General features: G+C 43.3%; 1 long non-coding RNA gene across 1 annotated transcript; it reads right to left on the reverse strand.

Annotated features, from left to right (window-relative positions):
- Positions 1-22,266: 22,266 nt before the first annotated feature.
- LOC125109322 (uncharacterized) lies at positions 22,267-40,725 on the reverse strand. Its single transcript, XR_007130194.1, has 4 exons — positions 40,621-40,725; positions 38,950-39,076; positions 35,997-36,047; positions 22,267-22,852 (listed from the first exon to the last, which is right to left on the reverse strand). It is a non-coding gene; the product is annotated as an uncharacterized LOC125109322 (long non-coding RNA).
- Between the last annotated feature and the right edge of the window lie 31,364 nt (positions 40,726-72,089).

The following is a 72,089-nucleotide window of genomic DNA, read 5'->3' on the forward strand; positions in this document are numbered from 1 at the left end:
GGCTCGATCTTACAACCCTGAAAGCCTCACCTGAGCCGAAACCAAGAGTCAGGCTTAACTGACTGATCCACCCAGGTGTCCCCAGAAGAGACTTTAAGGATTGGGAAGCCATCAAGCACACTGTGGTGGGTCCAGGTTTTCCAAATTTCAAACTTTTATTTGAAAGCTTGAATTTTATCATTGGCAACAAATGCTGTCAATTGTTTTCTGTGACTTAGCAGGCTCATTTAGTTATTTTTGAGATGTCTGCCTCCTATCCAAGTCTGAGGAATCATGATTTGTTAGTTATTCTTTCAAATAAAAATGATGTTGCATGGTAAAATCCGCTGGTTCAGCTTACCACTCAACAATCACAGAAATGTGTCGCTTAGGATCACTGTGTTGGGAATGCCGCTGATTCCTTGATGTATTTCCCTCTCTTCCCATAGCCTCTAAACTCAAGTGTCAGGATTTAATAAGATTAATAATTTTTACTGCTTCAGCAAGGACATTTTTTTTTTAAGATTTTATTTATTTATTTGTTAGAAAGAGAGAGAGAGAGAGGGAGCGAGCATGAGCACAGGCAGACAGAGTGGTAGGCAGAGGCAGAGGAAGAAGCAGGCTCCCCGCTGAGCAAGGAGCCCAATGTGGGACTCGATCCCAGGACGCTGGGATCATGACCTGAGCCGAAGGCAGCCGCTTAACCAACTGAGCCACCCAGGCGTCCCCAGCAAGGACATTCTTAAGCAACTCTGCTTCTTTTCTTTTTAACTTGTGTTATGTAACAATGAAGAATGCAATGAGAGTTAAGCACCTGGGTGGCTCAGTCAGTTAAGCATCTGACTCCTCCTTCCAGCTCAGGTCATGATCTCAGGATCATGTTGATCAAGCCCCCTGCTGGAGGGGCATGGAGCCTGCTTAAGATTCTCTCTCTCCTTCTACCCCTCTCCCACTCATGCTCATTCTCTCTCTCTCTCTCTCTCAAAAAAAAAAAAAAAAAAAAAAAAAAAAGGAAAAAAGAAAAAAAAAGAAAGAAAGAAAAGAAAAGAAGGAAAAAAGAAAAGTATTTCCCACACTCCACTTCTAATGGTCCCAAGTCTGCTGAAGATAATGATTGCCTCCTCTCGTTTTTTATTCTTCCCATCTGTTCTTCCCCCTTCTGCCCACAAAACTTTAACTACCTATGGGCAACCTTGGGTGACCTTAAGACACCCTTTAACAAGTCATTGGTGATTGTAAGATACACCATTGATTTAACTCTAGCTTTTAGGAATGAGGGGGAAAGATGTACATAGACATATATTTTTTTTTCCACAAAATTATTTCAATGCCAAAATGTTAAAGTAGAAAAAATCTGGAGTTCTAGAACCAAGGATATATGTATGATGCAAGGGGAAGGAGACTGAATGCCTTAATATTTTAGACAGTGCTATTAACACCTATAAAAAAGAATGTATATCTGATAAATGGACTGTACCCAGAACACATAAAGGACTCCTACAACTCAATAGTAAAAGGACAAATAGTCCACTTAAAAAGTGATCTAAATAGATATTTCCCCGAAGAAGATATACAGATGGCCCATAAGCACCTGAAAAGGCACTCAACATCAGAGAAATGCAAAACAAAGCTGTGAGATATTACTTCATACTCAGCAGATAGCTATAATCAGAAAGTCAGATAATAACAAATGCTGGTGAAGATGTGGGGAAATCAGCACTCTCCCCCTCAGCTGGTGGGAATATAAAATGGTACAGCTACTTTGGGAAACAGACTGGTAGTTCCTCAAGAAATTAAACATGAAGTTACTATTTGACCCAGCTCTACTTCTGTCCCATCAAACAAACTTCACATTATTAATTCAGCATGACATAGGGGAAGGGTAGCACTTGGGTTGGGGGACTGGAATTTTCTGGCTTTTGGAAAGAAATAATTCATCTAAAAAGAATCAGCTGGTATTCTGACTTACATTTCAGTCTCCTGTGAGTTTAGTTAGCTGGAGTTTACCATAGAAAGTCTGATCATCTTGGGGTTTGTCGATCAAGTCCATTTTCAAATACCACACAGCTGAAAGTCTGGAGCTGGACAGTGATTTATTCATGAAGACCATCCAAGCAGTGAGGTTCCCTGAAGGCCCAGCAGCTGACTTTCCCTGTACAACACTTACAACCCTTCTGCTCACACATCTTTCTAACTATAACCAATGTGGCCTCATGTTACACGTGTTGACATTGGTCACCAGTAGCACAAGCAAAAATTCTGCCAGTGCTGCGGACCAACCAGCCAGTTTTTAAGCAAGACCCTTACTTGCTGTTGCCTGATCTGACACTGTGAGAATGGACCCGTGGTCATTTGTTTGGCTGCTTTGACTTGAACGAGTGAAAAATGCACTCAGAAATGGAATAGGGTTTGACCCTGTTGGGAGGCTCAATGGCTGAGAACTTGTTACTGAGGCAATTTTGTGCATGTCTCATCTCTCCGCCCTGTCTTCTTGGCTGGTGAGTAGGCACAGGGCAGCGGTAGGCACAGGGAGAAACAATCCCAAGCCAGCGATGAAGAAGGAGATGAGCGGACAATTCAGGACGTGGGCAGACTTGCCTGAGTGGGGACGATGAAAAGCCCATTTTGAGTTGTACCATCACTTTGCGGATTTTCATTTATACAACAAATAATGATGCTGTTCCAACCCTAGACAGCAAAGAAGACCAGCCACTTCCATCAAGGAGTTTGTGTTCTGAAATGTGTGTTAGGTGACCATAGTAACTAAACTGCTAATAGAGTCACCTAGTTGGTAGCTTTGTAGGACACATTGGTGCTAAATACTGAAGTCAGAGTGCTACCAGAAGGTTCAGAAGATAGGAGTCTGGGGAGGGTGGGAAGGACACAGATGATGATAGACTTTGTATGCTTCACGACTGAGGCTGAGAATCCAGAGTGGGTTTGAGCAGCAGAATCTGGGCGTGAGATTGACATGTTGACTTGCATACTCAGTCAAATGCATATACATATCACATACAGACTACAGTTTCCTGCTCCCTTCTAGAACACCCCCAAAGAGTGCCATATTTGAGGAACCCTATAATAATCACCCGATTTGCTTAATGCGCATCATGGGCAAGAACACAAAGCTTGATTTTCAAGGAAAGACAGGACTTGGGGCAGTGACTTTGGGCCTGTCAGAGGCTAAGAGAAAAAAGCTAGAGAAAACGTAAATTAGCAGAGAATTGAAGACAGAGGTCAAAGGGAGGGGAGAAGCTGGTCAAAGGCTGGGTGACAGGGAGAGAAGGGGCCCTGAGGGGGCTCTTCACCAGCAGAAGGCCCTGCTATGCGATGGAAGGGGTATGCACAGCCTTCTTCTATTTGCTGTTCACCAGACTCTGTTGTTGTTTACACTTTAAAATATTATGAGGTGCAGCAGAGAGAGAGGAATGCTACGAAATACAGCAGCAGTTTGACAGTAACAAATATAACTAGGTGGCAAAATGAAAACAAGAAGATAAGAATAGATTAGGATATTAAGAAAAACAAGGTATTTCTTTTTTAAAAAAGAGGAAGGGAAACTAAACTCAAAAGAGGAATTTAAAGAAGATGAATTTGATTCAAGCGCTGGGAATCAGAAGCTGGCGCAAGACAATAATTACTACTCATTGAGGGGCAGACCTAGGTTTGGGGGGCCCTCTCAGGTTTGAGAGGGGGCTTTATAAGAGAAAGATGGCAAAATTATGAATACAGAATTCGAAGGCGGCCTTGGAAGGGGCTTGTGCCGCAGTAGCTTTGGAAGAAATCCTCCCCTGATGTGCTTGGGGCTTGCTGATCTCCCCAGTGCCAACCACCTTACCCCCAACTCCCATTCCACAGGACCTCCAGCGCCATCTGCAAAAGGTCCCACCCCCTTCTTTCACAGCCAGCCATTGTCTCCTGGGCACAGGTGAAGCTCCTCAGTGGGCACGCCAACCCCCCTGTGGGCCAGCCTGGTCCCTCCCCTTCCCCTTTGCCCATTATAGCTCACCAACCTCACATCACTTGCCACTCCCCCAAGAGTCCACCAGTAACAAGCACTCATTCTGTTGCCTCTGCCTAGAATGTTCCTCCATTCCCACTCTCCACCTTGAAGAAACCCCAGTCTCCCATCCTGGGCTGGGTTACCTGCCTTGCCTCATGCTTTCTTAGCATTTGGCATAGCTTTTATCATAGGACTTTCTATGTGGCCTCTTATTTACCTATTATTGTCTGCTGCCTGCCCAGGCCATACACTCCAGCTGGTAGTTAGGGACATGGGCACTGGAACGGACTGCTCTGCTTAAAACTCTGGTTGTGCAACCTCGAGCAAGTAGCTCAACCTCCCTGAACTTCCTCACTTATAAAAGGGGAATAAAGATTGCTTAGGGTTGTGCTATTACTGTTAGAGGAGATAATACATGTAAAGTGCTTATCTGGTACTTGGAGGGTGGCCCTGGGCTCTGCAGTTAGTCATTCTTGGATTCCCTCTGCCTAGCGTATTGCCTGGTGTTTAGGATGCATCACTGAGTTAGCCAAAATGTATACTTTGCATCAACCTCCAGATGACCAATTTAAATAACGGAGACATGAACATTATAAATGCTTTCCCCTCCCCCCCCCCAATAAAACAGCTGTTTTCTTGATGGTGAGAAAAGGCCAAGATGCAAAAAATACAAGAGTAAAGTAAAACTACCATATAGGTGACCATAGCGTGGCCATATAATTTATCATATAAACAAGAACACTGTTTATATGGTAATTGAATGGGAGTAAACAGGCGTGTTATTTTAATTAGACTGTTCCAGGTATACCAGGGAATATGGACACCTACCTATAAGCTCCAGCCCCCCAAAATGGCCATGGGTAGCGTATTTGTTACATTGTCTTCTAGGTTTTTTTCCTCATATATACTTATGCTGTAAATACTATCTTCTAGCCTGCTTTTCTTTTATTTAACATTATGTCATGAAATCCTTTCATGTTGATGTATCGCTCCTTACCATACTTCTGATGGCTCCATACTATTCCATCTGGAAGTACCATAATTTATTTAATTCATCCTGCAGTGATGGATTGATTGTTTCTGATTTTTGAGAATTATAAAATATTCAAAAAGAAATTCCCAGTTGCTTATTATCACTCTGTGAATTGGAATTTTTCAGGGACAATATCCAGGAGGCCAATTATTTTCCCTAAGCTGCTTAGCCCTCCATGGTGGCCATGTCTGTTACCTCCAGAGGCTCAGTTACAATCTTTGGACTGGCATATGCAAACAGAAGTTAGTGTATCCTCTCCCTCAATTAAATGGGATTTTTAAATGTAACCTTTTTATTAAAGCAACTAAGCACAGACAGTAGCTAATATTATTGACATTTGTATTTAAACGGCTGACACACCATTTAGTCAAGAAACTGTAAATGCTGATGTTTAATTAGGTACCATTCTTACACACTCTTCATTCTATTGCTGCTGCAATACTATGTTTTGTTCATTCATTCATACATTCATTCATTTAAAAACTGCTAACCATGTCCTCATGCCGGTCATAGAGAAGCCTTCTGCAATCTGAACCAAATACAGCAAAACCTCATTTGTGTGGTTTCCGCTGGTTCATCAGAGAACTTTTACTGTAATTATGTTTGGTGTCATTCATTCAAAGACTTCACTTTAATTGAGAATACCGGTTACCGGTCCTGCCAATTGCATCCTGTGTGGAACTCCGAGGCACACTAGCCTCTGGACATAGCCAGGCGAACTTTACAATCTCCAAATCCAGAAAGTCTGCAATAGCATTTCTAGGGGATGCAGACAGGAGTGGAAAACAAAGCTGTGCTGAGATGCGGATGCTGGGCTATCAAACCCAATCTAGCAGGTCACAGTGGCGTGGGATACTGAGGATTTCTGTGGACTGAGGATTGAGCGATTGTTTCAAAGCAGGATAGGGAGCCAAGACTTGGGACCATAAAAGACAGAGAGCTCCAAACCAAAAATGGACAGATGTGTGGGAAGTATTGGGGGAGAAAGACTAGAGACGAGCAAGCTAAACAGCAACAGGCCTATATTAAGCCCTACCTTAAAATCGATGTGATAGGAAGAAGCCCCAGTGTGAGCTCACAGCTGTAGGACTAAACCCATTTTCTTGCTGGATGTTGGCAGGGGTTGCTGTCAGTTCCTAGGGCTGCTCTCAATTCTGAGCTACATGATTCACGCCACCAGCAGTTCATAACATGGCCATTTGCTTTGGTTGCTTTTTTGCTGGGCCCAAGGGGAGCGTCTCTTGCTGCTTCCTATCTCTTTCTAGGACCCAGCTAATCAGATCAGATGCATCCAAGATAACCCCTCTTTTGATTAACTTGAAGCCAGTCAACTGATTAAGGACCTTAATTACATCCGCAAAATCCCTTTCGTATGAGATACCATCCTATTCATGGGGATCGACCGAAGGGTGTTATAGGATATGTACAGCAGGGGGCAGAAATCTCAGGAGGTACCTTTGAGTTCTACCTACCACATGAGATGAACCAAAACAACTAGCAAAAGCATTTTTATTGTGGACCTTAAAGTCACTTGGGTTCTTAAACAGGAATGTGGTAAACACAATGCATGCTGATATGGAGTTTTGGTGATAGCAATTACAAACCTTTGAACAGCATAATAAAAAATCTCTAGGAGCCATGTCACCAGGCCATCCCCTTGGTTAAAGTGCCAGGTTGAAGGGGCAGTCAAGGATGGGGAACATGACAGAGTTTGAGTGGAGACACAGTTCCAGTTCTTTCCGCTGGGGTCCAGTGAGCACATTACCTAAGTGTACTGGTTTAGTCCTGAGGGACCATTCAGGTAAAAGACCACTGGGAATGCCCAGGGCCCCTAAGAGAAGGTCTTCAGGAAATGAGCTCCTAGCAGAGGGTGGTCAGGATGGTGTGTGATTTCTGGGGCTAGGCAGGTGTGTATGGGAGTGGGGGTGATGGGAGACGTGGAAAATGTTCAATTTAACCTTCAATAGCCAAGACAGGGGTGCCCACCCTTAACCTCCACACTCACTCTTGATGGGCAGACATCGGAGATTTTGCATATGAAAAGGCCACTGACAGGGGACCTAGCTCTATCACTGAGCTGTTGTTCCCTCTTATCTGCCTGAGGTTCTTGTGGATGGACCAGTGAGGTACCATTGTGGAAGCTTTAAGAGTACTGGTCACCATTGTACACAAGACTATGTTTTCTCTCAAACTTCAACATTCCTTCCGTGGCCAAAACTGAAGAAGAGGGGAAGTAAGGGGGTGTCAGGCTGTTTTGATTCTGAAGAGATGCCCTGCTTAGCCAGACTCGAGCAGGGAAGAGGGGCAGGGAGGGGAGCAGAAATCCTGGTCATCATGGGAACCACTTCGGTAAATCCGAATGTAAACTCAGGCTTTGAGTTAACCACACTGGAGTTAACGGCCTCTGAAACTCCTCTCCCTGGTAGCCGCTATCCTATGCTGTGGATTGAACTGATTCAACTCAGGTTCGCAAAGCCAATGGACAGACTTCCATTTACAACTACTGGGTGCTGTCAGCATCACAAAAAGATCTTGGTGGAAACAAAAAGCAGCAAAATTCTGCAACACCGGAGTCTGAAGAAACTAAAGCACCCACACAGCTGGGGACTTAGAGAACGGTGAAGCAGGGGAGATGCCTGCGGAGGGGTGGGGGAGGGTGTAACCTAATGCTGGGCAATTGGTGGGCCTCACTCACTGGAGATGTTAGCACCCTCCCTGCTCCAGTGAACAGTGAAGGTCAATTCCTTTCTCTGCCTGGGCCTGTGTTAAGAATCAGAAGGGAGAAGGGGCCCAGCTCCATGCCTGTCCTTGAATGTCTTGCTGTCTGCTGAGGGCTATTGTAAGTGACGTCTGTAGGTATGCTTATCCCTATGTGACAGATGGGGAAGGTAAGGCATACACAAGACAACCATTTGAGGTCATTATGAATAATATGTGGCAGAGCTGAGATTTGCATCAGGTCAGTGTGGGGTCAGAGTCCTTGTGCTCAGGGGCCAGGCTCTTCTGACCTCCAGCCATGCTGTGCTGCCTTATTCGAAGAACAGAGCCTTCACAGAACTTGAACTTGTTTCCAAGGCAGGTAATACTCACACCCAAACAGGGTAAGAAATGTCTAGTGGACAGAAGGCTGGAAAGGGGCATGTGGGGTGCCTGGGTGGCGATGATGAGCTGAAGGTGTCCTTCTCTCTCTTCCATGCACACTACCTGCAGGATGACTGCGGCATTCCAGAAATGCCACTCTCCCCTTCAGGGCCATTGGTACTCACAGCGCCAGATGGCTGTCCTCAGGGTTCACTGCAGCTGAGCATAAATACAAAGCCCGCCATTTCTAAGGGGGGTCCCGACGATGCCCAGGTGTGTGGTTCCGGAGCAATTTTGCCTCAAGTAAATCAGTAGGTCCATATTAGGAGACACGTGTTAATTTACTACAGCAAGATTTTATGTCTTAGTCGGTCATTAGCAAAATTTCGTACCAGAAATTCTTTCCTCTTTAATCTTGGCGGGATTGGTATTACACATAACTCGACTATTAAGACAAGAAAATCTTGCAGATAGGGAGGTCATTAATCTAAAGGGTTTTTGCAGTGTGAAATGCAAATGCTCAGTGACAGGTATGCTGGGATCCCCCAAAGCCTTCTTATTCCACCATAAAGGGATCTAAGGAAAGGTTTGATTGTTTTGTTAACACAAATAAGAAGCCCTTCTGCAGCTCAGCTCTCTTTGTGGCTCCAATTCCTTTACCATTTGTTCAGATAAACTTTCCAGCCCTTGGAGGGCTGGCTCATCAACACCTCCTTTCCCTCTGTGTTCCCAACAGCAGACCTGGGATCCAGGGTCTACGTTCCCAGAAGGTGAGGGTAAAGCAAAGATGAGCCCTCTTGCTCTCTTTCCCCTCCACAACCCTCCCCAGTATCTCTTCTGTGGGCTGCTGTGACCACAGAAAGACCAAGTTCTTTCTCTTGGGCTTCTCCTCCCTCTGGGGGAGCACACCTGGATCCTTCCACACACTTCTGGGTTGATGGCACCATTGGTTAATTCTGAGAATTGAGTAGTGTTGACATGTGAGTCATCCTTGCTTCAGGCCAGAAGTTAGGAGGCCCTGATTCTAACCCAGCTCTGCCACAACGTAGTTGTGTGACCTTGAGCAAGTCATCCCTATTGCCTCAGTTTCCCCCAATGGGACTAATGCTTGCTGAAGCCCTTGCAGCTTTAAATGTGATTCTGCAACCTTGACTCCACAACATGCAGAGGCCTTCAGTGAAGAATCTCCTAGTTCTCCCATTCTCAGTATAGTAAGCCTTCTAATGTGTGTGACAACTGTCCAGACAATGGGGTGGTGGAAAGTAAGTGTTAAAAGGATGGGCTCTGGTGTTGGACAGCCTTGCTCTAAGTAACCCTGGGCAAATTTTGTGACCTATGTCTTAGTTCTTTCATCTAATAATAGTACTGACCTCACAGAGAACTTGTGAGGTTTAAATAAACAAATGAGCATAGACAACTTGACGGAATTCTTGGTAAATACTACATGTTAGCTGAAATGTTAATTTCACTATTCTCTAGAGTTTGGAAAAACTATGGACTTAAATTTCTATTATAAGTATAACCAGCAAACCACTCGCCCTAACAACAACAACAAAAAATTAGTCTTTCTTTAGAGACCGGTATAGAAAATTGTTGAACTCCCTTTTCTCCTCCCCCACTCCCCAAGTTCTTAAAAGAGTGTTGCCCTCACTTGGGAGGATGAAGGTGAGAACAGGAACTTTTTTGAGTTCTGCAAGCAAGCCTTTCTGAGGCTGGCCAGTGATCTGCTCCAGCCCTGCCTTTTTGAGTTCACAGATGCCCATCCATGTTCCACAAGTGCCCCAACTACATGTAGTTTTTTGGCTTACCTACTCGCAAAACCTATGGAGCACTTATAGCATCTTCAATGATCTTGAGGCCGTAAGGGATCTTTGTGTTTTTCTTTTCCCCTTCACCATTTCCTCTCCCTTCTTCTTGGCTTTCCCCACCCCCTACCATTTTCCTCCCCAGGGAGTGCCTTCTGGTTCCTCTCTCCATCTTCTCCTCATCCCCAAAGAGTCCTCCAAGGACTCATCTACAATGGTCTCGGCTTAGAGTCTTGCAAAGAAAATTCTGTCTTTCTGCACCTTTCAGGAAAATGATCAGCCCAAAAAGTTTAGGGAAAAAAATCATTATCTTTAATAGATTTTGTTACCAGCCTTGGTAATGCCCTACCAAGAGGTGTGGAGGGGGGTGAGCAGGGAGGCCAACCAAACCAAGATATGATTTCTTTTTGAGCTTTGCCATGGTGAGAGTCTTAAACAGAAAACCTAAAGTGCTATCTAGCTAGGAAAAATAATTTAAAGCATCCCCGAGAACTCCAGGACTGTTTGGAATCCATTTTGAGTAAAGTGGAAATATTTGGATGAGGGAAACGGCTGCTCTCTTTTAATTGGCATCTGGTTGATCAGGGACTGTTATCTACGACCATGAGAGGGTTGTCAGGAAAATCAGCGTATAGAACATTTCACTAACAAATTCCTAATTTCATCTGTGCCAGCCACAAAACTTATTGTGCTCATTTTGGCTCTCGAATGAAAGAGCAACTGGCGAGTACCTCTGGGGTCTTGGAAGAAGATTTAGAGAGGTTTGTTAGTCTATTAGAAGGCAGAGGGAACCGTTCTTCCCTTCAGCTGTAAACTCGAGAGAAGTCTATTAGAAACTCTCCATGTGGAGCTCAAATCCCCTTCCCCTTTGATTCAATCACCCTGACTCATTAGGCTGGTTGAACACCGCTTTAGACTGTGCACTATAAATAATTAAAGCGTACAAACATGTACGGTCACCTGATTCAGTCCCAAGAGGAAGTGGTAATGCAGAGGACATTTGACTTTCTGCCGAGCTTCCTGCTGATGGCTAGGATTTAAAAAAACTGTCTCTAGTCCTAGCCCAGTCCTGCGAGCAACAGTCCTACATCAAACAAGCACCTGACAAACTCTGTTGAGTGAAGCTTGAAATCGCAACCTACTCCTCGAGGTCGACTTTTCCTTCTGATGTGACATTTCAGGACCAGATGTCCAATCTTCAAGCCACTGAGTATGGCCAACGGTATTCTCTAAAAAGGGCCCAGTATTAGTTTCCTATCGTTGCCCTAACATATTACCACCTATTGCAGAAATGCAGTCTCTCACTGTTATGGAGACCAGACCTCCAAAAACAAGGTGTTGGCAGGGCCATGTTCCCTCCAAAGCATGATCCTTCTTTACCTCTTCCAGCTTCTGGGGGGCTCCTGAGATTCCTTGGCTTGAGCCAGCATAACCCTGGTGTCTGCATCTGTCTTCACATGGTATTTTTCCCTGTCCCTGTCTCTTCTGTGTCTGCAGATCATCTCCTCTTTTTAAGGACAGCCATCACTGGATTTAGGGCCTAACCTAATTCACTTGGACCTCAACTTACTTACCTTTGCAAAGACCTGATGACTAAGTAAGGTCATATTCTGAGGTCCTGGGTGGATGTGAATTGTGGGGTGACACCATTCAACCCAATTCAGGCTGCAACTAACTTTCCCCTTCCATTTTTGCTTCCAAAACCTTGTCACTCTCCCATTATGAGGTGAAGTCTAGGTTCCCTCCCTTTGAAATGGGTGGGCCTTTTTGACAGCTGCAACTAACGGAATGGCAGAAGTGGGGTGGTATGGCTTTCGAGGCCGGGTCATGAGAGATATTCGGCCCCACCTACCTCTGTCTCAGAATGAACTGCCACGCTGTGAGGAAGCCCAGGCACACAGAGGAGACCACCCTTCCGCCCCAGCTGAGCTCCCAGTGACTGTCAGCACTCACGTGCCAGGTATGTGAGTGAGCCATCTGGGAAGAGGGTCCTCCAGTCTTCAGGCAGCCACCCCTGCTGACCCTTCATGGAGCACAGACAAACCTTTCCTACCAAACCTTGCCCAAATCGCATATTTGTAAGTAGAATAAAGATTGTTGTTTTAAAACACTAAGTTTGGGGTGTTTTTGTGTGCAGCATTACACATCTGGAATACGGAGCCTTGTCACTCCTCTCCTCTGAGTCTTCCTTTCTACCTCGAACCTGTTAACCTGCACGTTTCTTCCTCCCTTCTGCTCTCACCTAGCTGGGCACTGAATTTTTTCACTCTGGATTACATCTGTGGTGTCTTAACTGGTCTCTGGACTTTGGTCCCCATTTTCTCCATCCTACTAAGAGATGTCAAGTCGCACATTTTGGCCTTGCCACTATCCTACTCAAAATTCATTGATGCCTCTCCATTGCTTGGGGCCTTTCCCTAAATTCCTTACCTGAGAGATAAGACTTCATTAATCTGGTCTCAATTTACCTTTGCTGCCTTATCTCTTATACTTTTTCTGTCTTTCTAGGCTTCCAACAAACCAGACTGTTCTAAACACACCTTGAGCTAACTCTTCTGCCTCGAAAACTTGGTTTACCTTTTCAACATATAAGGTTTTTTGAGTACCTATTCATGCCAGGCAGAGTGCAGGAATATTGGAACACCACCACACTTCCCACTTCATCTAACTGAAATTCTTTTCTTTTCCAAGGCTCAGCTCCAAACCTCACCTCCTCCATGAAGCCTCCCCAGATCCCTGAGCTTAAATGATCTTTGCTTTTCTCTGAATTCTTCCTACATCTTCTTCACCAAAAAAACCAAATGACTTGCAGCTCTCTGACTACACCAATCTTTCCCAAGCCTCTTGGCCCTTGTGCATGCTGCATGGTTCTCCTTCACCCTTTTCTACCTAGCTAACCCTCACTAACCTTCATACCTCAACTCAGATGTCATTTTCTTTTGAGAAATTTTCTGTAATTCTACCTGGTCTGGCTTAGATATCCCAATGTATGATTCACCTAGGCCTGGAATGGATCCTATGTCTATGGCATGGAAGGCATGGACTGGGTCTTTTACTCCTGTATCCCGTGTACCCAGCCCACAGAGAGTGCACCATAAATATTTATTGAATGACTGGATGTTGACTACTTGGGAAACTCACTAGAAAAGTCTCAAAGACCTATCAACGTGGCTGGATATAGGGAAAGGATTTGGAAATGAGGCTTTGCTTAGCCGTTAAATGTTCATAGCTGTATTTCAGGTTCCTTGAGTTGGTTTTTGAGCTCAGCTCCAGGTAGAGGAGCTCTACACACCCCTTCATTGGTGCCCAAGCATATTTTGATAGTGAAGAAACATTTTAACTGGAAGACATTCAATTTAGCATTTTGCTAATTGTTCTTTGTCCTCTGTGTAAAAGTCTTATCTCGTCAACAAAATTATAAAATTTTTAGCATAAGAACTGCATATTCTATTTTTTTTTTTGTTCTCCCACAGCCCCTATTTTATATTGGGAACACATAAGCTCCTCAATATTTATTCAGCAGATTTTTGTGGGGAGATATAACTAGCCCCCCAAATTACTGATGGTTTCCTTTGAAAATCACTGTTCTTATGTATACCAATCTACTAAGTTGCTTCCTTGCTTTGAATGGATAATGAGGCTCCTAGACTCACTGGACTCTTGGAAGAAGAGAATTCTAAAGAGAACTGCATTCTGGGAGGAATCCTCCATCTCACACTGTTTAACTTGTCTTTCCTTTTGGGGATAAGATTGTGAACCCAGAGTTTCCTGGGATGTCATTATACATCCTGGGGTTTAATCATCCAAGACTTGCCCCACCCTGCTAAAGTGAGCCTGGGGACCATGAAGACATTACTGTGGAGAGAGGTAGCTTCTTAAAAAGAATGGATTTCTTTAAAAAAGAATCCAAGTCTCAAGTGATAGTTAGACAACCTCTCTTAGGCTCTGATATTAAATCTGAGACTCTTGAGAACATTTGCTGAGGGAATCCATCATCCTTTTATTTTGTGTTTCCTGGGTCTTACTCAACATTATGACTCTAGGAGAAAAAAATGCCATGACTAGTACTTGAAATGCTGGCACCTATAGTATCTTGAGTTAATGTTACTTGCAGCTTTATCCACGAACAATTCTGCCGTGAAATACTCAGCTGTAAAAGAAACGAGACTACTGAGAAGGATTCCTTTGAGTGTCTCTGGCATGCAGAGAGGCGATGGGGATCTGTGTGTGTACGTGTGGGAAAGTGAAGGGGGATGATAAATAGTGTGCTACCTCTCCTTTAAGAACACGTCCTTTTATTCCTGACACTTAAAAAGACACTGTCAAAAAGATGTTTTACTGATTTGACTTTCTGTGCAGGAGAACGTGCAACAGTTACCTAGTAAGTGGTTTTATAGGGAGTTTCACCCACACGTTATAATAAACTGAGCCCGAAGATAACATATCTTTTGTGCTTTTACAGTGCTTGGATGATAACTGTGAAAAATTATCTAGTGGAGGTTAGCAAACTGTACCTGTGGTCTTTTTCTCATGACCTCTGTATGATAAAGTTTACTATCTTGGAGCATGATGCATTGTCAAATAATAGGTTTGCTTGTCTGGCCAACAAGAAGTAATTGAGGAGTGTTATAGTTTTACAATCCATGTTTCAATGACTCTGCTGCTTTTGAGTTGTTAGACCTGAACAAAATGGGTCAATGTTGAAAGAATAAAGTTTTTTTCTCTCCCTCCCTCCCCCATCTCCTATCTTCTTTATGGTGGTGTTTTGAAAGGGAAGGATGGGATCTAGGCCTTGGCTAGGATAGTTCTCTGCCTTGGCATCCCCAGCTTCCAGTTAGGGTTTGAGGTGGAAGATCTTAGTTTTTCTAGCTTAATGACTGAGAACAAATCTGGATTTTACCTAACAACAAATAACTATTGAGCACCCTCGTATTCCTTCTGTCTTCATATTTCTTTCATCCTTTATTTTGGTTTAAAGAGTCTTTGGACCTCAGATCTATGTCTTGAAGGAACAATCTTCCCCTCACAGTCTTTAGATGTATTGGGAGCAGGGGCACCCGGGTGGCTCAGTCAGTTAAGTATCTGCCTTTGGCTTCGGTCATGATCTCAGGGTCCTGGGATTGAGCCCTGTCTTCTTCCTTTCCCTTTGTCCTTCCACCCTCACTTATGCTCTCACTCTCTCAAATAAATAAATAAATAAAATCTTAGAAAAAAAAAAAAAGACAAAACTTATTGGAAGCAAATCAAAGCTTGGGTGACGTGACTGAGCTGGTGCAGGTGACACATTAAAGGCTTTTGCCACATTCCATCTTCTTTGGAGCTGGGTCTCACCCAGCATTTTACAGAGTGTGTTATATATAAAACTAGTTGCATGAGATGCTCTGTGGTGAAGTGACTTTGGGAAACATAGCACACCTAATCTGAACCCTTATTTTAGTGCCTCACAATGAAAATTAGCTTGAGGGAGTCCAGCTGTAGAGAAGCACCTTCACTCTAGCATTTCCCAAAGATTACTACAGAATCCCACCCACCCTACCCCCAACACTCTGCGGAACTAGTGTGCTGCACAATGTATTTGGGGAGAATTTAAAATAAACTGAAGTTTTGGTGATTTATAAACATAGTTGTCATTCCTTCCAGAAAGAAACCATTGGGAGGCCAATCACCACTTAGCAACCTCCCTTCCCCCACCAACATATACACATATACTTGTTTTAGCAGTGTTGTTGTTGTTGTTTTAAATAGGGCTATGAAGGGGCACCTGGTTAGCTCAGTGGGTTGAACATCTGCCCTTGGCTCAGGTCATGATCCCAGAGTTCTGAGATTGAGCCCCACATCGGGCTCCTTGCTCAGGGGGAGTCTGCTTCTCCCTCTCCCTGCCATTCCGTTGCTTGTGCTCTCTCTCACTCTCTCTGTCGAATAAATAAATAAAATCTTTAAAAAATAAATGAATAAATAAATAAATAGGGCTATGAAGAGGAGAAACTGCAAGTTTCCTCATGTGTTATTTCATTGTTATGGGGACCAAAGAGCTTTTTAAGGTAAGTGACTAGGATTTATATTTGTGTAAGAATGTTTGATGAACTTATTGGTGTTTGCTGATGATCGCGGTTACTAAAGGTGCAAGGAGGTTGTAAAGGACTGGTATCTAAAACATGCAAAGAACTCTTAAAACTCAACAGGAGGAAAACAAACAACTCAACTAAAAATAGAGGCAAAGACCTTAACAGACACCTTACCAACAAGATAATACAGAGAGCAAATAAGCATATGAAAACATGCTCCACGTCATGTCATCAAGGAAGTGCAAATTAAAAGGACAAGGAGATATCTCCACACATCTATCAGAAGGGCCCAAATCTGGAACACCGGTAACACCAATTGCTGGTGGGGATATGGAGCAATGGGAATCCTCATACGCTGCTGGTGGGAGTACAAAACAGCACAGCCACTTTGGAAGACAGTTTGGCATTTCTTACAAACTAAACATACTCTTACCATATGATCTAGCAATCATGTTCCTTGGTATTTACCCAAAGGAGTTGAAAACTTATTTCCACACAAAAACCTGCACATGTATGTTGATAGCAGCTTTATTCATAATTACCCAAACCTAGAATCAACTATGATGCCCTTCAGTAGATGAATGGATAAACAAACCGTGGTTCATCCAGGCAGTGAAACATTTTTCAGCACTAAAATGAAATGAACTATCAAGCCCTGAAAAGACATGGAAGAACCTTAAACGCATGTTACTAAGTGAAAGAAGTCACACTGAAAAGGCTACCTATGTATGATTCTGACCGTGGAACATTATGGAAAAACTATGAAGACAGTAAAAAGATCAGTGTTTACCACGAGTTGGGGTGGGGGGAGGGATGAATAGGAGATGCGCACAGGATTTTAAGGGCAGTGAAAATATGCTGTATGATACCATTATGATACATACATGTCATTATACATCTGTCCATACCCGTAGAATATATGGCACCAAGAACAAACCCTAAAGTAAACTCTGGGTTTGGGTGATAATGATGTGTCAATGTAGGTCCATCAGTTTTAACAAATGTACCATTCTGGAGGGAGGTGTTGACACTGGGGGGAGGCCATACATGTGTGAGGGAGAGGTATGTGGGAAATCTCTATACTTTCCCCTCAATTTTGCTATGAACCCAAAACTGTTCTAAAAAAATAAAGTCTTAGAACAAAAATTGCAAGGAGGGGCCTACTGGGTCTGTGGGAGAATTTACTCTGGAGAACAAGTATTACATATGATTCACCAAATTCAACAACAGGGCTGTGGGGGTCCTTCTCTGGTGGCCTGGCTGCTACCTACACACAACACCCCAGTGGTGGCAGTCTCCCTGCAGAGGGACGGCTGTGTGTATAGTTCAAGTAGCTCTGATTCTGCTTTGGGATACATCTAAGAGATCCTAATGGAGGGAAGGACCGCTGTTAGATAGCCCAGTATACAGTGACAATACCAGGACCCCACGGAGTGTGATTCAGTCAGTATCCAAGAGGTGGACAATGGTGGCTTGGACAGTGGTCTGGAGGATCGTGAAGATGGGCCTCAGAGATACACGGTGGCAGTTGTCTGGCATGTGGGAAACAGACAGGATTGAGTTGGGAGTGTTGTGGGCCTTTCCCCATTCCCCCTAGGGAATTGAGAATTTTGAAAGTGGGCCTTGGGGCTAATAGAAGCTAGCTCTACTAAATATAGTAGAACTGAATTTTATTCACAGGGTAAAGGCCAGGGACAACCTTCCCATTACTTATTCCCAGCCAATCCAGCCCAACTGTTTCAGAAAAACAGACAAGAACCTCAGGGAGTGCAGCCAGGACATCATATAAGAACTCATAAGATTGTTGTATTAGTTATCTATTGCAGTGTAACAAATTATCCCAAATCTTAATGGCTTAAAACAATAATACATATCTCACTCAGTAGGTCACAAACCTGGGAGTGGCTCAGTTGGGTGATTCTTTCTCAGAGACTCTTATGTGATGCAAATCAAGGAGTTGGCTGAGGCTGCAGTCTTCTGATGCCTCGATGGGCAGAAGGATCCACTTCGAAGATGGTTCCCTCAAAATGTCAGTGCCAAACCCTGGCTAGCTATTGGTAGGATGTCTGAGTTCCTCAACATGAGAATCTCTCCATAGATCTGCCTGAATGGTGTCGTGATGGCAGCTGGTTTTCCTCAGAGTGAGTGATCCAAGAAGAAGGCCACAGTGCCTTTTATCCTGCAGCCTTGGAAGTCACACACTTCCCTTTGTAAGAAGTGTGTGTTACTAAGTCCAGACCACACATGAGGAGAGGGGTATTAAGCTCCACCTTTTGAAGAGAGAAGAATTGAAGAAATCGTAGACATATTTTAAAACCACCACAATGGTGGTTCACTTGTATTTAATCTCCTGGAGAGTTTAAAGGGTTAACAAGGATGTCAGGAAGCATGAGAGAGAAGGACTTTATTTGGAGAAAGGTGTGGATAAATTTGCTGGCCTTCCCAGAGGTGAAATCTATTGTGAGTCAGAGAAACTCTTTTTTATTTATTTTGAAATCAAAAGATGGGCTCCAGACATGACTGCTTGTTAAATTGGATGAAATTAAAAATAGCTTAAACGTTTGGGAAGTGGGGGGAGCTGATTAGTTCTCAGGATATATTAAATGTCCTCACATGAGAAGGGAGTCAGCTATTGGGAAGGGCTGCTTTGGAAAACATATGCTGTGTCAAACTCCGCCAGCAGATGCAGAATCTGCTGCTAAAGTTAGCTCCCTGAGAACAGAGCTGGATGGGCTGCCATCACAGATGTCTCTGGAACCAGCACCCGAGACAAATATAATTCTTACCACTGGAAAGCAAGGCCTCACACAAGAGCCTTCTCGCCCTGGTTGGAGGGAGGTGCGAAGGCAGATTTATGACCCCAAATGTTGACTCTTCTGTGATTCTTCAGGATAACAGATGATTTCAAAGCCACGAGGCGTCCTGGTATTTTGCATTTCTAAATTTGAGAATCCCTCATAAGGTGAATTCACGTTACCTTAAGCGGAACCCATGCTATGTAAAAATCCGAGGCCTGATTGGAAAAGTTTTGAAACGTGCATTTTGAGATTCATAGTCTGCAATGTTGGAACCAGACGAGTGTTCCAAATGCCTAAAACAGCAGAGGGGGAGTTAGAAAACCACAATAATGAGAAATGATTTAAATAATTTCATTAGCGCAAGAACCAAATGCTTTCCCCAAACAAGAAGGGGACCCAGTTTCACGGCCGACAAAAGACGGATGATGTCATGTGCTAAGCTTCCAGTACATTACGGAGCGGGATTCCTCCAAAGTGAGTTTACAGAATTTAGTCTCCAGGGATGTCTCACAAAAGAAGGATTCTCTGATAAATAATGCTGGGGAATGATGCAAACACAGTTCCTCTCTTGGAAGGTCATGGGGCACATCAGCCTTCTAACGGCCCTGAGAAGCCCTTAAATGAAGAAATCAGTTTAATTTTGTTTGGTTCCTTAGTTCCCAAACATATATCCATGGATTTTTTTTTTCTCCTCTATATTCAATTAATCTTCCGTTTCTATTTCTACCTTTTTAGAATATGAGCTCCCCATGGGCAGGTCTTTTATTCATGATTATAACCCCACATCCTGGAATAGTTCACAAAGGCACCAAGAAGTAATAGAGTTTAAGCTCTGGGATGTCCCTTCCAAGGCCCAGGACCTACTTTTGTATTTACAATTCTGTGTTCTTTCATTAGAAGGGACCTCCGTGATTGTGCGGCTTCCGGTCCCACAGAACCTAAATCTGCTCCTGCCTGGAACACATGAGGTGCTCAATAAATCCTTATGGAATAAAGGAGTAAGCGTCTTGGTGCTTCAAAATCACAGTTCCTTGGAATACACATTGGGAAATGTCTTTGTAGAGAAAGACTGCGGCAGGAGGGCCCAGTAGTTACTGATCACATTAGATTGAGAAGGTGGGAGACAGGAATAAAATCTCTCTTGGGAAAGAAAATTACTGCAAAATATTGGAGTTGGAAATAAAGTACCATTGATTTACGATGGATGATAAGGGCTTACCGGTGTCTTGTGCTCTTACCAGTTCGGATTTATCTGATACAGCGTTAGAGAATTTCATTATGAGGGCTTAGAGGGCCAACAAAAATCACAATGCAGTATTTAGTCATCTCGCTTAGCCACCGAGGTTCCCAAGAAGCCAAGTCCTGGTGCTCCTAGACAGAGACCCCCCCAGTAGCTCCCCACGCAGGTCACTGCTCTGCCAGCCCACAGCAGGTCCCTCTCCAATGTGGCAAATTGGATTCTGGCAGTTTTGGATGATGACCAGAGTTCCATAAAACCCAGGGACTGTCCTGTTCTGACCCTTCCTCCAGTTTTCCCCCCTTCCAGTTCTGAATGTAAGTTTGGCCCTTAAGGAATGAGGCAGATTTTTAATAGTTCCTCCAGACCTCACATGTCCAGGTGAACATTGTTTTTAAAGACAGTACTTTGGGGAGCAGTGCACAGACTCCAATACAGCTGTTACTAATAAAAATGTTGGGGCCCTCTTTTAGAATTGCCACTGTGTCGGTTTTGAGGCGCATGAGATAAATCCATCCCCTCGGCCATATGTTGTTTTTGACCAAAAATGGTCTTACCCAGCTTATCTTGCAAAATGGCCCTGCATATTCAGCTGGCTTGATTTTAGAATCACTTTAGGATTTTTATTCAAACTCAAATTCACTGTCAAAAGACAAAAATTTGCCAGTACTGAGATCATTCCAAAATATATGCCATGTGGTCTGAAAGCAACTCCCCAAGAGGAGACCAAAACCAGTTTCAGCAAGGACAGTGTGGAGAGCTTCTGGGAGGGCTGGCATCAGGGGCATAGTCTTTGCTGTCATTTGTCAAGTTCTAATAGAGTTTTGAAAGTTCTGATTCTGAATCCTGGCTACTCATCAGAATCACCTGGGGAGTTTTAAAAACCTCTCCCCAAAGGTTCAGATTCAGCTGGTTTGGAGTAGGGCCCAGGGATTGATTTTGTATTTGTGTGTATGTGATTTGAATGTGCAGCCAGGATTAACCTCTATGTTAAAGAATCAACCTTATTAACTTTAGTCACATCTGTTCCTGTTTAATTTTTCTGTCGAGATAAAAATCTGTTGTGACTAGACCAAGAAGCACCACTGAAGGTTAATCGGATGGGGGTAAGTTGGGGGGTGCTGAATTGTCATTAGCAAAACTGGCACTGTGCGCCACAACCACTAGAGGGCAGACTCTAGCGCTTATTGATAAATGTGCAAAGAAAGTAGCTTTCATGAAAAACAAAAACAAAAACAAAACTCCAGGAAACAAAAGGAAAAGTGTTCTGATCTTTTCTGAGGATCTGATCACTTTGTGATCAGATCCTCCCCTTAGATGCCTTATTTTACTAAGTCTCCTAAATGCCATGATTTCTTCAAAGATACCAGTCATGGAACTGCCAGCGCTAGCTATGGAAAAGGGACTGGCAGAGAAATGCTTTTTGAGCTCTGTGGTGTGTCAGGCACCATGTTGAGTGCATTGCACCCATTATCTCATTTAATCCTAGATAACCCTATGAAGCAGCATTATCAGCTCCTTTTTATAGATGAGGAAATTTTTTATGGATGACTGAGGCTAGAGAGGCAAAGTCTCTCACACAGCATTACACAGCCATGAGGTATTTTAAAAAAAAATCTTATTTATTTGAGAGAGAGAGAGCACTCACAAGGAAGCACAAGTGGTGGAGAGGGAGAAGCAGGCTGCCCATCAAGCAGGGAGCCAGATGTGTGGCTCAATCCCAGGACCCTGGGTTCATGACCTGAGCTGAAGGCAGATGCTTAACTGACTGAGCCACCCAGGTGCCCCACAGCCGTGAGGTATTAACAATAGATCAGAGTTTCAAATCCAGGTCTTTCTGGTTCCTAAGGCTTTGCTCTTTCTTTACTCACACAACCTTTTTGGGGACAGATGTTGTTTAGGTATGTGAATTTTCGTTTTTGTTTTTGTCATCACAGATCAGATGGATTAGAGTGAGTGGTGGTGCTATTGTCATTCTTGTCAGAATAGCTGTAAGTGGTGTACACAATTGCAGATGTACCATTTTCTATAGATGAGAAGAGTCAAATTTGTTGTCCAAATACCAGCTGTGAGATTTAGGGGCAGAGCGCTGGGCTGTAAATCTTTGTGGAAATGGTCCACTTATGGCCTATGTGCCCTGAGAGAATAAAAACTCTGAGGGGAGGGCTCTGCTCAACAGGTCACAGATACACAAAAATATTCATCAAATATCCCAGTTGAGGAATAAATGTATACAAACATACATGAAAGTTTTGAGATCTAAATTGCATTTTTGGATCTAAAACAGCCATTGTATAAGTCCTGTCTCCTCCCTGGACTACAGCTTCTTTAACAAGTGAGTTGAAATGATGATTCTAGCTGATATGTAAGATTCTTTCCAACACTTCTAGGACTGAACTTTCATCCCCTCATTGGATAGACAATATGAGGAGGGGCTCTGGGCTTCAGCTCTGGTGTCAGAGATCTCCAGGCAGGGAAGTGGTAGGAGAGACCCTCAGAAGGTGATGTGGAGAAACCCTACCCTACTTGCTGATGGTTAGGAGACCTGAACGTGGAAACAGGAAGTGACAAGAGAGGAACTGGGAAAGCATACTCATAACTTTAAATGAATCTTTGTTGTTTTATCTTTTAAAGTCAAAAGGAGATGGTGGGGCTCTAGAGGTTGAATTATTTATATAAATTAAGTTTAATTACCAAATTTCACCATGATCTGAAGGAGAGTGGATTGGTTTCATTCTTTGCTTTACATATTAAGTCATGGTGAGGGTGGCTCAATTTCTCCTATCCTTGGCTTCCTTGACTGCCATCTAGGGCTGCGCCATCCATGTGGGACTGTCAGTGACAGTAGAGCCTGGAAAGAGGGACAGGGAGGGCATTGCTTACTAAGCTGGCTTAAAAGAGCTATTTCGACAAGTTCTCTAAACATTGCTCAGCCTCCAGAAAGCTGGTTTCAGCAGAGCGTGCAGCACATATGATGCCTTCCTCATGTTCAAAGAGTCTGTGTAAACACACACTGATCACCAATAGATACTTTTGAAAGATTAATTTAGTTCTTATGGACTTTCTGATTTGTCTCCAGACACACCAAAAATAACCTCACTTTTCATCCTGTTAATGAGCATAATCACAAAAGCACATGGAGCATGGCTTTACATCATCAAGGAAGGAACCTTCCAGGGAGATACCCCCAAACCCAAGTAGAATATAATTGAGAATATATATTGGCCATTTTTTCCCACCCATAGAGAAGGAGTTTAATAATTCAAGACGAGCTTTCTGAATTCAGCCCTTGTTTCTGCCACAACCAGCTCAACTTTCATTCATTCAAAATGTAGTAATACTAGGTAAAAGTCATTAGTTTCTGACCATGTGTCAGACATGTTCTAAGCACTTTAGAGCTATTAATTAGTTAATTATCACAACAACTTTATGAAGTGGGTACTATTATTGTCCCTATTTTATGGAAAAGGAAACAGGGAAAAGAGATGTCAAGTAACTTACACAAAGGCACACGGTAAGTGGTAGAGCCACTGGTTTCAGGATTTGTACTCTGAACCACTATAGACCTTCTCGAAAGCACCATATAGACCTTCTAGTAAGCACCATTGTATAATGGACCAGGACTATGCTGGGAAAACAGCCTTCAGAGTGTCAGGCCAAACAGGCTAGAGTTTAGGTCGTGTCCTACGTATGCCAGGAGCTAGGAGACACATGGAGAGTGGAAGGGAAGCCCAGTTGTGCAGACTAGGCATAGGAGATTGGAGATAGTTATGAGAGATCATGGCTCCATGGGTGTGCAGGTCTTTAGAGGCTCTTTCCAGAAATAAGGCATAGACTAGCCCAGCTCCCTGAAGATCGAGGCTGCCCCAACTCTGATGCCAATCACCATCTTATTGGCTCAAACCTTGGGGAAGGGCCTGTGAGGTAAAGGTCTTGGTAAGGCTGGGATGAGGGGATGATTTTCTGCCCATGAGAAATTGGGTTGCCCAGAGTCCCTGGGGCTCCAAGCTTTTTTGACCTTCTGGAGTTCATGTCATTCTTTCAGCGCTGGGATATCATGAGTAGGAGGAAAATTCGCCATCACTTTTTCCCTGTAGCTTTGTGTCAGGGGCAGCAGATTTCATGGATTAGGGTCCCTTCTAGAAGCCATTGATGTGGCTGGACTAGATAGTCTTTCTTTTTTTTTTCTTTAAAGATTTATTTTTACTTATTTGATACAGAGAGAAAGAGAATGAGAGAGAAAGAACAAGTAGGTAGAGTGGCAGGCAGAGGGAGAGGGAGAAGCAGTCTCCCCACTGAGCAGAGAACCCAACGTGGTACTTGATTCCAGGACCTTGGGATCATGACCTGAGCTGAAGGAAGATGCATAACTGACTGAGCCACTCAAGTGCCCTCTTTTTTTTTTTTTTAAACCAAATTAGCATTAGTTTTATTTAAGTTGATAAGTGAAAGAAACATACTTTGTACACAAATATATTAAATATTATATACTAGACACTGTCTACTTTGGTGACAAAATATGTTTTAGTGTAGGTTGAAATATATTTATTCATTATGACTTATAAGTGCACACACATTTTCTGATCTGATATTAGAAATTCTATATATTACATATGAAAATAAACTTTTTGAAAAAATTTCAGTGTAGTTAACATAGTGTTACATTCATTTCAGGTATACAATATAGTGTTTCAGCAGTTCCATGTATTACTCAATGCTCATCAAAATAAGTTTACTCTTAACTCCCTTCATCTATTTCACTGACCCACCCCCTGCCTGTACTAGATATTTAATTCTTTCCTCCAGATCTCCGCCTTTATCTGTGTCCTTAGAAGGCAACCTTGGCAGGTTGATCACCCTAGTTTCATTGTGCTCTGGGTTGGCCAAGAGGAGTCATGGGCAGGCAGACAGAAAGCTGGAGGAGAGAGCTCTGGTTCGGGTAGGGGTTTTATCGCTCTGTGAAGTTAGCTCCAGCCAGGAGGCCCCCTCCTCCAGTTCTCACTGGCACTCAGCAATTTCTCCCTTGGCCCCTTGAGGGGGGATGGAAAATGCCACCCTCTTGGCTGCAATCTGGGGCCTTCACACTCATTAGGGTTCACTTAGCTCTGACTACGCCTCCCTAAAGAGGCCCTTCATTCAATGCTTCAGTCAAAGCCTTCTAAGTGGTTTCTGATTCCTTCCAGGGCCCTGCCTGATATCTGGTCCTTGCCCCTTCTACCACAGCTGTCTCAGCTCCAGGTCTGATCTCTGATCTGCTGAAGCTGCTTGGCCTGCTTCTGGTTCCTGGTGTACTCCTGGGAACACCCATACTTTATCATGGGACTTCTCTCCTCTGGACTGCCACACAATTCCGTCTGTCCCCAGCCATCACCACCTTTGCTGGCTTTCTGCTCTAAAGTTTCTGTACTGGCTCTTGACCCTATTTCTTTATGATAGATCAAATATATCTATGAGGCTCCTGCTATGCCTGGCATTATACTAAATGCATTTATACATGTTATCTCATTTAATTCTTATAATTATCATATCTGGTCAGTGTTATGCTAAGAGATGAAAAAAAAAAAAAAAAAACCCTCGATCTTCTGTTGCCTCTGCCTGACCAGCATAATTCCTCCCTTTTCTGCTAATAGTACTCCCAGTTTCCTTTGGGAAACCACTCCTCCCTCACTCTCAGCCCTTGTGATTCAGGTGATGCCAAACCCACCCAGCTCCCTGGCCAGTTAGAGACACTGTGATGGCTCGGACAAGTGTAGATCTCCTATGTTGGACTAATCAGAGCTAACTCTGGATCTCTGGTTAAGAGAATCAGAAAAAGGACTCTCCTTCTCCAGAGGAGACTATAAGCCCTGCTGGTGAACTTGCTGCTCCTGATGATACAATCCACCTGGGACAGATGCCAGCTCTGGAGGGAAGCAGAGTCAAAGACGGAGACGTAGTCACGTGATTATATGCAGTCACTCTTGAAGCTAATCAGCATCTTAAACTTCTGGGTTGGGGCAAAGCAGTAAATTCCATATGTAATTTAAGCTAATTTGCGTTGAATTTCCATCATTTGCAACCATAAGTAACCTTAGCATCACACAGCTGGTAACTTGATGGAGCTAGGCATTGAACCCAGGTTTGCTAGAGAGACTTGAGTTAGCTCCTTCAAGGACTTAAGGTTACTAATGGTTGTGAAAGCTACACATGTTTAGCTTTCCTCTCCAGTGATTTTCATTAGGGCCTGAAGCAGGTTGCATGAAATGGACCATTTCTTGCCTGGGTGTGATCTTGCTTCCAAGTGGTAGAGTAATGACTATCATGTTCATTTTTAGTGACTTCACTGGGAGCTCTACAGTCTTCCTTAAAGGAACTTCTCTACAGTCTTCCTTAAAGGAACTTGAGTTCTGTGGCTAATTGATTCTTACTATACACTTCCTCTCTTTCCTTAGTAATAGAACCCTTCACATTTAGTTGTTTGTATGGTCATCCAGAATAAAGACTATAGTTCGTGGTATGGCCATGTTACTAAATTCTAACCAATGGGATGCAAGCATAAGAGATATGTGCAACTCCTAGGCACTATCCTTAAAGAGAAAAATATGCATGTCCTCCAGAAGTTGATCCTTTATGTTGGCTATAGGTGATTATTGGACTCAAGCAGCCATCTTGGGCTGTGAGGTAGCAACCATACATTAAGTATGCAACAAGATAGAAGGAGCTTATGTCCTGGATGACCATTAAGTTGCCATGTAAACCAAACTGTCCACATTTATATGGGGAGAAGTAACCTTTTCTTTCATTTATGCCACTGGTTTGGTGGTATGGTGGTGGTGGTGGTTGTCACTACTTGCAACTGAACCAAATCCTAAATAATACAGGTCTTTTCTGTAAATTGGATTCTGGGGAGGACAGGAGACTTTCACAGCTTTGTAGACAGATTGGCTGATGGTTCCTGAAAAGGGTCTGGGGCCTTATGAATGTCAATAACTGACAAGAGGTGAGTTTAGTGATGCTAAAGATTTTTAGGGGCCTGTCCCAGAGGGCCCGGGGCATTTTTATATTTGTACTTTGTATTTTTTTTTTTTAATATTACAAATTTCAGACTCCACAAAACCTGGATCTATTGATAGCACAGACTGTTGTTTTTGTCTTGAATTGTAAAGGGAGGAGTTGAGGGCACTTCAGGTCATTTTAGAGAGGAAGGACTGACTTTCTGCCTAAGACCTCCTCTTCCCTTTCTCTAATGCCCATCCATCCTATAGGTTCTCCCCCAAATCTTGTCTCCTTCAGGAAGCCTTCCCTGCATATCAGAACAAGCTTGTGTCTTTTTCTCCTCCTGCTAAAGGTCCTCAGGATTCACCTCACTTCCTTTTCTGTTTTCAGCTGGGTATTGCAAAAGGAGAACTGACCAGGACACCTGGGCAGCTCAGTTGTTAAGTGTCTGTCTGCCTTTGGCTCAGGTCATGATCCTAGGGTCCTGGGATCGAGTCCTGCATCAGGCTCCTTGCTCAGCAGGGAGACTTCTTCTCCCTCTCCCACTCCCTCTGCTTGTGTTCCCTCTCCCACTGTGTCTCTCTGTATCAAATAAATAATAAAAATCTGAAAAAAAAAAAAAGAAGGACACTGACCTTGGAATCAAAAGACCTGGACTTGAGACTGGGCTCAGCTTCTGCCTAGACCTAAGACTTTAACCAACTAATGGGCTCACTGGGCTTCAGGTTTTTCATCTTTACTGAGAGGTAAGAGCACTTGCTTCCACTAGTCAGCCAGAGGGTTAAATTAGATAAAATATGTGTAATTGCTTGATTGATGATGAAGTGTGATAAAATCAAACATATTATGATTACTAGTGTCATAATACTAATCCCCAAGGGTTGTGCTCTTCTTTTAGCTTTAATGGTATCTGATGAGCCATACAGACACTTGATCACCTGCTATTGTATATTGTTCTCTAATTGTTTTGTGGGTCCAATTTAATTTTCCCAAGTAGGTTGGCAGGTACAAGACACCAAGGACAATACTTTATAACCTCTGGGCACCTAGAGTGGGGCTGGGCATGTGGAAAACAATTTAGGTACAAAAGGGGGTAACGGGGAGTCAAAGTTGCTATTCAACCAAAAGATAATTTGTTGGTAAATGTACTGTTGTCTTGGGTCTGGCTCTTCGCTGTATTATTATCAGAAGCTAATCAGACTTGGGGAGGCAGACTCACATCAAAAAAGCTCACAGGAGATTGATGTATAGCAGTCAGACATCTTCAAAATAGTTAAAGAACTGCTTTTTAATGACTGAAATGCTAGAGCTTCCTGCCTAGCTCCTTCCTGGCATCTGTGCTTGGGAGGCCCGAATTGTCTTGAAAGGGTTGTTTGGTGAGTTTGGAATGATGGTGTAGAAAAGTGGACTGTTTTGGGGGAATATTCAGTCTTGCCCACTGTGTGGCTTCATGAGTCACCTCTGCCCCAGAGTCCACTTCTCCAGGGAACAGGAAGTTCACATCCCCTGGTCTTAGTGACTCTCCCACCTGAACACCAATTTCCCCCTCCAAAGACTTCTCTTTCTACGTTCCAGGCTTTCTCCTAACTATGTACAATATCATTGATTTTTGTGTCTCCTTATTAAATCACAATCGTATTCAATTCTGCTTCCCCAAGTGTCTTAGTCAACTCAGGCTGCTACAACAAAATATCATAGACTGGGTAGCTTAACAGAAATTTATTTCTCATAGCTTGTGAGCCTGGGAGTTCAAAATCAAGGTGCCAATTTGATTCCCGGTGAGAGCCCCTCCCAGGGTGCTGAGAGTCTCCCTGCTGTATCCTCAACATGGTAGAGAGGGAGAGAACTCTGGGGTTTCTTTATCTTCTTCTAAGGTCACTAATCCCTCCAGGAAGGCTCCCCTCTCAGGACCTCATCTAAACCTATTTACCTTCCAAAGACCCCACCTCCTAATACCATCACATTGGGGAGTTAGGGCTTCAATATATGAAATTTGGCAGGGAGTAGGGGTGGCACAAACATTCAGTCGATATCAATTATCAGTTGGGGTTTGAGAGTCCCAAACTTCTCAACCTCTTGGCTTTCTCCCACAAATGATAATCATACCAATATGTGCAACTTAAAAAAATTATTTTAACTCTTGCAGAGAAACCTGATTTTAAGTTTTTGAGGATACCGCATTGCCATCCCTTCTGGAATCAGGGAATCTGGGACTAGTTGTACATGGGATAACTGAATAACGTTCGTGGTGTTGATCACTGACTCCGTCCTGTCTTCCAGACTTATTGGTAGGGACTGACTTGCTGATTTTTTATTGCCACCTGTTTTCAGTCCACCTGAAATGGATCATCTGAAAATTTACCCAGTCCTGAGCCATAATCCAATGCAGTTAAAAGGCACTTTTTCTCCTGCTGAGAAATTAACACCTTCTCTTTTGTCCCAACTTTCTGGGATCATTTCCAATATGTCCTGGCTGGGAGTTAATTAAATCTGTGTTGACACATACTCAATTTCAAGTGGCTTTGCACATACAGGAAACCTGTTGAGATTTTCCCTTTCGAGTCCAAACCCACTGATCTATCTCTTTATCCCAGTTTTCAGGGTAGGTATTCCACTTGCCAGGAAAGGATGGAATTTCAAGTGGGAAATTAATGGGATTCCCCACTCTAAGAAAATCATGGTTCCTATTTTCCTACAATGCTTCCCAAATTTCGAGACATGTCTTGTGTGAAAATTGCTATTTTCTATTAAAACAACTGGATTTATGATTACAGGAAGCCCTTAGAGGCAGGGCAGAGGCAAGTAACAAGCAAGGTTAGAATCCTCAACTCCACAGCAGCTGTTTCAAGAACACAGTACTCAAAACCAGAGTCAGAAGATCTAAATGTAGGTCAAGTAATTTTAAATTCCGATTGGATATTGCAAATGCACAGCCGGGAGCTTTTTTTTCCCCAATCTAGAGTTAGAGATTTGGGTGGCTTACAGGAAAAGTTATTAGCAGCAACATCTAGAGTCTTTGGTTCACCCCAAGAGGCACGTGTTAGTCTCATCTGATGCTATATGCTTATTTTAGTGTCCGGAGCATGGTTGGTGAACATCCAGGGAGAGCATCTTTCCACGCTGAGCTGCGGCCACCGTGCTAAAATTCCTACATATGCTGGTCCTCACATAGCTAGTCTGTCAATGCTGCTGTGTTACTTTGGGGCCGAGGTTGCAAACTAGCAGGTGTGGGCTGTATTTAGATTGCAGGTATGTCTTGTTTGGCCTGTAAGGTATTCATTCGTTTTAGAAAATGAGCTAACTTAAAAAAATTAGAACACTTCCTACAAAAATCATTATTTGTGGGGTTGTTTTTTGTTTTTTGTTTTTTGTTTTTTTAATTTGGGTGTTCTGGTCACCCTGGCATCACTGCTTGGTAACAAAGGGCTGTTGCTGAGTGGGGCTGCCCACCTTGGATGGAATGTGAATCTCTGGTTTGCCAATTCCCATATGGCTTACTTCATTCATTTACATTTTCTGCTATATATAAGAATTCACCACTCTGCCATCAAGCAGTGTCCTACACAAATGGCCCGATACTCTTCAACAGCATAGGATAGATGCTCATGGCCCCTGTTGGATTAGAAGATGCATGTTATTCTCAGTTATTTACATGCAAGTCCAGAAGGACCATGTCAGAACTGTTGGCCTTGAGAAAATGAGTCAAGAATTAAAGGCTAGGTTTTTTGGTGAAGTGATAGAGAAGGAAGATTGAAGACTGGAGTAGGGGTGGGAAAGAAAAGGGGTGCCTCTGAGACCTGGGGAGGGTCATACCAGATGGGAGAAAGGAAACAAACTTTTGCCAAGAGGGCTCTGAAAAAGTTTCTGGTTGTCTGGGATTATGCCAAGGAAGAGGTTATGATCATGAGATATTGAGCACCATTATTTGAAACGGTCTCTTCTCCTCAGGAGACTGTGTATTCCCTCAAGTCCAGAGCCCTAGGCAAAGGCTCTGTGCCATTTATTTTTGTGTATGGTATCCACACTAGGGGCTCAGTAACAGCCTTCCAACGGGACTGAAACGTATGCCTGTGCATGTGTGCACATATCTGAATGTGGGAAGGGGCAGGATGGAGGTGTGGATGAAGGGGGGACATTAACAGAGACAGAGAGGAAAAGTGTCTTGGGAATACATAATACATGCCAAGAAATACAGGGCTTTGTCATCAAGATGACAATGGTTCATTGAGAAATATTTCTCCTCCTTTCCTAAGGACAAGGAGTGGTGACGGTTAGTGGATTATATTCTTGCCCCTAAGGCCCAGGAACGCACAGCGACAGCTCTGAGTAATGAAGACTGGGGTGAGCGGCCTCATTTGGTGAATCACTAGATATTCACCAATCCTCTTTTCACATTCATTTTTTTTAAATCTGTCCCTGTTTCTAACTCCGAATACTCACTCTCAGCATATCACATGAAACAGAGTGGGCGTGAAAGGCAATGTGACAAAGTGGGTAAGAGCAATGGACCTGAAGTTAAACAGACCTGGGTTCAAGTCTGTCCCACACCACCCTGTCCCTGCCTCCCCTTAGCTGCGTGGCCATGCCATGGGCAAGCTGCTTGCTAGCTCTGCTTTGGCTTCTTTGCTGCAAGTGGGGAGAATCACACTATTTACCTCTTAGAGAGGATGTGAAGAGTAAAGAGAGCCTGGGATTTAGTGAGTGCTCAATAAATATTCCCTATGATTATTCTCAAATTGTGGACTTTCCAATCTCTGACTTTTCTCTAAGATGATTTCACACTGTTCTACACCATCAGAAGACAATTGGCCTGGATGTTTCAGATGAAGTGCAGTAGCTGGTTCCCCAATACTGCAATTACTTTCCATGTTTTGGGGTGTGGATGTGCTGTGGTGGCCCGTGGGGATATGACAGAACAGACTTCTATTTGTGTGCCATGACCCTTTTCACCTCGGAATAAGGAGTTGGCTCTGGTCCCTGTCGTGTCACAGCAACTCTCAGATCACTTACCCTTGTTAAAAAGTGCCATCTGCCTCAGTCCTCTTTGCAGAAAGCTTCCCTGACTCCCAATCAGGGTGTCCCAGGGAGCTTCCTGACCACACTGCTCAGGCCTAACCATGCTGGCTGCCCACATCACAGCAGGAGGGGTTGGCTCAAAACCTCACACCAATTTTCCCCTCCTCCTCCTTTAGAAACCTGGGACGTCTCCCAAGTGTTGACAGATACCCACTTTGGATCTGAACTAGAGAAAATTCCTTATAGCCCAACATATGAAATTGAAGACTCTTTCATGCTTTGCCCATCTCCACCCCTCTCCCGCCCCTTCCCCATGGTAGAAAGGGAAGATGAAATGCAGCATTAGCCCAGTTCCTACAGCCCAGCTCCTCGGATGAGCATGTCAGGCTGGATACTGTAGCTAAACATAAATGAATGGTTATTAATGATGGGCATAATGTTTTCTAGCAGTTAGCTGGCTGTGATTCTAGGATTTTTTTTCCACTGTGTTTTGAAGGGTTAGGTTATTTAAACTTACCATCAAATAGAATCAAATCAAAGTGAGCTAATTTTTCTTAAACACTAATCATTTTAAGGCTATTGAACTAAATATAGAGGCAGTTCATTAAATCATTAAAACAGCCTGCAATAATGCTCACAAAGTCATTATGGAGCTATTCCCTAGCCAGAGAGGTAGTGTTGCCTTAAGCACAGTTTAATCAAATTAGATGGTGGGCTATGTCATGGGGTTTCTCCTATTGATATTCATTAAAAATACATGATTTATCACTAATCTCTGTGAGGTAGATCCCACTCTTCCAAATGAATTTTGTAAATGTCAAGGGGAAGAAAACAGAATGGCGTATTGTTATAATAATTTAAGAGTGGTGTGATCACATTTACATTTTATATACTATGCAGTTTAGGAACAGATAATAGCTTTAACAAGGCTAAACTTCTCCTTTTAGTTAAAGTTACAACAGAAAGGCTGAACCCTGAGGATTAGCCATTATATTAACATAGAATGAGCCCCAACAGTTGGAATGATCTCTTAGTAGAATGGTAGCTTGTCCCATTGTTCAGCAAATGCTTTTCTCACCTTCTTGGGTGGAGGGATTTCTACATAGATGTATGCTGTCCTGTTTTCAGATCCTGTCCTGATTCGGCAGCTGGGAGAGGCTGGTTGGGTTTTGCCCCTGGGAGCTCTCCTGCTGTGTTCATACTTCATTTCCTCCAGAGTTCTCTGGCCTCCAGACCTCTCCTCACAACCCTAGCGAAATTTGCCCTGCTCCTTCCTCCTCAGTGGACTGGAAAGGGCTGATAACAGTTTAAAAATGTTACCCCACCCAGAGGTATTTGCATTTTAACTGGGATCAAAGCTGAAACTAAAGGGATTAAGTCGTAATAGTAGAATTTTAAGCATCAACCAGTGGGTGGAAGAGGATTTTCTGCTGCTGAAGGACCCCTCCCTCTGGCCTCGATCAGAGAGGAGAGTGGTCCTTGGTGGGCCAGGTCAGACCAGAGATGGGGGAGGGAAGTTTGGTGATACTACTGCTTTATCCTTTTCTAAGTTGTATCTTTTTTTTTTTTAAACTGGGAAATGAGCTTTCTCTGTTTCAAGAACTTCCTTCCGAAACAGATATCTTTCTAGAGGGTACACTTTGAAATATTGATATTCTGACTTGTCCTCTAAACATTTTTCCTCCCCAAAATGAGGACTAACATTTGAAACTCAAAATCACAGTTAGGTTTAAAACTCTCAGTCTTGCCTTGAAAATACCCCGGAAGGAAGGAAGACACTTATAGAAGGAGCAGCAGTACCTTTTCGATATAAAAATGTGCCGGTTCTTAGCAAGACACATGAGATGTCTCCCTACAGTTAAGACAATTATCAAAAGCTTTTCAGAATATGACTAACAGCCAGAATGGTCAGAATCAGCAGACAGAGGCACTCGACTCCTGGACGATAGGAAGCTTTTAGCATGTTGGCCATTTAACCTAATCTAAAAGAGAAACCCAGCTTAAATGAAATCCTACTTATTTTATTCTGCTATGTTGCAGAATAATGGAATGCCCACCCCTTTTCTGCACAGGAGATCTCTAACTTGACTCTTGGCTCAGTGGGATGCTCTCAGAACCATTTCCAATGCCAAACTCAAGATACAAAAGGGTCTGGCCATTAGCCCTGGAATCTCCTGCCCGTGGAGTAATGGAGATGTGAACAGGACAGTACTGAATTATCGGCAGGAACTGACTTAACGTCTCAAAATAATAAACGAGGGTCCTAGCAAAGTGTCTTGTTAAGTAGCTAAATGTCTAATTCACCTGGGATATTGTTTCAAAATTCATTTCATCTTTGGTAATTTGATGAAATGAAGCTCTGTACTGGTGCTTTCTCTCATGCAAGGCTGCACGCACCTAAGGGCAGGGCACATTTATTTTGATGATTAATACCTGCAGGTTTCGTGGTTTAATGGGAAAATGCTAGATATATTTGAAATGATACTGCCTTCTCCCCCCTCTTCATTCATCAGGTAAACACCTTGATTACTTGCCTTCCAAGTTTGAGCTCAGTAGAACTTATATTATCCACTGACACTCTGGAAACATTATTCTTGCATATTTGTGGTTGGAGAAGCCTGGGAGTCACACGGTGACTGATTTCAGGTGGGCAGTGTTGGGTGTGCATTGTTTAACTCACAGCTCTTTTCAAAGATGGATAACAGGAGGCTGGGAGAATAAATGGAATGTGATAGAGTATTTTTCCTTCTGCTCTCACCCCTGAAATCTCACCCAGAACCACAGGGGTAGCTTCTTTGCCAGTCCCTTAAAGGCTTTTGCCCTGATTTTCATAGGTTTATTTGAACTCTGTTAGAAGTGAGAGGACTCAAATTAGAGGTCATGGAATGAAGGAGGTTGAACAAGAGAGAGTGAGCAACTTATCCAGGGTTTAGCCCAGGTAGTCCTGCATCTGGAGACTGCCCTCAGGCCTAGGTAAACCACCATGAAGGGTGACCCTTGAAACTCTCCTGCTTTTGTCCTCCTTAAACTCCATTTTAAACAACCTGCAGGAGGGAGCTGAGTCACATGCATTTTAAATATTATGTATCCAAACAAAGAACATCTCCTTTTAAAGCCTTCTTCTACTCTTACCCTTAGTAAGTTGAAATATTTAAACAGAAAGCTAACCTATTAATAAAAATTGTTGTTTACATCCATGCTCATGTTCAAAATTGAAAAATATTTTCATGTTATTGTCCCATGTAATCCTCAAAATTAAGGCAACAGCCCCATTTTAGAGAAAAGAAAGCTGAGACTGAGACTGTTCCTGTGTCCACTCTTCTCCTGCCCTTGGGTGATGGAAGGCAGCCTTGCCCATTTTTCTTACATTTGAAGAGCTTCATTTGGCAAGTATTCACAGAGCACGCATTCCACTCCTGGGACATACCAAGGCGGACACAGCTTTCAAGCCTGCCCTGTAGACTCCTTGTCAAGCCTTTCCCAGTTGTGATGTGGAAATTATGACCTTGCTTTAAAATCTCCCTGTAAGAAATCCTAAACCCTCTCCAGGCTAGGCTGCTGCATTTTGGTATCTTCAAATGGGTTTCATGCAACATTCAAAAGTTAAGTTCTCCCAATTTTAGTTGATGCCACAGTCATTTGAAAACCCAAAGACAGTAGAATGAGTCTCCTTGGCAAAGTGCTTGGGGTATACACAGATGTAAGGGTGTTTGTGTGTATATGGCTTCTAATACTTACCCCTTTCCACGGTTGTATTTGGTGCACTCACGGAGCAGTTATGGTCAATTATGTCATTGTTTAAAAAAAAAAAAAGTCTATCTCTGTTGATACAACATAGACTTTTCAATATGGAATAGTGTCATTAACCTTCACCTTATCATCAGGCAGCCCCTCCCCACAACGTCCCTGAGTGCAAGCTCGTTGGGATGTAATTAACTTCAGACCCATATCTACCTCTTTTTCACACATTGAAGCTTTGTCCAAGACCTAGACCCCACACTCACCATGGGCCTTCAAGCTGCAGTTTCCTGTAGAGTTTGGTGTGTGCCAAGGTCCTGCAGGGAGAAGAGACACACACGTGCTATTAGCAAGAGCATCTAGCACAGGGCTATGTACAGGTGGCAGCTTAATAAGTACTCTTGGGTGACAGAATTGAGTTGTCAGGCCCTCTGTTCTCCTGGCTATTAATCCTTTTCTGTCATGGTTTAAAAGACAGGATGAGACAGCCAGAAAAATAAGAAACCAAAAGCCCTTAAATCCTAGCCTTCAAATGACTGGAATAGAATAAGAGTATTTCAAAAAGATGAGTGAGGTTTGAGTCATTTGCATAGAATGAATGACCACTGGACTCCCAAAGCCTGGGCATGGTCTCAGAAGGCAAGTTTTTAAACTGAAAGACAGGGATTTCCTTTCTAAAATTTACCTCTTCCCCTTTTTTCTTACATGTAATAACTAGCTTTCATGGTCAAACGCATATACCCCCCTCCAGGATAGGAGGGATTTGTCTGTCTTTTCAGTGCTAATTCTTAGTGCTAACCAGTGCCTAGCACATAGCAGGTGTTCAGTACATGTTTTGTTGAATGAATGAATGAATGAATGAATGAATGAATACCATAAGCCCTGGCAAAAAAAAAGAAGGGAGTAAAGATAGTATTTGTTACTTACCTACCTCTGCAATCCTACACTCACTAATGCTAGGCAGTAGTCCTAATTATAGACTACTCTATGCAATAGCAGGCAACAAAGCTGGATTTGTATGATGCATGTTTAATGAAATCTTGACTGTTGGGTGGCCATATTAACCACCATTCACACTTCCTCATCTGCTTTAATTAAGCCTTGAAATTTCTTCTGAGCAAATACTACAACACTAAACAAATACACTCTGGGGAGTAGCACATGGATTCTGTTTAGCATTTGACCTATAATACAAATAGTTACCAATGGACACGAAGTGGTATATGTTACTAGAATGTTGAGGGATAGAGAAAGACAGGTTGGTGTGTAGCCTTAGAGCCAGACTTGATTAGGCAGGCAAGAAATACTTAGCCAGGTGAGTGCCAGCTTCCTGGAATAAGGCATAAATCCAAGCTTTCTACATATGTCTACCAAAAATAAGAGCTGTTCTTGCTCAAGGTGGGCTCTCTCTATAACCTCCTGAGCTATTTTGACTTCCAGATCAGAATCAGTGTATCACAGATGGAATGCTGGCCAAACACAACACATTTGTTCTATGGGGAGGGGTATGGGAGAGTCCCCAGGGTCAACGGCTTTTCAACATCCAGTCTAACAGATATTTTGTGTTCCTCCTGAGTCCTTCCAGAACACAGCCTCTGATATTCCTGTTTTCCTTTAGATGGTGGCAAAAGATGCACTGAAGAGTAGTATAATGCTGAATACTCAAGGGAAAGGGCAGTTGTTTAAGGAAGATGGAAGCAGGAATTGAATTTAGCTTAAAGACCAGAGGGAGGAGAACCCAACCCAGAGGGTTCCACTTCTGTGAAATTAAACGCAGAGAAAATACAGTCGACCCAAAATAGACAAGGCCAACTTGGAGCTGTCTTCAACAACAATGTGTATGAATGGCATTCTGAATTGCAACCTCTCCCCTATTTTTTTGAATTGCATCCTTTCTTATCACCAACATCCCCCTGTAGGTTAGAGTCTACCACTGGGTTTGAGGCTGGGTGAGATCTACCTACAAAGACAGTGTCACTTTTGTCTTCCACCTAATGAGACATCAATGTCAGGGGAGGTGAAGATGAATTCTTTTACATAAAGGCACACAACCAAAGACAATCATGGCACCCCTAAGAGGGCATCAAATTGTGGCTGCTTTAAGTCTCCCTTCTCAAAAGGGAAGCCATGGTATAACGATGGAACTGAACTTGAACCTTTCTAGAAAGCCTCTAAGGTTTATCTCTTTTCCCTTTGACTATGAATGCAAGAGAACAGAAAGCTGCCATCCTCCGTGGTCAGATCTCTCTGAAAGATGGACAATTTCTTGATCATCACAAGTGATGAGCAGGTGAGTCTGTGAATTTATGTGTCAGTTTGGAGAGAAGTTTTATACTAGATGTGGTTCTTGCCATTCAGGAAATGATGATATTTACATCAATTGAAAATCTGAACTATGTATTTTTACTCAGTGAAAGCTCATGGCCTGATGAGAACAAATTTCTTTATATCCTTAATTCAAATGGTTGGGAACAATTTATCAATGTGATGGAACTCCTTTATGGCATGTGAAAAAGATCACTTTTAGGAGCAAACAGATACAGTTTTTGTAATCATTAAACATCTTAGTTCATAAATCTTTTTTCCTCCTGACCCTCAAAGCTGAATGAAAATAAATGCAGTAAGGTCCATGATTCTTGGAACTTCGACACTAAAAACAAATGCATACACTATAGCCTTTCCATGTTAAATATCTTCTTGGTTTTTAAATATGTTTCCTTGAAAATGGGAGCAAAATGTGTCATCCATCGACATAGACTCTTGTTTGCTTTACAAGATTTCTCATTGAGAGTAATTAAAATATACTAACTTAGGAAAGTCAGCACATAAGAACTATTTTTATTAATGTGTCTAAAATACAGGTTTTTCCTTTCTATAGAGGAAGTCATTAGAACAACAAGGATAGTATAATCCCACTCTTGTAAAGTGAAATAATTACATGTGTGTTTAAAATAATTACGTGTGTGTTTAAATGATCTACACCAAAAAAAGGTACTGAGAGTGGTTGCCTAGGTGCATGGGATCGTGAACGTTTTCAGATTTCTTCTTCTTTTCTTGTTTTCTCTTTTATAATGAATGTGGATTGTTTGCAATAAAAATTAATCAGGATTTTTTTAAAAAAATACTTAAAATAATACTCATGAACAATATTCACAATACACATAAAAATTGAAAAACAATACATCATTGATTTGATATGTGTGACTTTTCTCCCCTTACCTCCTGAAGTTCTCTGAGTATAGCCAGCCCTTCCTTCTGCCTCCTTTTCCTGTGTCAGCAGACTCTGATGCTTAAATCTTTTCCAGTAGGTGAGGCAGTTCTCTAGAAATGGGAACCAGGAGCTGGCCTGGGACATGGGACAGCAGTTTACTTTGTGTTTTCCTTTTGGTGGTATTGGTACAAAAAGATAAGCTAAATCCAGTCTCTCTTTCTAAGCTTCACTTGACACCAGTTTTGTTTTGGTTTGGTGTGGTTTTTTTGGTCTGTCTTTCTTCTCTCTCTTCATTTCCTCCTCCCGTTCTTTATTTTCTCCTACTAAATTTGAAGCTTCTTTAGGGTAGGGGCATCCTCTTAGCCTGCTGTCATGATGCTTCATACAAGGTAGATACTCAATAAGTGTTTGTTGAATGAAGGCCCAGAGATATTAAGTGATTTGGCTAAGGTCACACAGCTGGTTAACAGCAAGGTCAGGACTGGAATTGAGGCAAAATCAGGAAGTCCACTGGCTACAGAAAGCACACTGTGCCAAAATAAAAAGAATGTTGGTATCGTAGGCAGTACGTCTATGTTAGTAAACTGACAGGGACGTGGGTGAGATATAACATATGTCATCAGGCTAAAGACAGAGATAAAGGGAGTAAAGGCAGGAATCAAATTGATATACTTTGGTGCATGTTTGCCAAAACTCTGGTTATTATTACAATTGTGCCTTCATGGAATAACTATATTTAACTATTGTTTTCAAACTTCTCATAGACAAGAAGGTATATAACTTTGTAAAAATTGCAGGCAGAACCACCATTATATTTTTGCAGAGACCATTCATGATAAATTTATTCAGCAAAGGGAAAAAATAAATCCATCTACATTGAAATCACAATGAACATGTCTCCATTAAAGGCCCCCAAGAGACAGAACGCCAAGTGCAAAAGCAACAAGAGTGTAGATGAGAGATTTCTCCCCATTGAACTATCTACCCCAGGAGGCAGCCAGTGCAACCTTCAGACTCAGGAGGTGAGGATAAAATCATTTTGTTGAGTAAAAATATTCTGAGTAACTGCCTTCTTTGAAAATGGAAGAATTTCATTTTTCCATCTGACAAATGGAGAAGAACCTGTTTGCAGTGAAGACACTGGAGTTAATCGTCCCAGGATAATGGCTACCTTTGACCAAAGACACAGCCCCAGGAGTTGTGGCTTCATTCCCTTCAAGTGTTGATCAAGTCTCAATCTTCGGGATGGTTGTGACATATTCTATTTCTGAAACTCCCTTTGAGAAAAGCATCCTATAATTTTTCTCTACTTCTCGTAGTTGCTGCTGATGGTGATTTGTATCTCCACTAGAACCATGCTGGGTGGAATTGACCCTTCGCAAGCATCCCTTCATGACACGATGAATAAGAAAATAGAGGGGTGGAAAGAGGAGAAAGCAAGCAAGCAAAAGGGGAGATGAGAGAGAGCCCTGGGATGACAGAGCTAAGAAGAATCAGGATCTCTCAACAATCTGACCCTCACATGCCTCTGCACCCATATCCAACTTGTTTTATTAAAGACATGTTGTTTTAAAAAGCCTCTAAGTACCTCCAGAGCTGGGTTTAGGGTCATGAAATCACCCCAGGCATGCCAGTCATTTGACTTCCCTTTAAAATAAAATTTTTTAAAAATTGCTTACCTTGAATTTAATAGGATGTGGAAGACACTGATTTTCCAGAAATAAAAACTGTAGTCACAGGCCAATTTTCTTACTAATTCACTTCTACTGGCTGAAGCAGGAGCACTGCTCTGAAAGAAATCCAATATAATGTTTTCTAACCTTTCTGTTCTTATCCTCTTTTCTGTTTTTGTTTTTAGTGATTTTCTGAACTTGACCACTCTCTGGAGAAGTCTTAAAGTATTTAAAATTTAGATAAAATATATCACTTGTTCCTGATCATAGCACTGTGCTATTGTGTGCTATTATGTAATTTTAGAATTTCCCTGAATGTGACCATCAGCTGACTGACCTTGGGGGGTATCTCTGTCAGTGTGCAACTTATATGGATGCAGCGCAAAGATACTCAAGAGAACAACATTGGTGAGAAATGTCGTTCCAAATATTTTTGTTCAAAATCTTTTATTTTGAAATAATGACAGATGCACAAGAATTTGTAAAAACACCAAATATCCTATGTACCCTTCCCCCACCTTCCCCCAAAGGGGATATCTTGTGCAGCTTTGGTATAATATCAAAACCAGAAAATGAACATTGGTATATTTCTGTTAACTAGACTACAGACCTTATTCAATTTTCACCATTTTAAAAACCTACACTCATTTGAGTGTGTGTGTGTGTGTGTATAGTTCTATGCAATTTTATTCCACTTGTAGATTTGTGTAACCACCTCTATAATCAAGATCTGGAACTGTCCCATTCATCCTTTCCAGACAACTCCCACATGCTACCGGGATTTCTTCTAAAATTTCCTTTCCAGACAATTGTCTATTGATGCAGGGATTGGTTTGCTAGGGTGGCCTTGACAAAGTGTTACACACTGGGCAGCTTAAACAACAGAAATGTATTGTCTCACAGTTGTGGAAACTGAAGTAAAGGTCAAGGTGTCAGCAGTGTTGGTTCCTCTTGAGGCTTTGAGGGTGAATCTGTTCCATGTTTCTCTCCTGGCTTCCTAGCTACTGGTAGTTTGCCAGCAATCTTTGGCCTTCCTTGGCTTGTGGAAGCATTTTCTCAATCTCTGGTTTCACCTTCATGTGGTGTTCTTCCTTTGGGCATATCTGTATTCAAATTTCCCTTTTTTATGAGAACACCAGCCATAATGGATATTGCTCACCCTAGAGACTTTAACTTGATCATTTCTTTAAAGACCCTATCTCCAAATAAATTAGGACTTCATATAAATTTGGGGAGGATATAATTAACCCTATAATAGGGACTAATTTATATTTCTGCAAGCTACATTGAGTCCTGGGTGAAATCTGAGTTAACCAACATCATATTTCCAGATTATTCTGTGATGTTGAAATGGCATACACAGATTGGTATTCTAAGCTGCTGTCTGGAAGGCCTGATTCAAGTATTCCAATGAAGGAATTCTCGGGATCTAAGAAAATTCCAACACTTGAATAAATAAAAACAATACAGAGAAAATGATATGTTTATTTGGGAACTCGATAGTAAATGGAAATTTTCCATACTAGATTGTTGGTTCTCACCAAGCATGAGGTAACTTGAGTCATTTCTATGTTGCATGTTTCTGAGACACCTTTTTAAAAAAAGAAGGCACTTTTTTTTTAAAGCTTACTTATTATTATTATTATTATTTTAGTAATCTCTACACCCAACATGGGGCTCAAACTCACGACCCTGAAATCAAGAGTCACGTGTTCTTCTGACTGAGTCAGCCAGGTGCCCCCCCAAAAGGCACTTGCAACAACAACCAAACAACAACAAAAAGAAAACAATCTAATTAAAAAATAGGACTTAAGTAGACATTTCTCCAAAGAAGATTTACAAATGCCCAATAAGCACATGAAAAGATGTTCAACATCATTAGAGGAATGCAAATCAAAACCACAGAGAGATCCTATTTCACACCTTCTAGGGCAGCTATAATTTTTTTTTAAAAAAGGAAAACAACAAGTGTTGGTGAGGATGTAGAGAAATTGAAACCTTGTGCACTGCTGTTGAGAATGTAAAATGGTGCAGCCGCTATGGAAAGCAATTTGGCAGATCCTCAAAAAGTTAAACATAGAACTACATATAACCCAGAAATTCCACTCCTAGATGTATATTCAAAAGGACTGAAAGCAGGGACTCAGAGAGATACTTACACACCAATGTTAATAGCAACATTATTTACAAGAGCCAGAAGATGGCGAATGTCAACAGATAAATAGATATACAAAATGTGGTATATTACACGTGATGGAATACTCTTCAGTCAGATAAAGGAATGAAATTTTGACACATGCTACAGCATAGATGGACCTCGAAAACATTATGCTTAGTGAAATACACCAGACACAGAAGAACAAATTGTGTACGATTCTACTTATATGAGGTAATGAGAACAAGCAAGTTCATAGAGACAGAAAGTACCATAAAAAGTTACACAGGGTGGAAGTTGGGGGAAGGGGAATTATTGTTCAATGTATCCAGAGTTTATGCTGGGGATGATGAAAAGGGTTTGGGTGTAGACAATGGTGATGGGTACATGGTATTTTGAATATATTTAATGGCACTGAATTGTACACTTGCAAATGGTTAAAATGATAAATTTTATATTACATATATGTTTTACCACAATAAAAAAAATGTAGCAAATGCATTAAAAAGATCTGTTTTGGGGAAAACAGAGCTCATAGGCTCATCTGTTTCTGCCGGATTGGTTAAAGGGACTCCTTGAAGTCCTACTCAGACATGGCTTCTCTTCACTTCATTAATTTATTGTAACTCAATATACTAAATGCTTATTCAGCACTTACTCCATATAAGGCACTGTCTCTGTTCCTACTTAGTTCACATAAAGGATGGGAATTGGTGGAATAAGAGAAATATTAGCAAAGAACCATGGAAAAAAAGGTTAACTCCAGTCCTGGGATAGAGCCAGTTCAGGGAATCATCAAAGTTTTGAAAAGAAATTGATCTTGAATGGTGGATAAGATTTTACCGTGTAGAGGTGAGTGGAGAGAGCATTTTGGTCTAGAGAGAGTGAATACCATGCAGAAACCTAGGAACAGCAAATAGTCAATGTGACTCTGGATTAGGGTGTGCTGAGGGAGAGTGAGGAGTCAAGCCTGTCAAGTATGGTTGGTGGACTATCATAGAAAACCTGGTCAATGGGTTGAGGACATCATACAGCCTTTGGTAGCCAGTTGTGAAGAGATGAAATGATTGGAATTGTGCTTCTGTGAGACTCTTCAGCGGAGTTTGCTGGGTTTAATGTGGTAGTTCAGACAAGGGCCTCAAATAGGGTGATGGCAGCAAACATGGAACAGCCTGGAGCAAGATGATGGTTGTTCCTCAGAGGAACATGACTTTGGGTGGAGGGTGGAGAAAAGAAAGTAAGAAAGTCTCAAGAAGAAGGCATTTGAGGAGAGAAATCAGAGAGTCTGATTCCCCAGCAAATGGATTGTGAGGGCTTCCCATATTGGAAACACTACAAATGCATACTTTTAACCTTATCAAGGCCTTTGCCCATCCGTTCTCTCTCTCATTCTCTGAGGAGCTATTTCAGCCCTTCTCCACCTTCCTCAGATTTCCTCCTGTTCCACCATTTTCCTCCTCATTCCCAGCCTCCAACTTTGCCAAGAATCCTTGAAATCATCAAATCAGAATTCCTTCAGCTTCTTGTCATCCTGGCGACAAACTGGCCTGCATCTGACTCTGCTCTCTCCCTTTCCCTCCTGCCCCATGCACCTGAACCCCCTTGGAACCTGAAATGATCAATTATTCCCGCTGTCATATGAACATTGATCACTTCTCTTCTTACTTGACTACACTTGGGTTTTTCTTTTTAACAGATTGATTGAGATATTATTTATATACCATACAATATATTCATTTAAAATGTCCAATTAGTATATTCACAGAATTGTGTAACTATCTCTACAATTCATTTTTTTCAGTTATTGCTTATGTATCTTTTTTATTGTGAAATACACAAAACAAAGTTTACCATCTTAGTCATTTTTTAAAATTTATTTATTTATTTATTTAAAGCCATCTCTATGCCCAATGTGGGGCTTGAACTCACAACCCCAAGATCAAGAGTGCGATGCTCCACCAGCTGAACCAGCCAGGATCCCCATCATTGTAGCCATTTTTAAATGTATGCTTCAGCATGTCACATTGTTGTGCGTCACCATCTTCTCCAGAACTCTTTTCATTTTGTAAAACTGAAATTCTGGGGGCGCCTGGGTGGCTCAGTGGGTTAAGCCTCTGCCTTCAGCTCGGGTCATGATCTCAGGGTCCTGGGGTCGAGCCCCGCATCAGGCTCTCTGCTGAATGGGGAGTCTGCTTCCCTCTCTCTCTCTGCCTGCCTCTCTGCCTACTTGTGATCTCTTTCTCTCTGTCAAATAAATAAATAAAATCTTTAAAAAAAAAACAAAACAAAACAAAACTGAAACTCTGTATCCACTCAACAATAACTCTCCCCCTCCTTTTTCTCCCTAGTCCCTGGCAACTACAGTTCTATTTTCTGTCTTTATGAATTTGGCTACTCTAGCTATGTCATGTAAGTGGAATCATACAGTTTTTGTCCTTTTGGGATTAGCTTATTTTACTTAACATAATGTCCTTAAACATCCATGTTTAGCATGTGTCAGGGTTTCTCCTTCCTTTTTAAGGTTGAATAATATTCCATTATATTTTGTTCTTCCATCTATCCTTTGATGGGATTTTGGCTATTCTGACTAATGCTGCTGTGAACATTGGTGTGCAAGTAAATTCCCCATTGCCTATTCTTGATTTTGTTTTTTTTTAAGACTTTATTTATTTAGAGAGAATGAGCAGGGGGAAGGACAGAGGGAAAGAGAGAGTCTCAAGCAGTCTCTGCACTGAGCATGGAGCCTGGTAAGGGGCTCAATCTCATGACCCTGAGATCATTACTTGAACTGAAATCAAGAGTCAGATGCTTAACTGACTGAGCCACCCAGGCGCCCCTTTATTCTTGGGTTTTTGACACTAATGTTTTTCCTTCCTTGAAGAACTCTCTTGCATTGGCTTCTAGAAAATTACCCTTTTCTGGTTTCTCTCTACTTCTCTAATTGCACTTTTGCTCCATTTCCTCTATTATCAGTTAAACTTTGACATTTATCTGAATTCCATTCTTGACCCTTTTTTCCTCTCATTCTATACTCTCTCTGGGTGGTCTTACTTATTTTCATGATTCCTATGGTGATTTTCAAATCTCTATTTCCAGTCCTAACTGCTTAAGACCACATCTAATTTGTTTACACTTCCTTGTTGGCTCTCACTCTTTTATTCTAAATCCACCAGCTTCTCTCCCTCTCCATTGCACTCTCTGGCTCTCAACAAGCACCATCCATCATCTCTTGCCTAGAGTACCTCACTGTCTCCTACCTTCTCCCTACTTCCAGTCTTTGCCTTTTTCAAATATACATAGTTCCCAGAGAGATTTTCTACAGTGTGAAATCTGATCATCTTGTTCCACACTAAACAACTGCTTCTCCAGTCACTTCAGTAAGTTTTTTCTTACCTTAAGGTCACTACCTAGGCTGTTCCTTCTGTTTGAATGCTCTTCTAAACACCTCCCCAACACCTGACTGACTTCACCACCTATGTCGGCTTATACCTCACTTTCTCTGGAAGGCTTTGTTCTACCCCCTACCAAGGCAGGGTGGCTCTGCTCACACCCTAGTCATCCACTTACTCTTCTGCATCTCCTATCGCAATTCAAGCTCCCTGTGTGCTTGAATGGCACACAGTAGGCCCTCAATATATATTTGCTGCATGAGTTTTTGACAACTGTTTTCTAGCACAGAGTTGGAACTATTGCTCTGGAACTTGATGGAGAAGAGTAGTTTGAGGATCTAAATGGGAACCTGAGAACTAACTGCATGCAGAAAACAGCAGAAGCACTGAATTATAGTCAATGTTTATTGAATATGAATATATATATATCTTACTAAAAATAAGTATGTCAATATACTATTAGTACGTATTACTAGCATATGAAGTATATGCTACAAATAGGTATGTATATATAAAATAAGTATATATGTTGTTATTAAGAATCTGAACATATACTCTACTACATAAACTTTGCTGCAATCAGATTTTTAAGGCAAATGCAAAGAATTTTCAAGATTCTCTGTTTTCAAAATTTCTATATTCGTGTTTTAAGCCCAGAGTCATTAGTAACTATTTGGGCAGCTCCACATAGTCCATGTTCAGAATAGACTTGTTCAGTGTTAAGATTTAAGGCATCCATTCCAGTGAACTGCATGCTCACAAAATCACCTTTGCCTGTTGTCCTGGGGTGCCTGGTGGCTCAGTCAGTTAAATGTCTGCTCTTGATCTCAGCTTGGGTCTTGATCTCAGAGTTGTGTGTTCAAGCCCTGCACTGGGCTCCACACTGGACATGGAGCCTACTTTAAAAAAAAAAAAAAATCTTAAATGCCTAGGCCCCAAAAGTATGATGATGCTATTCCTAAGCCGTCACTGGGTGTACTTCGTCTCCATGACACATGTAGGCCTCCCAGCAGCCCAAAGAGATAGATATCATTATGCCCATTTCACAGATGCAGCTGCTGAGAGTTAGACAGGTTATGCAGTTTGCCCAAGGTCACTCAGCTTAGAAATAGGGAAGCCAGAATTCAAGCTTCAGGCTGGTCAGACTCAATGCCCAGACTCACCAGCCCTGTACTGAGGAGCTTCCTTTGCCCTGAAGCAAAGCCAGGCTGCCTGGGGTCTGATGGCAACATGGATAAAACAGTACGATGGCAAGCACATGGCAAATGTACAGTGTTCCTCATTCATGAGGAGCTTCTAATTCCATCACTGCTTTTTGTCTTTACAAGAACCCCAGGAGTGCGAGGACAGGGCCATTATCCCCATTTTAGAGATGAAGGAACTGAGACACAGGCAGGTTAAGCGACTCGTCCACTGTCTCACAGCGAGGCAGCATACAGCTGATATTAGAACCCAGGTCTCCTGGCTTTTAGTTAAAAAGCTTTTTTCCATTACAGCACAACCTTGTGGCCTTCAGCTTTCAGACTCCGATTGAACAGCAGCATATGAATTAACTGAGGTTACTGTATTATCCCCTAAAATGACGGCTTCCCATTTAAAAAAAAAAAAAAGAACAGTAAAAATTCACCAATGGAACATGTGCAAAATACATTTTTACAAGGTCATTCTTACCCAGAGCTGTTTTTAAAAAATATTATTTTCCATTTGGGCTTTTGGTCTATGATCCCATGGTATGTGCAGTTAAATTGTAAATTAAAATTTTAAACAATGTTTCAGATGGTGGGTTTAGAAGATGTACGCTAAAAGGTGTTGAGAAATCGGTTCACCTGCACAGTGAGGGAATTTAGAGATGTTGATTTGGAAAGAACCCAAGGAGTTCTAGCCGCAGGTGGGTTTGGTGATCCTGCACGCCAGTGCGATAGACACTATGTGTTAGTGACATGTATGTCACAGGACAGGCCTGCATGACAGGCCACAATGGGGATGGCAATAGTGACATGGTTACCAAATACTGTATATAATGTGCACCCTTAGCACACTTGTTGGGATTGGTGTTGGTTTAATGAAAAACATTTTTGTTTGTGGAAAGTATGGTGTCTTTAAAACACTTACAGCTACATCTGTTAGATTGTGATTCAGCAATATTGATTGGGGCCCCATTCTGTTCAAGAGAGGTGCCAGGTCTTGAATCAGCATTTTTGATGTTACGTGAGTCTGAGCTTCAGGCAGGATGCAGGAGCTGCCCCGGTGCAGCCTGTGCCCCATTTCCTGCCCCCTGCTCTTTGTGGGGAGCTTAAATCCTCACCTCATCCATAAAGGTGCTTGGGGGATTCCCAGTTTCTGAGCTTCCAGCAATCCAAGAAGCAGATGTTGGAAGGGAAGCCCCACCTACCTTTCAGCTTTGTTCCCAGGCCAAATAAAACCAGAAAAGTCTTTCTATTTTGAGAAAAGCAATTTATTCTGGACTCATGTTTTCTCCCACACTTGGGCAGGTGAGATAATCTTAATGCAGTTTTATCAGCCTTAACTCTTGAATTCTTGGCTGCTAAACTTAAAAAAAAAAAAAAACTCTAAGAAGCATAAACCCTCCATTTCCATACCAAAGAGCACTAGGCGGTTCTTGGAAACTTTTATCTCTTTCATGGCGGTGCTGGTCTCATATTCTGTCGCAGAAGGGTGAGAAAATCAGCTATAAGAAGAGAAAATAGTGCGACAGAAACTTAAAACTAACTCACTGATAACAATGAACCAATAAGCATATGTTCTTTCCTCCCCTCTTTCTTCAGCAAATATATTGAGAAGAAAACATGTCTTACATAAAGCAATCTTTCACATCTCCATACATGAAGACTCAAAAACATAGATAGCCTTGACTTCACAGTGTATGGATTCAGAACCACTTTTGTTTTCAGCTTTTGCTCAAGTTCTTAAGAAATGCCTCTCCAGATGGATTTCAATACAAAACAGGAAAAATTAAAAGGTGCATCTGAGGAAGTAGAACACAAATCAGGGTTTGTCTCCCACCAGAAAAGCATGGGTGTTTGCGTGTGGTGGAAGTTTTATGGATGCTCCGAAGGTCACCCAGATGTTAAGGGAAGTCTGCAGCTACAATTTCACGTCTGTGCTTATGTGCTATATGATAAATCACATTTATCTCTCCAAACATTTCAGCCACTTGTTATCATTTTTCAATTATTTTTACTCTGTTCTAGGGGGCTTTCTCAGGGATAATTTGTCTCTTAAATCTCCTGTTTTTTATTTGCCCCCAGTGAGAGAAGCAGGAAGTACACAGCAGATCTTGGAAATGAAGGAATTGGCTGTTCCCCACGAAACTCTGAGCAGCTCTTAACCCCTTCCCCCCGACGAGGTTGTTTTCTTTTTTAATCTGATGAGAGAATGGCCAACAACTGAATGGATCAAAGGATGGGAATATGAGTTCAAAAACCATGTACTTTCCCAAGTAAAGTAGTTTATACATGGGGAAGAATCAAATATGGCCCTAGCTCCAAGACCCCAAAGTACAGTAAAACTAAAAACATGTAGAAGAGTATGTGAAATTTATATTTATGATTTTCTATAGAGTCACAGGATTTAATTTATGTTTTTATTTTTTTAAGATTTTTATTTATTTATTTGATAGAGAGAGACACAGCAAGAGAGGGAATACAAGGGGTGTGGAAGAGGGAGAAGCAGGCTTCCCAGCAGAGCAGGGAGCCTGATGTGGGTCTTGATCCCAGGACCCTGGGACCACGACCCGAGCCAAAGTCAGACGCTTAATGACTGAGCCACCCAGGCACCCCTAATTTCTATTTTTAAATATTTATGCGAAACTCTTTCCTTTCCCTTTGATTTGTGAATATCAATATTGTCATACTTAATATGTAGGAGATTAGTCAACTCTATTGAAAGTGGTAAAGTAGGATAAAAATAGGACCTCCATGGGGCTGTGTGAGGATTAAAATATATAAAATGTTTGTAATAGGGTAGCACAGAGTAAACTGTTCAATATTTGTTATTATTATTGTTATTTTATTACTTCTAAATGTATTCCCATATTTATTTTGCACACAATGGGGATCAAGTTATATGTACTCTTTGCCACCTACTTTTTTTTCCCAACATAATAGCTTTTAGACAGCTTTCCATGTTAACAACTGTAAATTTATATTTTCTTTAAAAGAGAAAAAGAACAAAAAAGAAAGCAGACAATACTGGATATTCGCTGGACTCCACCAGTCTTAAAAATAAATGTCACAAATTCACCCAGTCATTCTCCTTTAGATTCCTATCATATGATTCAGTGTTGCCAAAGAGAGCAAAATAAATAACATCCAGGGTCTGTGAGCTGACTTGGCAACCAGACCCCAAGCAAACAGAAAGCAGGTGGTCTGTAGGAGCATCTAAGTGGCTCATCTACACTATGGCAGGCACAACTGCCCCCTGAAATTTTTGTGATATCCTAGGGTGACAACATGGTGGAATTCCTTCTTGAGCAGAATTCACATTTCATTATTGTTTGGGGACTTGAACTTTCAACTCAGGTCTTATCCCCAGATATAAGCTGATTCTGAGTGGTAGAGGCAAGATACTCCGGAAGCCAGCTAGCCTTGCTGTCCTGTCCATGACGCTGGTTTTGATCTGAGAGGCTTCTAGAAGGGGCCCATGGAAGGGAGCAAGGGGACTGACTACATGTTTGATGGTAATTGCCCTCTGCCCAGGGTTGAATAGTGTCCCCCAAAAGTTAGTTCAAGTCCACCTGGAACGTGTGAATATGACCTTATTTGTAAATAGAATCTTTACAGATGTAATCAAGTTAAGTTGAGGTCACATCGGGTTAGTTTGGGCCCTAAATCCAACATGACTTGTGCCCTTATAAGAAGGAGGAAATCTGGGCACAGAGACACACCCGGAAATGCCATGTGACAATGGAGGCAGAACTAGCAGTTATGCTGCCTCTAACCAAGGAGAGCCAGCAAGGGACTGCTGGTAACGACCTGTAGCTAGGAGAGAGACGCTGAACACAATATCCCTCTGAGCCCCCAAGAAGGAACCTTCCATGCTGACGCCTTGATTTAGGATACCTGGTCTCCAGAACAACAAGAGAATACATTTCCATTGTTTTCACCAGCAAATATTTGGTAATTTGTTATGGCAACTCTTGGAACCTAAAACACCTTCTTATGAATATAAGCATATTGGAATGGAAATATGCAAAGGACATACCCTGATCAGATAGACAAGTAAGAAAGGAAGGAAGGAGAGAAGGAAGAGCAGAGAAAGAACAAGTGTCGAGTTGACCAACACTGTTTAATCAGAGGATATCAGATACTGCTTTGTTAAGATGCTAAGGCTCAATTAACTCTTCTAAGAATCTGGCCCTGAATCCACAGCTGATGGAACACACACTCTGGTGGAAACCCCAGCCAGTTATAGTCAACATGTTTGATTAATAGGGGATTTATCTGTAAGCAGCATGCTACTTAGATGCTATGTGTAAGTTTACTCTCACACTCTTCACCCACAGCCCCCTCACTTGAAGACCCAGGCACAAGACTGGTGGCCAGGAGGAGGCCCTTCTTGAGTATTCCTCAAGGTGCTGACTCTAAAATTACACGGAGCTCTCTCCTTTATGCAAACCAGGGGGACTTGCCCCTGCCGGTGAGAGTGTTCTGGAAACACTGGCAGCCTTCCACCCAAACTCAGTGGAGTCCCGAGCTTACTCTGGGCCCTGCTGCTGCTGCACATAATCTGGGTACATACTACTCACCCTTGCCTAAGAATACTTTAGCCCCTGTTAGTCCAGACCCGGCAGACCTAGGATTTAAGAGTATTTGAATGAACCCTAGGCAGATAAATGATCACATTGAAAGAGAAACCAAGAGTTTTTGTTAAATGAATTTTAGAGTGTCTTTGCTTTACAATGAGGATCAGTGACTCTGTTATTTTACTAGGGCTTCCAGACAAAGTACCACAGATTAGAAGGCTTTGAGAACAGAAATGTATTGTCTCACAGTTCTGGGGGCCAGAAGTCTGAAATTAAGGTGTTGACAGAGTTGGTTCCTTCTGAGGGCTGTGAGGAAGAATCTGTTCCAGGCCTCTGTCCTTGGCTTATAGATAGCCATTTTCTTCCCTGTGTCTCTTTGTATTATCTTCTCTCTATGCATGTCTGCCTCTGTGTCCAAATTCCCCCTTTTTGTAAGGACACTAGTCATACTGGATTACCCCAGTGACCTAACTTTAATTTGGTCACCTATGCAAAGATTTTATCCTTAAAGTCTCTGAGAGACTGAGGGTAGATTACAACATATCTTCATGGTGAGGGGGTGCAAATTCAGTCCATAACACTAACTGAGCTGAGCAAAGAGCCTGTACACAGCCCAAGTTCATATCCTGACTGCTCTTTACTCACTTTGAATGTTTAGGCAAGTTATTTAAGCCCACGGGGCCTCAGTTTCCTCATTATACATGGGGATGGTAATACTAGAACCTCCCTTTGAGTGCAGCTGTGAAGAGTACCTATAATAGTACTTGTCACATGCTTAGTACATGGCAGGAAGCTACTAAACACTCAAACAGATATCAGTATTAGTATAAGGGAGGTGACAGACTGGACTGAAGAACAAGACATTAGTATGATGATATCAGGCCAACCCGATGCAAGCTGATTACTGTTGACTGTTTTCTTAGGGGGTGGCACCCGTAGGATCATCCCAGAGTTCTTATGGCCCCAAGTCCCTCGAAGTGTCTGTGCTTTTGGAAGATTCCAGCAGGTATTCATATTACTTCCCTGAGGGTTGGACCCGAGTCCTAGTTTTACCATCCCAAGTCTACACTTGGGCTTTGGGGTGCTATTGGCTGTCTTAACTAAAATCCCCATCAAATCCAAACCAAAAGAGGTTATGTGTGTGTTTGTTCCTCTTCCTTCTCCAGAAGATGGCAGAGTGCCTTGCCCAATGGTATTAGAAGAGGCTCTTCCTCACTCCAGCACACAAGGCACTCACTCTACATTCCACCCCTCCGTTTCTTTAAAATATATATAAACAGACAACACTTTAGATGCTAGGAAATGATGTGACCTAGAAAGTGAGATGACAGATAAAACGAGAGAAGGATCTCCAGGAACACAATCTTGTCGAGGTAGATCTTGTCAGAGCAGATTTTCTGTGACCATAATAAAGGGCTTTTAACACGAGCTGGGTTGCCTCATTTCTGAAGAGTAGAGGCTAGAGAGATTCTTAAAAGGGAAAAATAAATATTGCTCTAATTGGAGCCAGAGGTGAGGCAGGATGGGACAATGAGCAAGCAAGGACTATTTATGTTGGAAAAGGGAAGCATTAGAAACGATGTAGCTGAGGAATTCAGGAAGATGAAGGGCTTGGTCAATACCAAAGCAGTCCCTCTTGTTTGAGAAGAAAGGACAGGGTCCAGGAATGAAGAAGAAGAATCAAATTACAGGGCAGTGGATGTAAGCCAAATGAAAAGAGAAACCCCTGCTTTCTGTGGGTATTGAGGCTGGGAAAAACAGTGTTAGGACAGAGCGTGCAGGCTGAATCTCCAAAGTTTGGGGAAAATTTCATGCTAATGAAAAATGTTTGTGGTTAATACAGATTAGATAATAGTTACCTGAGCAAAGGCCAGAGGTATTTTAAAAAGATCATCCCCCACCAGACTAGAAATTTCTAGAAAGCTGATACAATGTTCTATATTTTTCATTTGTATTTCCCCATCCATGGGGAATGACACACTGGTCATTGCTACCTTTTCTTTTTTTAAGCAGATACATTACATGTTTTATTTCTAATGCTTACCAACAACCCCCTTTTATATTTAGGGAAAATGAACAAAGCTCACAGAGCCAAAATGAGTTACTCACTCACGGTCCTTGGGAGGCAGAACTGAGATTCAAACTCAGGTCTGTCCCGTACCTAAATGAGCACAATTTCTCAGTACATTTTATAGAACTTAGAGAACTTGAAACATGAAGTGGAAATTAGAGACCATACAATCTGGCCACCTCTCCTCCTATTTTACAAATGAAGACGTTCAGTGTAAAGATGTGAAGGGATTGGTCTAAGCTCCCATAGGAAATGGCAGAGCAAAGTCATTTGCTAAATAAATTAATTCACAAATCTGTGGAATTTCTAGCAACTAGAAGAAAGGTATTTGTACACCTCACAATTCCAAGTTCCCTCAAAATCTACGTCTGGATAAATAAAAAGGAAATTATACTCTCCTACTTTTTTTTTTTTAAAGATTTTATTTATTTATTTGACAGAGAGATCACAAGCAGGCAGAGAGGCAGGCAGAGAGAGAGGAGGAAGCAGGCTCCCCGCTGAGCAGAGAGCCCGACGTGCGGCTCGATCCCAGGACTCTGAGATCATGACCTGAGCCGAAGGCAGCGGCCTAACCCACTGAGCCACCCAGGCACCCCTACTTTCCTACTTTTAACAAATATCAAATAATAGCACTGGAGGAAGTAAAAATTTTCTTAATCTTTCTGCCTCTGCTAGTCTCAAGTTTACCAGGATTCAATTTATATCAGGATTCCTCTTGGGAATAGAACTAGATTAAAGATGGAATGTTTGAATCAAACAAAAGTGTGATTATAGAAATCTTGAAAATATTCAGCAACTGGAATCTCTTTCAGCTAGCACACTTAGCCACTAATAACTCTATATGTCATGCTAAGTGTTAGGGATACTAAGTGGAATGGAAGAAGATTTCCGTCTTCAAAGTTCTTATAGCTTCATACAGATCTTTAATACAGAGATAAGTTGTCATGTGGTCTGAAAAGTGTTATTAAAAAAAGAGAGAGAATATACACAAATAAGAATTTAACCTAGTAGAGGTCCTTAGGGAATCTGTCAAATGAATACATAAATATAATTCATAATTAGCAAAGGTATATTTGTAAATTAGTGCTCCAGAAGTTCTTTAAGTGTGCTTGAAATTTTTTTTCTTTTTCCTTGTGAATATTACCCTATCTTGCTTATTGCATTGGTTGGTTATTACTGTGTACCAAATCACCACAAAGCATATCTCACAATCTCCATGGATCCAGAACCTGGGTGTGGCTTGGGTTTTCTGGCTCTGGCCTCTCACAAGACTGCAAGGTATTGGCTGGGGCAATAGTCATCTTAAGGCTTACTTGGGGCGGATCCACTTGCAAACCCACTCAAATAGTTGTTGGCAGGATTCAGCTGCTCCTGTCTCTCCCCATGTGGGCTCTCCATAGGGCAGCTTACAATATGGCAGTGACTTCCCTCAGAGTGAGTGAGTAAGTGGGAAGGTAGGAGAGAGATAGCGAATGATACCAAGACAGGAGTCACACGGTCTTTCATAACCTAATCTTGGAAGTGACATCTCATTTCTATTGCCATATTCTATTCATTACAAACAAGTCACTACATCTAGCCCACAGTCAAGACAGGGGTATTACATAAGGGCATTAGTGCCAGGAGGTGATCACTGGGGACCATCTCAAAAAATTGCCTATATACTTATCCTGTGAATTGATTTTCTTTATGAACAATGTTTGCAACAACATCCTATTGGCCCAAACCAGAAATATAAGACTTGCCCTTTACCTTACCCCTCACCCCAGTGAATCTATCATGATGCCTTTCCATTTCCATTCCATCTTATAAATATCTTTCAAGGTCATACAATCAGGAGGCTCATTCTCTCCATTCCTATTGCCACCACCTTGGTTAAGGCTCTCATCGCCTCTTGCCTGGATCTGGATGGAAACCAAAACCTCAGCGTTTTTCCTGGCTCCAGTCTGGGTTCCTAAAGCCATTCTGCATACAAGGCTGTACCATCATTCTAAGGCACAAATCTGGGTAGGGCTGCCTAACTTAAAGTTCTTCAGTGGCTCCCACAGTCTCCAGATAAAGCCAGAAGTCCTCAGCATGGAGAATAAGGCCCCTCCTTTGGTGCTGCTGACTTCTCTGAGCTCTCTTCTCCCTGTCATCCAGCTTTTTGGAACAACTGGCATCTTCCAAACTGCCCATGTATTCCCTGAGTCCTTGGGATAGCAGCTCCTTTTTCTTCCTCTGAATAATTCTCACTTAGGGCACTACTCAGAGAGTGTGTTCTCTGGGAAGCCTCCTCTCTCTTCCCAAAGCAGGTGGAGGCCCCTCCCAGGGCTCCCACTGTCCCTGGGCAGACTTCTCATGATATTCGCCACCCTGCAATGCAGTGGCCTGTCTTCACACATGCGGGCCCAGCCCTCTCTAGTCTCAAAGTTCACTGACTTCCCCAACTGTTGTGTCTCTTTTGTCGTGTAACCCCAGAGTCTTTTAGGTGCTTGATAACTATTAGTTGGGGAAAGAGTGATTGAAAACTCTGGGAAACTCTGTTCTTGGTTCTCTCAGCTTCTTTTGTTCCAGTCACTAGGGACAGCTGCATGATTTGTGGGCCTGCTGCCTAACGAAAACGAGGGGTCCCTTGCTGAAAAACCATGAAAAAAGCCATTTCCTTTCTTCTTCCCTCTCTCTTGATCCATTGAGGTGTTTTCTATTTGCTAGTTAACCTTGCACACCCTCGTGTATGGGGATAGTTTCAGGGAGAGTGCAGACCTTCACTTGTAGCTAAGGGTTTGTACCCCGCTCCCCAACCCCACTTGTGCCCATGCCCTCTCACTCACTCCCTCTGGGCAGGGCAGCACTTTCTGGGTGGGGTTAAGAGGGAGGGGCCAAGAGCCCATCCTGGGGAGGCAGTAGGAGGCAGGCCAGCATTTGAGCCAAGGCTCCAAGCCCTTGGTGCCTTCTCCATTGTCCCATCAGACTTCACTTACAAAACATAAAGCCAAAGATGAGATTGATAGTTTTAAGACTGTGACCACAGAGCCGTAAGCCCCAAGCACAGAACCCCTTCTGAGCACAGGGTGTTGTGTGACCATATGGGTCGCACGACCATGAAGCCAGGCCAGCCAGTTATCCCTATGTTACTGAACCCTTTCCTATGGAATTTGGGTCATTCCCACTGTTTTTGTTTCTGCAACCATCAGCTTTTGTAGGACCAGGCTTTGGAAACTTCGTAAGGCAGATAGATCTGCGTGCTTGGGAGGAAGTAGCAGTAGCTTTTCGGGGAATAACAGAGAAGACCAGAAGCCTTCCTGAGCTGGTGCTCCCATCATATCCCTGAACACATCCAGAAGGCCCAGAGTTCTCCCCCACATTAATGAATTATTAGCAAATATTATCCTCAAAGTATAATAAGATAAGATTAAGGCAGAATAGAATGGAAAAACCTATTCCCTCTGAAAGTCACTTTCCATTAATTTCTTCTGCCTTCCTCTTTGTGTCTAAGCTAATCCCCCCACTCTGGGCTGTGGACCCTGTCCCCTGCTCCCTTCTCAGTAACACTCCCCTGATGTTACCCTGCACCTTCAATCTCAACCCTCTGTGGGCTCCTCTCAATGCTCCAGTCTCTTCTATCTTAAACTCCCAATCCCCCATCCACCCAAAGTCTCCCTACAGCTATCCGTATGTTTCTCTCTTCCTTTCCTAACTGATGTCTTGTAAGAGCTTCTGCTCTAGTGTCCTCTGCAGTCTACTTCTGGCCCCAAGCCCAGGAGCTCCAAGTACTCTTGCTTCTCCTCTTTCCTCTCTAGTGCCCCCCTCCCTCTTTGCCTGCCCTGTCAGCTTCTTTTCCTCTGCCTATATTTTAGAACATGGTTTCCCCAGGGTTCTTGCCAGGACTAATCTCTTCTTGCTCATTCTCTGGGCCAACAGCCTGCACCCTGGTTCCAGTTTTGCCATAATGTTCTTTTTTTTTTTTTTTTAAAGATTTTTATTTATTTGACAGAGAGAGACACAGTGAGAGAGGGAACACAAGCAGGGGGAGTAGGAGAGGGAGAAGCAGGCCTCCCGCTGAGTAGGGAGCCCAGGGGCTCAATCCCAGGACCATGAGATCATGACCTGAGCTGAAGGCAGAAGCCCAATGACTGAGCCACCCAGGTTCCCCTTGCCCTAATGTTCTTAGTAACCTTGTGAATCACTTGAACTCTCCAGGCCTCTGTTTCTGTATCTTTAAAAGAGGGTTTCTGAAACTTGGCAATATTGACATTTTGAGCCAGATAATTCTTTGTTGGGGGAGACTGTTCTGTGCATTGCAGGATGTTTAACAGCATTCCTGGCATCTATCCCCTGGATGCCAGTAGCACCTCTGGATGTGACAACCAGAAGAAATGTCTTCAGACGTTGCCAAATGCTCCCTGGTGGGGGGGGGGGGGGCGGAATTCCCCCATTGAGAACTATTGCTCAAAAATGAAGAGTTGAACCAGGCTGTCTAAATTCGTTTGCTATGGCTCCCATAGTAAAGTGACACAAATCAGGGGGCTTAAATGACAGAAATTTATTGTTTCACAGTTTTGGCAGCTGGAATTCCAAGATCAAGGTGTGAGCAGAGCTGGTTCTTGAGGGCTCTGAGAGATTCTCATGCATGTTTTTATTCTACTTTCTGGTGGTTTGCTGGCTATCTTTGATACTCCTTGGCTGATCTCTGACTACATGTTCATGTGTGCCTGTCTCTGTCCAAATTTCCCCATTTATCAAAACACAAGTCATGGGGCACCTGGGTGGCTCAGTGGGTTAAGCCTCTGCCTTCAGCTCAGGTCATGATCCTAGGGTCCTGGGATCAGCTGTCTGCTCAGCAGGGAGCCTGCTTCCCCCCCCACCTCCCCCTACCCTGCCTGCCTCTCTGTCTACTTGTGATCTCTGTCTGCCAAATAAATAAATAAAATCTTTAAAACACACACACACACACACACACACACACACACACACACGTCATATTGGATTAGGGGGCACACCCTATTTCCATGTGACCTCAACTTAACCAATTATATTTGCAATGACCCTATTTACAAATAAAGTCACAATCTGAAATACTGGGGGTTAGGACTTTAAATTAATTTTGGAGGCACACAATTCAGCCCATAACATCATCTTTTATGCTCCTTGTGAGCTCTAATGTTCTATAATCTGACGAAAAGAAAGGAAATATTGGTCTTTGCAGACCCCAGAGTAGATTCAGATTCTTCCTGCTGAGTTTCTTCTTGCACCAGCCACATCTTTGGACACTTCTCTATGGGCAAACCATTCCTTCTCACTTCAGATAACTTTCAAAGGAAGTGATGAGAAAGTGTGAATTTCAACTCCAGCTAGTCTACACAGACTCTGGTAGGTAAGACTGACATGGACCTCAAAGAATGTGATGGGCTACCATTATGAAGCTCATCTCCCATCCTATGTTACTGTAAATACACATCACTGAACTAATAATATGAATTAGTCTGCATATATGTTATAGCAATTATGTTTTTTGGAATTATTCAGTGACCTCCCTCTACCCCTCTAACTTGCATCCTCTCTCTCATCACAAAAAGGATACAGCTACAGATCTGCCCAATCTGTCCAAAGAGACACCGTTTCTAGAGTAGAATGATGAGCAACTTGGTTGAAGCATCAACATTTGGGGACTGGTTATGCTTATGTACTAATCACTCCCCTCTGTTTAGTCTGATAGGGGCATTTCAGAAACACATAAACAGTATACATCAACAAGATAACTTCACATATAGAGAAGTCCTTTGAGGAAGACAAACTAGGGTAATGTGGTAGAACATAACTGGGGGGAGTGGGGCTGGAAAGGATGTCTCAGTGAAGGTGACATCCAGTTGAGACCTGAACAGTAAGAAGGATGGAACCATGTGAGGATCTGAGAAAAGAGCAATCAAAGCAGGAGGAAGAGCAGGTGTCAAGACCCTTGGGCTGGTAGAGGCACATCTGAGAGTGGTGCATATCTAAAGACAGACAATAAGTGGGTGAGCATAAGGACGGAGCATCAGGGGCCAAAGTATGTATAACCCTCTAGAATTTTCTATTTATATTTTGATTGCAATGGGAAGCTATAGGAGGTTCTAAAATGATGGGGAGGGGGAAACTCTGTGATTTAAGCTCTAAGAAGATTCTCTGGTTACTGTGTGGAGGATGGACTACAAGGAATGGAGGGACAGGGGAGCTGGAAGTATAGTTGAGAGACGGTTGCAGTTGTCCACATGAGAGATGGAAGTGGGTAGAACGTAGAAATGAGTGTGGTGAGAAGCAGCCAGGAGGGCAATGTAATTTGGAGATAGAGCTAATAGGACAAATTGATTATTTGTTTTGTGGTTTCCCTTGTGTTGACTAGGATGGAGAGTACTATGGGGAGAGGTCATGGAACAATTCTGCCTGGGCCACATGATGTCTGAGGCACCTTTTGGACATCTGTATCTCTCAGAGTTTAACCAGAGAAGTAGAGGCACTAGAATATGTATCTTCTAGAGTAGGCATCCTGCAGAAGCTGGGGCCCTTTGTCACAGAGCTAAACAGACATCTGACTCAGGATCCAGAGAAGCCAAAGGAAGGTCCAGAGGAAGGTAGAACAGTTGCAGGCCTCACTGCTGTTTCATGCCAAAAACTGAGCCAGTAGGTCAGCAATAATCCCTGGGAACTACAATGGGGTTGTTGCTTTCCTTCCACCCTCCAAAATCTTTCAAGAATCTCTCCTGTACCCCAGCCTATCTGGAAATATAACAGAAAGGGGAGCCTGGGAAATGTAGCTCAGTCTAGTCAATAGGACTCATTGCAAAGCCGCCACCATAGCCACATAGAGTGGTTGAGTGAGTGTTTGGAAATATGAGTCTGGAACTCAGGGAAGAGGTCCAGGCAGGAAGGAGACATTTGGCAGTCATCATGAAGCCAGGGTTCATGAAGCCATGGAGCTGGAGAAGGTTGTCTAGGGAGAGAAGGTGGACAGAGAATAAGAAGAACAAAAGACAGAGCACTGAGGCACTTTTAACATTTACAGGTTTATTAGAAAAGGAGGAAACATCAAAGGAGAATGAAAAGAAGCCAGTGAGGTGTGAGGAAAAGTAGGCAAGTAAGGTAGCACGGAGGTCAGGGGAAGATAGGAGGGTGTGGTCGCACACATCACACACTTGGAAAACGGAAGTCGGATGAAGATGGTATCAGTACGACTCTGCGAAGATAACACTCAGGGGTTACTTAAGATGTCATCTGCTATAGTGTGTATGTTTGTGTCCCTCCACCCCAAACATATATGGTGAAATCCTAACCCCCAAAGATGATGGTATTAGGACCTTTAGGAGGTGCTTAAGCCGCGAGGTGGAGCCCGCATGAATGGAACTGATGCCTTATAAGCAAGTCTCCAGAAAGATCCTTAGCCCCCTTCCATGTGAGGGCACAGCAAGGAGGCACAAGCCATGAGCAAGGAAGAGGACCTTCAGCAGCATGGGACCATGCTGGCACCTTGATTTTGGACTCCTCAGTCCCCAGAACTGGTAGGAGTAGATTTCTGTTGTTTATTAGCTATCTGGTCTGTGGTATTTTGTTTTAGCAGCCCAATGGACCAAGACATGATCCAAAGATAAGTACAGTATTGAATTAAGGGATCATAGGGGGTCAACAGTGGGAAGGATCAATCTGCATGGACCTCTGAATTACTGGGGAACACCTCAGAAACTAGTGCATGTTTAAGAAGGGCTCAGAAGGTCAGGGGGAATTGGAGCATCTGTGACGAATAGGATCTGCAGGGGCTTGTTCATCTCCAAACATTTTCAAGAGCCACTTAAAAGTCACAAATCCCTAACCATTTCCCAACAACCCACACAGAGACCTCTCAGCCTCCTATGCACATCTAAGAATAGCCTACTTGGCTGCAGTTGGCCTGAAATTCTTGCTTTTTGCGTCAAAACACTTGGCCACTATTTTCAGGCTGACGCTCCCGTCTACAAATGAGAAGAGGTGCCATTGCTCATTGGAAGTGTTCTCACTTATTTGTTGTTGGCAAAGGAATGTGTCAGAACCTGGACAGTAAGTCAAAGAGTTTGCTGAAAGGAATCACTTTGGTTTCCCTGCCTGTGGGAGAATCTTGATTTCAGTAGCTCAAGAACAGGCAGAAGCAGGATTAAAAGATTAAAAAAACCCAAAAAACAAAAAACCAAAAAACCTCTTAGTTTATTTAGCTTCCAAGTATCCAGAAATCTCCAACAGGGCCTTTCAAACGAAAGGAATTCTCAATTATGAATGTGGAAACACCACTAATTTTTTGGGAAGCCCACTTCTGCACAATGGAAGACCGTACGAGAAAGACAGAGGCAGACTCAGCCTCCTTTATTATAAATAAATCACTTGGATGTGTTTGGGTGAATAAATTTAGCACATTTTAAACTTCTATTTAGAAATATTGGTTTTTGACGGATTTATAATAAGTAGCCAGAATGGCTGTTTCAAGATTGGTGGATTGTTTAGTTCTGCTTCAGACTGTATGTTCTAATCTGTCTTATCGGTCTAGAATTGCTAAGTGGGGGTGGGAATCCTTGTGATCAGTGCTACTCAAATCAAGGTTGCTTGAGACTTTAGGACCCCTGGCACTTTTGTCTTTGGGGACACCTTCCTCTATTAAAAAAAAAAATCTATCTTATAACTACATTGGTATAAAGATGACTGCGGTAAGATTTTAAAATATTTTCTTTTTTTTCTTCTTCTGAAATTCATTTTTTTCTTCTTCTGAAAAGAACACATTTTTTGCGGGCCCCGTGTTAGTTTCTTTTTGCTGCTGTAACAAATTACCACAAATTAAGCAGCTTAAACAACACAAGTTTATTTACCTTACAATTCTGGTTGTCAGAAGTCCAAAATCCATCTCACTGGGCTGAAGTCAAGGTGCTGGCAGTTCTGGTCGCTCCTGGAGACAATCAGGGAGAAGCCGTGCCAGCTTTGCCCGGCTTCTCCGAGCTGTCCACATTCCTTTGCTTGTGGTCTCTTCTTCCATCTTCAAAGCCAGCATATTAACATCTTGAAACCTCTCTCCAACCCTGAACTCTGTTTCCATCAGCACATCTCCAACTCTTCCCCTCTGGACTCCCGCTTCTAATGGGCTTCGCAATTATTTGGGGCCCACCCAGATAACCTGGGATAATTTCCCTGTCTCAAAATCCTTAATGTCATCACACCCACAAAGTTTCTTTTGCTGTGTAAAACCTACAGGTTCTGGAAATTAGGATGTGGACATCTGCGGCAGGGGGCATTTTTAGGTTACCCCTACCCCTAACATTATTGTGGGACCGAGGCAGGGTGCCTGTTGTGACTAAGGGATAGATTGGTCCTGACCCAAAGTGCAGATCCAGGAATTCTTTGCAACTGAATGTAAAATGCACTGCTTCCTTCACTGAGAAAGTCTTGCTATGAAAAAACCGCTTAGTGACACAGTCTATTTACAGTCTGGTGCGAGCTCCTCATCTCCTAGCAGGCCAGGAACCAGCGATTAGGGGGCTGACAGACTGACGTGGGTGGATGAGGTCTGTGTTAAATAGCTACAGGAATCTTCCCATTATATTACTCGCTCTCTTTCTCTGTGGTGCTTTGGGCTCTCCTCGGGTGCACCTGTGAGCACACTCTGTTTCCTCGCTGGCAGCCTGCACTGGCGATAATGCAGGCCTGATCTCTGGTTGGTGCTGGGCCCTGGCTGGGGGTTCCACTGAGGCTTGTCGAAATGGGTGAGTGAATAGATTCAAATGAATGGAATTCGAGTATCCAGTGACTCTGGGCCTGCCAAGGAAGTGGTCTGTTTCCAAGTTGGTCTGCAATGATCTTGAAAGAGAGGAAAGTTCTGTGCAAATGTCTTAGAGGCCATGCGTTGGGGAAGAGGGTGAGATTCTTGGTCGCCTGGATAGAGGCTTCCAAGTGGTGGCGCCAGTGTGAGGCCCCCCCACGTCACGGCCTTCCAGGCTGCGTCTCCACCTGTGGAGAGGGCTCTCTGGCTCCCCCAGGCCAGTGGTGGCGGCCTGCAATGCGGTGGGGGGCCGGGAGGAGAGGGCGCGGTAGCAGCGGCGGTGGCCGCGGAGGCCTAACAACACGTAATTTTCTTCTCACTTCATGCGTCCTTCTCCATCCGACGTGGCAGGTGCGCTGAGAAGGAACGGTGTGTGAATCGATTCGGAGAGGGTCAGGGACACGGCAGCGAGCCCTGGCCGCGCCCGGAGCCATCGATCGCCTCCAAATCAATTTGCACACCGCTCCCACTTAGGTCACCTGCCATTTCAGACAGGGACGCAACCGTGAAGTGAGAAGGAAATTATGCCGGGGAGTCCGGGGACCCTCTCTCAAGAATGTGGGGGTCAGCCTTCAGCTGCTCTGGTATCTGCAGCCTTCAGAGGGGACAGAGCTCCCCAGCCCAGGCACCTCGCTGTCGCTCAACCCCACCCTGAAGGGAAGGGAAGCTGGAAGGCTGCAGCAAAATGGGGCCACTCAGAAAATCTATCAGCCTTGAGCTCACCTCTGGGGTTTGGGCTGCCACAGTCATAATCCTAAGAGCTATTTCAGAAAACCCAAATTGCCAACAGTAATAATCTCTCCGCCGCGGGACTGGTTTTCATTTGTGCCTCTCAATGCACTTTACAATTAATTCTCACCAACCTCTGCCTCCCACGAGCCAGGAGCCCAAGGGGAGCCCAAGGCAAGGCTTGGAAGCTTCATGGCTCCCCCACTGAGAGGGCAAAGGGCTTTCCCACTGGGAGGATAGGCACCAAGGCCCAAGTCTTCCTCAAGGAGCCAATAACAGCAATCTTTTTTGAGGGGAGAGAAGACAAGGTTGGAGAAGGATCTGGAAGACGTCTCTGGCTCCTGGTATGTCCAATCAGCCTTCCATCAGTTGAGAGAAGAGGCATCTTAACTACTTACAAGGCGGAATACCTGATCAGTAAGCAATTTCCAAGGATGCTGTCCAACCAAACCCTGACTGTGCTGTAGCAATGATGTCTTCTCCAGAGCTATGGAGAGATAGGGGTCCACTACCACCCTGTTAGGTCACAGGAATCCCAATAAACAAAATGGAAGATGATTCCCTGCCTGCAAGTGCTCAGCACAGTGCAGGACACTGAGCGGGTACTCAGGAAATGGACACTGAATCTGAATCTGCTTCATGTTGACTTGGTCCCCTGCCCCCCGTAGACGGTTTAAATTATCAATACATTCCAGTTGGCTAAGCAGATTTTCTAGGCAGTGGGCTCCTTACTGTTACTAATTCCTTTTGTCTACCCCACGGGAAGCAGGACCAAGGCAGGTCCACAAGAGATCTTATGGCAGGAACAGAGAAAGTGCAAGGATGCACCCACCTTGAGTTCTCAGAAGAAAACAGGAAATCCAACTCACCTACCTTGTGCCTCATGCAGTGCTCAAGTACACTTGGAGTGCTTTCCTTCGCTGTGAAGGAAATGCTGATCAGGTTCATGCTGCCCTGCCAAGCCCCTCCTGCTTGTACTTTGGATTTGTCAGAGCTCCAGGAGAAGGATGGGGGTTAGGATTTGCATTTTTGGAAACTTGCATCGGGGGGACGGAAATAAAGCAATAGACCGTGACTCAAGAAGGTCTCACTCACCTGCTCCCCAAATCAGTCCTTTTGCTCCCAACAGGTTGGTTTGGTGAAGCAGGGCTCCTGAGTGCTCATTGCCCAGACCCAGCCACACTGGCAAGCTCACACACCACACACACAGACCCCTCTGCTCAGCCCAAGGTCATGCTTTAGCAGCCTGGCTGGATTCTCTCTTGGGCGAGGCCTTCTTTCCTCAATCCCTGCTCTCAGGACTCTAGCTGTTTCCACTTTGCATGGAGATCAAGTCTTCTTTACAAATCAGGAGAGACTCTTTCTTTCTTTCTTTCTTTTTTTTTTTTTTAAAGATTTTATTTATTTATTTGACAGACAGAGATCACAAGTAGGCAGAGAGGCAGGCAGAGAGAGAGAGAGAAAATGAAGCAGGCTCCCTGCGGAGCAGACAGCCCGACGTGGGGCTTGATCCCAGGACCCTGGGATCATGACCTGGGCCGAAGGCAGAGGCTCTAACCCACTGAGCCACCGAGGCGCCCCAGGAGAGACTCTTTCAAACCCGAAGGCCAGTCCTGCTGCCCAGCATACTCCCTCCAGCCCAACTGCTGGGAAGCTGATCTTCCTGTCGTATCATTTCTTTGACCTCATGGAGCCCTTCCAGGGTAAATAAAGAACAAGTTTAGAGTTTGGTTCAGTGAAATTAGACTGGGCCCTGGGATCACCAAGAGGTTGATGGTATAGTCCCTGCCTGGAAGAGCTCTACTCGTCTATGGCATATACCTTGACTCCTTGGCTAGATTTAATGCTCTTGGGGGCCGGTCTTGTTTGCATCTATGTCACAAGGCCCAATTCAACAAATATGTGACAGAATCAAGGCAGTGGGGATTGGAAGCTTAACCATAACCAATTCTAACTTGCTAAATGACCTCGTAGGTTTAATTTGTTGGAATCCATGCTGGAAGATGGAGTTGGAGGTTTAGGAGGGAAGACTGAGTTGGAAAGAGATAGAGCATCACTCTATTTCTGCCTTCGAAAGTAAGCCAGGGGGTCAATGCTCCTTTTCTGCGTATCTTCCCCAATGAGCAATTTCTGAGGCAAAAGCCATGTGAGAGGCGTTTGGTCCACCAAGTGAAGACAACGGATACATTTTGCATCCTCACCAAGTAAGACTGCAAGAGCCTCACCTGCTGAACAGGGTCCTTCAACCCAGGAAAACCTCCTCTTGACCAAGGGCCGTGGGACATGTGGGCTAACTCCCTTGCTGTGACTTGTGCCGTTGTCTGTGTAGACTCTGGGTCCCCAGAGCGCAGGAAGCTGGTGTGTTTAACTATTTACCTCATCTCTGGCTCCAGCCACCTCTGCACGTGGTGCATACCACAGACACATTGTATTAAACTTATCTTTATGTTACCAGACGCTTTCGTTTTGAACAGGAAAGATGTGCTTTTCGCGACAGAGTCGGAAGAACCAGGAGCCACCCTTTTACTTTGGTTCCCAGACCCGCGGCCGTCTTAGCTCACCGGGCAAGTACTCGACCCAGTTTCTTCTGCGACGCCTCAGAGCTGTTCCACACAGACGCAAGCAACCATACTAACAAGGGTTCTTGATCTGACTGGATTCTTTTTACTCATTCTACGGAGACAAGTATGTCCACCTTCTACTTTTTCTGTTGGCCTTACCTCAGACGCCTTTATGAGAAGTGCGATGCGTTTCCCTGACGCACAGCGTAGCTCGTAGAACGCACCCGAGCCACGGAAGTGGGCGCCGTCGCGATGACACCGCCGGCCCTGCGAGGGTTCCGGCCAAGCTTGGGGGTTCTGGTCTCGCGAAGGTCGCGCCGCGCCTCCGGGGCTGCAGTGCCAGGATCCGGCCGCACGATGGCGCGCGCTTCCTGCGGACCCGGCTCTCCACGGTGGCGCAGACAAAGGCGGGCGCCGGGCCTCCCCCGCCGGGCCGCGGAGGCGGCGGGCGCTCCGGGTGGCCGAGGCCGCCCTTCGCGCGGATCCGGGCAGCTGCCGCCTGCGCCTTTGTCCTGCGCTGCCCGCCCTTGTGCTAAAGGACAGGCGAGAGGACGCCGGGCGCAGGCGGCGCGGGCAGGCATACACCCGAGTCCCGACCCTGCTCCCACGCTCGGAGCTCGGCCGGGCTGGAGCTGGGGGTAAGGGCGAGAAGCTGGCAGCGCGGGAGTGGGACCCAAACGCCTGCCCGGGAAGCTTCCCTCCTCGTCCTCCCCTTAGCAAAGAATTTGCCCCAGAATTCCGCTCTATGGAGGCTTTTCACCATGGCCCTGACTCCCCTCTTGAAATGCGGTAGGAACTGGGTGTCACAAAGGCAGAGAAGGAGACAGCATTTAGATTTAAGTGCAAACTAGTGAGCGCCTGGGTCTGGCTCCCAGGCTCTCATCTGCAGGGTTCAGGAAAACTTCTCTGCTCTCTTGGCCTTTAGTCCCACTATCCCATAGAACTTTCTGCGATGATGGAAATGTACTGTATCCTCATGGTCCAGTATTTGGTAGTCATGAGCCACATGTAACTATTGAGTGCTTGAAGTGTGGCTGAAGAACTGAATTTTTAATTGTATTTAATTTTAATGAACTTAGAGGAGCCGCATGTGCTTCCATGCATGTAGGTACATGGCCGTGCCCTTTGGACCCTGCTACCCGCTTTGGACCCTTAAGGGCTCAAGTTCGTCTGGGTGGTTGAATATGTAGTTATGCTGTTAACAGCAAAATTTTAGATTCACATAAAGGATGGAGCGCGTGCCTGTTGCACCCAAGAAGATGCCTGGAAGTAGCTGGCCCGGGAGAAAGAAAAAGTGGTGTTAGCTGAGTTTATCCTGGTTGTTTGGGGAGATGAGTAGGGGGTGAGCTCTGTGCTGGGTAAGGTGGATTGGAAAAAAGGTAAAGAGGAAATGGGTCTTTAAAAGATCCTGCTGCTATTGCCAAGTGGGACTGGCCCAACTTGATCTGTATTTAGAGAAAATTGGGGCCCATAATCACTGTCATGTGACTTAGCATACACCTCTCACATGCTGGGTTTCCTGAGATAAGTTAATCAAACTCTGAAACAACTTCAGCAGAATTTGGGCTCTTCTTCAGTCTGTATGCTTGTAACCAGGCCCAGAGGAGGGCCTGTGCCTGCATCACTGGCTGGTGGAGGTTGGGTTCTGTTGCTGCTGTTCTCCCTGGGTATGTGATAAATAATGAAAAAAGACAGTAAGACAGTATCACTGCAGGTTCAGAGAGTGTGTATCCGTGGGATGGAAGACACTTCCTGATCGGGAAACTGGAGGATTAGAAGTGTTTCTTCATGAACAGAATGTCTGAGAGTGCAAGCCGACTTCTCACTCATCATTGTCTTTTTTATGTTCAAGGAGGTAGTGAAATGTAAAATTCACAAGTTACCTGCAGCCCAAAACTGCCTAATCACCTGTCTCCTCCAAGAGTGTACATCGATCAACAACTTCCATTTATTTTTATTGAGCATAAACATGTACAGCTCAATAGGTCTGGTTTATTCGTCTAGTTTATTGAACATTTCCAATAGCAATCCAACGATGTGGATTCTACAATCTGAGGTGGATTCTACCTTTTGATCTTTTAAATACATTTGTGTGTGTGTGTGTGTGTGTGTGTGTGTGTATTGGAGGTAAATGAGGGAAGGGGTAAAGATGGACCAAGAAATTGTCTTGTATTATCTTTGCAGATTCAGAGTGCCCTTTAACCTATTCTAAGTATCCAGAAGTCGACCTGTGCACACTGACATCCTTGTAGAGGGAAAGCTGGTGGAAGTGTCCTGGTGGGGCTCCTTGCCCATAGTAGGCATTCCGTAAAATATTTGGTGAATTTTTATGAGAGGGAAAAATGGGCTGTGATACCATATCCAAACTATCTTTGTGGGTTGTCCATCCCTTTTTGTTTTGTTTTGTTTTTCCCCTGGAGATGTTCCCAACCACAAATAAAGGACAAGGGGGAAAATAGTTAAGCACACCTAGAGCTGCGTCCAAACAAAAGAGGCAAGAGACTAAACAAACCTAAGGTTTTCTATTTCTCCCTGAGCCACGTAATCCCTTTGATTACATCTAATACCTGCCAAAACCCAGATGGTGTGCCCACCCATCTCCCGTGTGATAATGCCACATTGTGAAATCTACCCATTAATATTAATTGTCAGCTAGAGAATCTGTCTGAACTACTAAAGCTTGAGATTGCCTTGAGAAAGCAGGCCCTGCTTTAGCAGGGATTTTAAGATAATTCTCATTCTTTCATTCTGTATCTCACATATGTAGAATGTTAAATAATAGCCGGAGAATGCTTTTCTAATTTTGGCACATGTCTGCCTCTTACAATCCAGGTCTTAAACCACTGTTCATTTGGGGTCTATACCTGCTGACCAAAATATTACCTTAAACTGCTGTGGGCTTGCCAGCGACATGTAGGCACCCACTGTTCACCATATAGAGAGTATTTTAACTCCCTGGGAGCTGTTTGAATTGAATGTGCCCTAGCATGAGATGCTCAACTAGTTCCCCTTTATTTTTCTCCCTCTCAGTAATTGACTTGGTAATCCTTGAAAAGTATTACAAAAATCTCATTTTTTTTTTTTTCAATTATTGCCTGAGCCTTCCCGAGGAAGCAAGGCAGGGGCAGGAGAGAAGGCCTGAGAAGAGAATTTAGGGTCCAGGTGCCTTTGGGGTGCTGCTCCTGGCTGATAATGCCATCAGTGATGCGTGATTTGGACTATGATCATAAACATGCCCAGGGAGGCTCCATGATCCCGATCCCATCGCAGCTTCCAGTTCTCCAGGTTGAAATGTCTCAGTGTTGCAGTTTCTGCTGTGTTCACTGAACTTTTTTTTTTTCAAGCCACAAAATTTTAGAATCCATTTATGCCTGAAATAGATATGAAAATTTAGTAGGTGTGAGATTGAGTTTTTCCTCTGGAGTCTCCCCCTCCCCTGAATTCTCATGGGTTATGGTACAAACGCCTTTTGACAGTCGTTCTTATAGCCAACACCTTCAACTTTATGAGTAAAAGCAGAATCCAGCCCACACACTGCCTTTATTTTTGCCAGGAGCATATAGGGCTGGTAAAAGGAATTAATTCGCTATTCTGTGTCCTTTTTTCAAGGAGGTAGCTCCCTGTTATCTTGAGCTTGATGCCCACCTCTGGCCAGCATGGCAGCTATGTGGATCGCTGACTGACTGGGACCGAGGGACAGTGCGCAGATGAAAACTGGTGATGTTCTGTTCTTTTGGGTACATAAATGAATGTTTACTTCAAAGCCCTGACAGTTCTTTTATTAGCAAATATTAATTTCAACTGAAAAAAACAGAAGACCTTCCTGGAGCAGCATGTCTAAATAGACATTGAGATAATTTTTAAATACACCTATTGGTATGTAAAGCAACCTTCCTCATGAAAAGAAGTAACTGTGCAAGTGGCAGAAGCCAGTTTACACAGCTAAATATTTTGATTATTTAATTTATTGCCATTATTTTACAAAATGTAAAAAAAGCAATTGAATTGCAATTTTGTTCCCTATCCTGGCCAACTTCGCAATTCTGTTTTGTATGAATGCTGATTTTGTAAAGAAATGAGGGACAAGAGAGCAAATGGCTTTCTGCAGAGAGAGGTGAGTCCTCCTGGCCGCTAAGTCTTCTGTTTCCACGGGACTCATAAAGGGGAGTTAAAGTCCTGCCTTGAGGAGACACAGTCACTGGCTGTTCATCAGGCCTTGTGAAATAGTGATGTCCCTCCACTTCTGTCCTGCCTGTGGCAATTTTGCAAAGAGTTCTCTGCCTTCTTCAGAAAGAGCGTTAGATGGGTGGCACGTGTGCAGGGTGAGGGGGATGGCTCTCTCTGTGTCTCCTCCCCTCTTACTGGAAACTGGCTTTCTGATGCCAAAGATGGGGACAAGTTGTTCTAAAGGCACTCAGAAGGCAGAAATTAGCGCTTTTAAAACTGAAGGTGAATCAGAAGGCCTATTTCTGCCTCACACGCTTCTGTTCAGCCGCTTAAAAGGACCAAAATTAACTTCTGAACACATCCATTCTTTGCACAAATAATAGTGGGAGGTGGACCAAATCGCTTTGTGAGACAGAAATCCTCTCTGAGGGTTTGTTTCCAGCGTCTATGTTTTCAAATGATCAAAATTCAGGTTCTTATGGTGTTTGAAAGAGTTCACCCACAGGAGCAGACCCTAACATTTCAAGCTTAGCTTTGAGCAAATTTTTATGGCTGGCTTAGAGACCTTTGAAAAACACACTTAATTATAACAAGGCAGCATTGTGCAAACATATGAGGATGTTGTTTACACTACTCCATTCTTATCAGTTAGAAGAAACACAACAAAAATATTAAAGAGCAAACAAGCCAAAATCAATGTGAAAGGAGATCAAAGTATACTTAATTGAAAAGGAAAGTGCATGCAAAAATACTGTAAAAATTGTAAAGTATCACCACACGTAAGGTAATATCCCATTATCATAAACATCTCTAAGCCTTAAGAGAGAGTACACAGTGCCAATACAATGCGTT

This window comes from Lutra lutra, chromosome 9, assembly GCF_902655055.1.
Source record: "Lutra lutra chromosome 9, mLutLut1.2, whole genome shotgun sequence".
NCBI lineage: Eukaryota > Metazoa > Chordata > Mammalia > Carnivora > Mustelidae > Lutra > Lutra lutra.